General features: G+C 41.4%; 1 pseudogene; it reads right to left on the reverse strand.

The window, feature by feature from the left end:
* Positions 1 to 33,001: 33,001 nt before the first annotated feature.
* Positions 33,002 to 59,757, reverse strand: LOC126336073 (uncharacterized; annotated as a pseudogene).
* Positions 59,758 to 72,089: the final 12,332 nt, after the last annotated feature.

Consider the following 72,089-nt stretch of genomic DNA (forward strand, 5'->3'; position numbering starts at 1 on the left):
GTGCTATGCTCCAGTACACTTGGAGACTAGAATTTTGCTATACAAAGAGTGATTTGAGAGAAAAGATAGTTTAAAATTTTGGTTGTGCTTCCTATTCCATCATTTTCTTACTTCACACTTACCGACTTACTTTCTTGTTAGTACGAAAGTTCGCTTATGCTCTCTGAACGCTAACAGAAATTTAAACATGTGGCATTTAGATTTTGTTATTATTGAGTCTTACAAATCCCATACGTCAACTATCTTACTGCAGTGATGTTTACGCATTTCATCTTAATATCGTGAGAAATTCTGAGACTTATGGCGATTTCAGACGTAGCTAATTTAATAATAAAGAAAGCTATACACAGCAAATGTCACAGAAAATTCGTATCGATAGGAACACACATACGAATTAAGGATTTACCTGGGTTTGACATTTTTAGCTAATGTAATTAGTAAGTGCGCACTTTAGTAGACCACCTGTGGCAGATTAATATCAATGGATACATTACCTCACGATCGCTCTTGGTCAGCCGTCTTTTCGCAGCCGTTGTTTATATTTCCACAGTCGTTTACCAATGGATGAAAGGTTGATCAAGGTACTTATGTATTCTTCCAAGGTAAACAAAATTCATATCACATGAATTCTACTTTTTATGTGCATAAGGCATATTAACGACAAACAACACTAATTGCTCAGTAATTGCTGATTCCACTGACACCATACAACCCTTCTGTAATTATGTTTTACGATTCCCGTAACGTTGACTTTCGAAACCAGTTCAATACGCTATCCCATATCCTGCTATTGTGAACCGAGCATCGCTACTCATGCCAGACGATACTAAGATAATAGATTTCCAGGGAGAGCAGCTCATTTGGCTAATTCAAAAATTGTACTGCACATGAACAACAGAAGACGCTGCGTGGTATTCAGAGTTAACTAATTTGCTTTGGACAGTATCCTACTTGCATTAAATAACTAATAAAATGTCTGCCCCCGGTAGCTGAGCGGTCAGCGCGACAAATTGTCAATCCTGAGGGACCGGGTTCGATTGCCACCTGGGTCGGAAATTTTCTCCGCTCAGGGATGGAGTGTTGTGTTGTCCTAATCATTATCAGTTCATCCCCATCGAAGCGCAAGTCACCGAAGTGGCGGAAATTCGAAAGTCTTGCACCAGGTGAGCGGTCTCCCCTACGGAAGGCCCCAAGCGATAAAAAAAAAAAAAAAAAAAAAAAAAAAGTAGTACAGACTCGCAAAATCGAAAAACAGTTTCCTGTCGGCACGAAATTCCTTTAAAGAAAAGTCACTTTGCACATACATTCTAAATTATTTTAAATTTCATAAAAATTTCACTTCTTTCTGTTTGCTAAGGTGACAGACAGATTTTGGCACATTAAGAGAGGTCGTAAGTATGGTTTCTGCTTCTTTAGTAGCCCACGGCGTTCCAGCGTTGGTAGCACGCATTGCTGCCCGATCATCGAAGTTAAGCAACGGTGGACCGCCTAGTGCTTGGATGCTTGCTCGTCCGGGGAAACAGGATACCGATGGGTTTAAGGACAATCGAGTCCCTGAAGGGGCGTGCAATTGAAAACCATGCTCTCGGTCACTGTGACGCACATGTTTTTGCAAATCAAACAAATTTTATATAGAACAGGGTACTTATTGTAAGGTTATACAAGTATAAATGAAAACAGAGCTACCTTTCAAGCAACTTCATTGTACTATTAAAGATTCCTTGATGCTTTTATGACATCACATTCCTTTAAGGGGTGGATGGGATTGGGAAAGGGGGGGGGGGGGGGAATTATATTCAAACACATATTGGATGGACGCCTAGCTGTAGTTTAGATTTAGTTGGTCTAAGTCACATAGACCTGCAACACTTTTAACTTTTGTGTTTTCCAACGAAATGTAGGGTGGAAACCGGCTATGAACATGCCTGATGTTAGTCATGAGCGGCTTCTGAGAGTTTCTAAACAAACAAATACTCAGCTATGAAGACATGTTCGTATTTATCAAAATTTACGTTACTCGTTGTTACAAAGCCTGACAGCTCGAAGGAACCTTTGGAGCAGACATCTGGAGTCTACTGCAGCCACCAAGTTCATCACAACACATCGATGAAATCCACAAGCTCGATTTGTGGCATGTTGTGGTGAAAGATGCCTCAAACTATCTTTTTCATCAACTCCATGATGATGTGGATAATTTTAATCGATTCGACGTCCACAGCCCTGCTCCCACCTCATTGTCAGATTCGTCATCTTCGCTCTGTAAACGTCGATGTATATTGGAGTAATAGACATCACACATCTATGCGTTACATAGCTTTAACAGACTGGAATTTGTAGTAGATTAGAAGTCACAGTGAGAGTAAAACACTCCTCGAGTTACCATCGCAACTTAAATAAACAAGCTGACACTAGTGACAAATTTATTTAGACTGTGGTTTTAACAGACACTGATAAACTTAACGTTACGCTGATTGCGGTGTAGTAATCTGAATACGGGATACGTTTTCACCGGGCATACTCGAGGGCGAACAATGACAGTTAAGCGGCGAGCGGCCGCAACAGTTGCCAGAACTGAACAATGAGGCCCCCTGCGCCTTGGGTCCCGCTTTAGGCGACAGCGGAGAACAAGGGCGCCCACTGCAATTAGCGGGTGTCAACACGCACGGCTGCAGAACAATGCGCTACGCGCAGGCGACCGCAAAAGTGGAGTTAAGGCGGAGCGAGGGCGTCAGCCGATTAAGCTGCGCACTCCTCTGAGGCAGCTGGCCGCACCAGAGAGTACGTGTTAGGTAACACCTTTTCTCTGGGTAGCAATTAAACGTAACATAAATTTTTGTTTGAAGGACATCCCCAACTGTTCTGTAACATGTTCATTGTAAACAAATCGGCGACAGCTGCATTATACTTACTTCAGCGAAGTCTTGCATGAGAGAAGTCGCAATGCAGTACCACGGCTTCGGGACCTCAGCCCTATTATCAGATGTATCTGGAATCTAGCCTAAGCACCAGGTGTTTGAAAACCACATTTTTGTACATACCTCCGTTCTGTTGGTGCTAGGAGGTTGTGAACCACATGACGCTGACACTAAGGAGACCTGCTGCTTCTCTGCAACATTATGTTGGAAACGATCCAGGGGTTTGGGAAGAGGTGCCAGGTGTACAGACCAACATTCATAAACGCTGCATTATATATGTAACACACTACTTTAGCACCTATTGCTTCGCCTGCCTAGACTGTAGGGCCTGTAGAGATTTTTTTCTTGTTTTTATTATTCGAAGTTTTCTGTTGTTCTCAAATTGCAACAGCTTCTAAGCTTTTCACGCCAGTTAAGATCATACAAGCATACTCTTTTCTGCATGTACTGCTGGACTCGAAAGTTTTTATTAATCATGCCTTTTGTGTACTCATGGAAATATTTCCATGGCAACTTTCATTCCCTAACAAATATTTCTTTATATCTTACAGAAAAATCAAATGTCAGTTTTCACAAATTTAGCTTTAAAATTTTTTTTAATGTCAGGAAATATTTTGTTAAAATTTATAATCCCCTATTGCACTATCTTTGGGGTTGAATTCCCAGATAAACTGAAACACATAATTCTTCATTTCTAACTGGGAAGTCACAATGCTAATAGTCATAGATGTAACCTTTAAAATCCATTAGTAGTCCTTTATAATTCTTCAGTAGTTTTTCAGTAATTATTTACTTTCTAAAAAACAAATCTCTTGCAAAACACCAAATTATTAATAAAAAGCCTTTAGTTATTTTTTACATCATTATTATTTCCTAATCCCATCACTGTACAAACATTATTAATATTTTCATAACCAACCTATACCTCTCCCTATTATACAAACACCTCATATGAACACGCCTACACAACTGAACTAATTATAAAAGATTACAAGTGGGAGAGGTAGCCCAGGAGGATACAGAGGAGTTTTCCGCCATATTAATATACTCTCATTGATCCAGGTTTTTCCCACAAATTTTATATCGGATTACATACTGACCGAGTCCATAGGCCTAAGGTGTGTTGGTACTGTAAAGATTCACCTGGGTCGACATTGTTCCAACAGACAGTGTATAAAACTGTATAATTTCCTCTCTATGGGTTTAGTGAATTGCACATTATCAGTTCTGTAAGAGACAAACATGAGTGTGGGCAACACCAAAAACTGGTAGTGTGAAAAACAAAAAACTAAATATTCACTGTCTGACGGAAAAATGTTCTTCATAACATGCACAATTGCAAAATGTGTGTGGATAGGCCAAAGGCCACAGATTTCCGCCATGTGGCATTGTTCAGTCCCTACTTGAGTGGAGCGGTTTGGGTGGAGGGGGGGGGGGGGGGGAGGGAACCTTAAATTTATATAGTACAAAACTGTTACCTGACACTGGAAGTCCTTATCAGCGATCTGGGATAACGATGCACGCCATGGCGATAATAAAGGAGCAGCGTGATGAAAATTGATTCAATCAGCCGTAACTTATTCCCAGGTATGTGGCGGTGGTTCTTTTGAAGCTTCTTCAGATTGACAGTGAATCTAAGAATAACTCACTAGTTGTGAATCATCGATATCTAACATATTTATCAGACCACAGTTCCGTAGCTAAAACATCAGCTCTCCATAGTAAGCTTGAAACATGAGTAGACTCCATAGCAAAGACATGCTATTTCGTTTTCTTATGTGCAGGAATGCCTTTTTACTCAACAGAAAAATGTTTAGAAGTTAATATATGTCATGCAAAAGGGAAAGGGGTGAGTATTCCTTCTGCTGTGTATGCGATGTAGTATAGAATGCGTTGATTGGGAGTCTGATAGTGTATTGATTGGTTCTTTCATTTATTAGTAAGTGTATCGCTGACCTAGTATAGTGGCTGTGATCTCTGTTCTTAAACAAAGATATCCAATCGAAGCACATTTGCTTTTGACAATGAGATTCCAGTATGAACCACCGCTTCCTTTTCCACTCACAGGTGCCTGTGTCTGCTGCACTGACACTGCTTTAGCCAGAAACGAACCTTGCAAGGATATCGGTCACTGAAGTCTTTCTCTTGCCAACTACCACAAAGTTCAAGACTCCTAGTACACTACAAAAAACACTGGAGAAGGTGCATAAAAGATTCGGGTCATAAAATCCTGTGGGGCAGATGAATCAAGACGAAACAAAATATTGTTTTGGGCTTTAGTAATTAATGCGCCTGCAGTCAGCAGTTCTTTGGTTGTATAAGCAATAGGCATAAATTCCACAACATCGCCTTCATCTTCCGTCATCTAGCAGTGACGTTACTGACAGTATTTCAGTAACTTCGTTTCATTTCACAACCAGAAAACTCGGTGTTCTGTGAATCCTTTCGTTCACTTAATTCAAACAATTTGCATGCTTGTATTCGTCTGACAGTGGAATGTTCCCCCTGATGAGCTCTCATATGTGAGCATGATGAAAGCCGTTTAATTAATCAAAAGCAACAAATATGACATTTGCAGGTTAAATTGTATGAACGTATAATTGACTTCAAAGAGTAAAGCGCTGTTTCCATCCATTTGCCCCATTAGTGGGAAGTATCAGTTTTCAAGCAATTTTCTCCTAATGGAGGACAGACAGTCATTTTACACATTGATATGACGTCAGGGAATTAGTATAGCTGTCAGACAGTTGGCAGGAGTGTTTGTATTTGACGTATAAATGATGTTACTGTTCCACACGTGCATTAAGCCGCCACATAAAACTCTCACCTTGGTCGGTCTATCAGTAAATTCGCTTTAGATGTGTAACAGAAGTTTCATTTGTGACAACGGCGGAGACTCAAGTCAGAAATAGTGGCAATAGTTTACAATTTAAGAAGCAGTCTCCTCTGATTCTGAAAAAAGTGTGATTTTTAAAAGACCCCTTGTTCAATGAATAATAGAGCTTTTTATAACAACGAAAACAAGTGGTAAAATTTCCTGTGCTGTAGCTCAGTCATAAGAATTATATTTTACTCAGAAATTCATCATCATCGTCATCATCATCATCATCATATCCACTTCTGGTTCAGGCATCCTTGCCTCTTCGAGTTTCAAGTGTATTGCAGCTGGTCTTTCCATCTCTTCTTAGGACGTCCAACATACTTTTTACCTTTAGGTGTAGGTTTGTATATTTTAGGAATTAATTCTTCTGGCATCATTTTAATGTGTTCATGACATTTCTTTCTGTACTCCTCTACTTTCTGAAGCATGATTTTTACACCCAGTTTATTTTTTATTTTTTTGTCCGACCTATAACTTTGTACCCTGCTGGAGGTAGTAGGAATTTCAACTATACTGCCTCAGTCCTCCTACTTTGACTAGTTTAGAATTGGTACTACTGTCATCACATTATAAAATTTTAGCACCATCTCTTTTCTGCCTTTCTTTTGTTCTAGCGTCCTATCATCAGTTATTATATTGGCTATTAAATACTCCTTACCATGGAATGCCATTGTCTTAGATTTACATTTGTCATGTTATAATCATTTGCCACCTTATGCAAGCAACAAATTGCTCTTTGTTATTTATCTTCTGAGACCGCTAAGATTATTTTACTACCAGCAAACAAGAGTGTGCTTATAACTTTATTACCAAGCGTTACTTTATTCTACTGTACTTTAATGACATGGTCTGTATATTTCTATTAAATAGTGTGAGAAATTGAGGTCACCCTTTTCTCATTCCTTGACAGATGTTTCTAGTAAACAGACTTTCTTTTTGTAGTTTTATTTTGTTATGAATATACATACTTTGAATTACATTTATTAGATCCTCAGGTTTACTATTCTTTTCTAAAATTTCTTATAATTTATCTCAGTTAACTTTATCAAAATCTTTCTCATATTAAATAAAGCTTATGTGTGTGGGATAATTGTATGCTTCGTGTTATTCAATAATTTGGCACACCGGAAATACGTCGTCAAAGCTAGATCTTACCATCTGAAATCCATTCGGTTTTTCAGTACGGTAAGTTTCCGAAACCACCTTTAGTGTGGCAGTTAGATTCCAAGAGTAATTAGCTTGGTACATATCTTGTATCCAGAGGTCAGAAGACTAATAACTCCACAACTCTCACGTTTTATGCGATCTCCTATACTAAATAATGTGATAATAGCTGCTGTTTGCCAGTCCTACGAAAGTTTGATATATTTCCAACAACTGTTTAAAAAATTCCGTAGTTTTGTGAGTAATCATTCTGAAGCATTTCTAAATAATTCCACACGGAGATTGTGTTACACCAGGTATTTTCTGCTTTTAGATGTTTTAGCACAATCTTTAGTTCTTCCATTGAGATAAGATCAACATATTCCTCAATAATTGTAGTTTTAGCGTTCTTCTCACCACCTGCCTATAGATTTTGGTAATCGTCCACCCACAGATTTTTTTTAAATATGGTTAATTTGTACCATATGTCTTTCACCTTACAGTCTTTAGTTTGTTTCCGATGTACATTATGCTCCACTTCCCCCTGAGAATGTTCCAAGCTTCGTTGTTTTATTTCTATGTCTCTCTTTTGACCAGTGCTGGTGTAGCGCTTATACTCGATATAGTTTTATTATTTCTTTGAGTGTAAATGTCTCAGATAGGCCTGCTTCTTACATTTTGTGAAGTCTCCAAGTTCTTGGTTCTAGATTGGGAGTGTAATTGGGTCTTTATATTTCATCCTTTTACCTAAAGCTTCAACAGCTGTTATGTGTAGTATTCTCACTCTATAGATTTCTTCTAGTGTCTGTTTTTCGATTTTGCCTTTATTGTTATACAGTGAGTGTTGTGGTTGGCAGGAGAGCCAACCGTCTTAGTAAAGGAGGCCGAAATGCACGCGTTTTAGATCACTCAGGTTGGCGTGAGCTCTGGAACATGACAAGGGAATTAGAATTCAGAAAAACGGACGTAGCTGGTGAAATACATAACTTTAATCCATTAACGGAGAACGTCGCTCTTTATGGTACATGATTCACAATATCAATAGTACGGATACTGGCGCCTTGCTAGGTCGTAGCAAATAACGTAGCTGAAGGCTATGTTAACTATCGTCTCGGCAAATGAGAGCGTAGAAGTCAGTGAACCATCGCTAGCAATGTCGGCTGTACAACTGGAGCGAGTGCTAGGAAGTCTCTCTAGACCTGCCGTGTGGCGGCGCTCGGTCTGCAATCACTGATAGTGGCGACACACGGGTCCGACGTATACTACCGGACCGCGGCCGATTTAAAGGCTACCACCTAGCAAGTTTGGTGTCTGGCGGTGACACCACAGTGAGATTCTTATATTTGATGTTACGAGAAATTGATCAGCACAGCATCATATCCTCTGTAGACACTGGTGTCTTCTGCTGCGGGATGGCTTTCTCATTTATAATAACATAGTCTATTCCAGTTCTAGTGCACCGAGCATTCCATGAAAATTTATGAATATCATATGGGGGAAAAGTTTGGTTATCTTTATGTGGTTCAAGAGAATAAAACTTCTTAACCTATCTCCATTATAGTTGTCGGTGTAATTACCATGTAGCCCCACTATTCCTTTAACAGTGGATTTATCTTTCCTCGTACTGAAATTTCCAACAGCTATTAAATATTCTGCTTTAAGTATTCCGTCGTCTCACTTTCCCTCCTCCAGCGCATATATACGAAGTATGTTCCCTAGCTTCCCCAATACCTTTAACCTTAAATGTATCAATCTTTCATTAACGAACGTATATAATTGTAACCATTCTACATCGGTTCTCTTCAGCATAGCTGAAACTCCGAGTTTTGCCGTTCATTTCTCCTTACTCCACTGTGTATCATGATATAACCATGAATTTCTTTAGAGCCTTGTAGTTTCGTCTTTGTTTCAGATACTGCAGCTGTCATTTTTTTCTGTGTTTAATTCCCTTCCTAGTTGTTCCTTTTTAGTGCTCATTCTTGTAACACTTCATGTGGCTATTTCCCGTATTTTCCCACTCCTCTTATTATTAAAATTTTATCTCGCTGTGGTAGTAAACAAAAGGTCAGTCAATTTTTAAGCTTGATTTTTGTAATATTGGTTTTATTGCCGTTAGAAGATACGACACTAGAGCCATGGTAATTACCTGTAGCTAGAGCTGCCACCTTCAGGTGTCACGACACACCTGTTTTTGTTTGAGAGTTATGTCCAATAAATGCGTGCCTTCACTATGGCTGTGGATCCATCTCCAAGTTTTGCAGGCGTCCTTCCCTGTTTTTTTAATCAAGATTGTTTCCTATTGGAGGGCTGACTTCTCTAGGAGGAGGCACTCCTTCCAGCATAGCACTCTGGCTCACAGCAGACTTCACAAACCTTCTCGCCACGGTAAGGGGGTAGTCATCGAGCAGGAGGTTGTCGTGGATTTCCTCCAGTAAAATTTTTCACACGCCGATGCGCTCAAGACATCTTTTTCGAACTTAATTCTGAGTTGTTGTTATACGATTATATCATTAAATTCGAATTACACTGCATGTTAACAAAGTACTCATGGAGTTTGGTCTGATAAATATGTTAGATATCGATGATTCAGTCTGTTATACTTTTATCACGATGAGAATCGTCTGTCAGATATTGGTAAAGGGGAGACACATCCCGTATCCTTTCAGAAATATATCAGTCTTCAGCGAAAAATAGCAGATAACTGTTTGGTGCCGTAAGAAATGGCGTTGAAAAGTAGAAGTTATAACTTGGTATAAACATCAATAACATCATTTCAAAATGGAAATAGACATAGCCTAAAACTATATCAATTACGAATATACTGGAAAAGTAGATATATTACAGTAAATAATATCTGAAAGAGTGGTAAACTAAAGCCATCAGGACTTCGTTTTTCATTTTTACTTTTTTCGAACTGTTTCGGTCGACACCATCCCCTTTTGTCCATGTCCTACGAAGTGTTTGATTCTACCAAATGTCAGATTGAACAGAAAGTTAGAAATATACGGAAAACTTTAAACATTTGTAAAACTGTAATTTTGTTTGTCGAACGGGAACCTGAACTCAGATCCTTTTATTTGTCAGGCAGGGTATTTGAACTCGATTCTCATCCATCTGAGTGCAGTGTCTGTTCTAATGTTTGACGGAATCTTAACTCGTCATTTCTTTTCTTACGTACGGACATAAGATCACTATTGTGTAATTAGGAAGATTTGGCATCACGTACTTGCTGTATATCCCTATTTGTGCCATCTACACTAATAACATCTCTTCGTCTTGGAACCCACTCTAATTTGACGTATTTTGTTAGGACTTTACGCACATTTCTAACGCTGTAACTTAAAAAACTTTTCATTTGTTACTTGCTACCATTCACATACCCTAGTTTTCACTTGTGGGTTCAAGGTATGTTACAAGGGGCAACATTAGGTTTTACGAAAAGCTAGTGCCTAATATTCATTAAACGTTTTATTGCTATATGTGGTGAGACGTTATCAAGTTGTTTATTTTTCTATTTCTTATTTTTATTTACTTTTTTATTTTTTTGTCATCAGTCTACTGACTGGTTTCATGCGGCACGCCAAGAATTCCTTTCCTGTGCTAACCTCTTCATCTCAGAGTAGCACTTGCAACCTACGTCCTCAATTATTAGCTTGACGTATTATAATCTCTGTCTTCCTCTACAGTTTTTGCCCTCTACAGCTCCCTCTAGTACCATGGAAGTCATTCCCTCATGTCTCTGCAGATGTCCTATCATCCTGTCCCTTCTCCTCATCAGTGATTTCCACATATTCCTTTCCTCTCCGATTTTGCGTAGAACCTCCTCATAACTTACCTTATCAGTCCACCTAATTTTCAACATTCGTCTATAGCACCACATCTCAAATGCTTCGTTTCTCTTCTGTTCCGATTTTCCTACAGTCCATGTTTCACTACCATACAATGCTGTACTACAGATGTACATCCTCAGAAATTTCTTCCTCATATTAAGGCCGGTATTTGATGTTACTAGACTTCTCTTGGCCGGAAATGCCTTTTTTGCCATAGCGAGTCTGCTTTTGATGTCTTCCTTGCTCCGTCCGTCATTGGTTATTTTATTGCCTAGGTAGCAGAATTCCTTAACTTCATTGACTTCGTGACCATCAATTCTGATGATAAGTATCTCGCTGTTCTCATTTCTATTACTTCTCATTACCTTCGTCTTTCTCCGATTTTCTCTCAAACCATACTGTGTACTCATTAGACTGTTCATTTCGTTCAGCAGATCATTTAATTCTTCTTCACTTTTACACAGGATAGCAATGTCATCAGCGAATCGTATCATTGATATCCTTTCACCTTGTATTTTAATTCCACTCCTGAACCTTCCTTTTATGTCCATCATTGCTTCCTCGATGTACAGATTGAAGAGTAGAGGCGAAAGGCTACAGCCTTGTCTTACTCCCTTCTTAATACGAGCACTTCGTTATTGATCGTCCACTCTTATTATTCCCTCTTTGTTGTTGTACATATTGTATTTGAACTGTCTCTCCCTATAGCTTTCCCCTACTTTTTTCAGTATCTCGAACAGCTTGCACCATTTTATATTGCCGAACGGTTTTTCCAGGTCGACAAATCCTATGAACGTGTCTTGATTTTTCTTTAGCTTTGCTTCCATTATTAGTCGTAACGTGAGAATTGCCTCTCTCGTGGCTTTACTTTCCTAAAGCCAAACTGATCGTCACCTAGCGCATTCCCAATTTTCTTTTCCATTCTTCTGTATGTTATTCTTGTAAGCAGCTTCGATGTATGAGCTGTTAAGCTGATTGTGCGATAATTCTCGCACTTGTCAGCTCTTGCCGTCTTCGGAATTGTGTGGATGATGCTTTTCCGAAAGTCAGATGGTATGTCGCCAGACTCATATATTCTAACACCAACGTGAATAGTCGTTTTGTTGCCACTTCCCCCAATGATTTTAGAAATTCTGATGGAATGTTATCTATCCCTTCTGCCTTATTTGACCGTAAGTCCTCCAAAGCTCTTTTAAATTCCGCTTCTAATACTGGATCCCCTATCTCTTCTAAATCGACTCCTGTTCCTTCTTCAATCACATCAGACAAATCTTCACGTTCAAAGAGGCTTTCAATGTATTCTTTCCAACTATCTGCTCTCTCCTCTGCATTTAACAGTGAAATTCCCGTAGCACTCATAATGATACCACCGTTGCTTTTAATGTCACCAAAGGTTGTTTTGACTTTCCTGTCTGCTGAGTCTGTCCTTCCGACAATCATATCTTTTTCGATGTCTTCACATTTTTCCTGCAGCCATTTCGTCTTAGCTTCCCTGCACTTCCTATTTATTTCATTCCTCAGTGACTTGTATTTATGTATTCCTGATTTTCCCGGAACATGTTTGTACTTCCTCCTTTCATCAATCCACTGAAGTATTTCTTATGTTACCCATGGTTTCTTCGCAGCTACCTTCTTTGTACCTATGTTTCATTTCCCAACTTATGTGATGGCCCTTTTTAGAGATGTCCATTCCTCTTCAACTGTACTGCCTTCTGCGCTATTCCTTATTGCTGTATCTATAGAATTAGAGATCTTCAAACGTATCTCGTCATTCCTTAGAACTTCCGTATCTCACTTCTTTGCGTATTGATTCTTCCTGACTAATGTCTTGAACTTCAGCCTACTCTTCATCAGTACTATATTGTGATCTCAGTCTATATCTGCTTTTGGTTTCGCCTTACAATCTAATATCTGATTTCGGAGTCTCTATCTGACCATGATGTAATCTAATTGAAATCCTCCCGTATCTACTGGCCTTTTCCAAGTATACCTTCTCCTCTTGTGATTCTTGAACAGGGTATTCGCTATTACTAGCTGAAACTTGTTACAGAACTCAATTAGTCTTTCTCCTCTTTCATTCCTTGTCCCAAGCCCATATTCTCCTGTAACCTTTTCTTCTACTCCTTCCCCTACAACTGCATTCCAGTCGCCCATGACTATTATATTTTCGTCCCCCTTCACATACTGCATTACCCTTTCAATATCCTCATACACTTTCTCTATCTGTTCATCTTCAGCTGGCGACGTCGGCATGTATAATTGAACTATCGTTGTCGGTGTTGGTCTGCTGTCGATTCTGATTCGAACAACCCGGTCAGTGAACTTTTCACAGTAACACACCCTCTGCCCTACCTTCCTATTCATAACGAATCCTACACCTGTTAGACCATTTTCTGCTGCTGTTGATATTGCCCGATACTCATCTGACCAGAAATCCTTGTCTTCCTTCCACTTCACTTCACTGACCCCTACTATATCTTTCCCTTTTCAGATTTTCTAGTTTCCCTACCACGTTCAAGCATCTGACATGCCACGCCCCGACTCGTAGAACGTTATCCTTTCGTTGATTATTCAATCGTTTTCTCATGGTAACCTCCGCCTTGGCAGTCCCCTCTCGGAGATGCGAATGGGGAACTATTCCGGAATCTTTTGCCAATGGAGAGATCATCATGACACTTCTTCAACTACAGGCCACATGTCCTGTGGATACACGTTACGTGTCTTTAATGCAGTGGTTTCCATTGCCTTCTGCATCCTCATGTCGTTGATCATTGCTGATTCTTCCGCCTTTAGGGGCAATTTCCCACCCCTAAGACAAGAGAGTGCGCTGAATCTCTATCCGCTCCTCCGCCCTCTTTGACAAGGCCGTTGGCAGAATGAGGCTGAATTCTTATGCCGGAAGTCTTCGGTCGCCAATGCTGATTATTTATCTAAATTTAGGCAGTGGCGGGGATCGAACACGGGACCGCAGATGTTTTCGATTATGAATGAAAGACGCTACCCCCCTTTTTTTTAAAAAAAAATCTCATTTTGATCGTCTTCGTTCGTTGTATTTGCTCGGTGCGGACGTCGCGAGACATCCTTTAATGTTCGTTGTTGCTCGATTAACTCAGTTTTTTATTACAGAGAGCAGCTAACCCTCTGACCGAACACGCTGAGCTACCGTGCCGGCATCCTAGACCACAGGGTCTCAGTTTCGCGCGATCGTTCAGAAGTATCGTTCCAAGTATTTTGTAAGTCGAACAGCAGACGTGTCAACTTTCAGATTACATAGACACAACAGGCGACTTCCCTATAATGTTCAAACGAACTGCTGGCCTGTAGGTGTGTCACGTTAGTGGAAAAAACAGTGCATGAATCTGAAGAACGACAGTCGATCATCACTAGCATAACTGTCCAGTTTCAGCTACTTCTTCAAGGTCATTCTTAGGTGACGAAGGAACGACGTTGGAGACCCCTTCAAATTGTTTTCCACCATTAAAGCAGTGTGGACATCACATTCTGGTTACGGGAGAGCATAAATTTGAGTGACGAATGATTTCAATTGGTGATTAGTAATTTCTAGTACTTGTAATTAAGAAAAAAGGCTCTGAGCACTATGGGACTTAACATCAGTGGTCATCAGTCCCCTAGAACTTATAACTAATTAAACCTAACTAACCCAAGGACATCACACACATCAAGGCAGGATTAGAACCTGAGACCGTAGCAGTCACGCGGTTCCGGACAGAGTGCCCGAACTTGTTACTGGATTACTCCCCCCCCCCCCCCCCCCCTCCCACGTCCCACAGTTCCCCATGATCCATGGACCTTGCCGTTGGGGGAGAGGCTGGCGTGCCTGAGCGATACAGACTGCCGTATCGTGGGTGCAACCACAACGGAGGGGCATCTGTTAAGAGGCCAGACAATTGTGCGGTTCCTGAAGAGGGGCAGCAGCTTTCCCAGTAGTTGCAGGGGCAACAGTCTGGATGATTGACTGACCTGGCCTTGTAACGCTAACCAAAATGGCCTCGCTGTGCTGGTACCACGAACGGCTGAAACCAAGAGCAAAGCACAGCCATAACTTTTCCCGAGGGCATACAGCTTTATTCTATGGTTAAATGACGCTGGCGTCCTCTTGGATAAAATATTCCGGTGGTAAAATAGTCCCCCCAATCGGATCTACGGCGGGGACTATACATGAAGACATTGGTAGCAGAAGAAAGAAAACTGGCGTGCTACGGATCGGAGCGTAGGATGTCAGATACCTTAATCGGGCAGGTAGCCTAGAAAATTTAAAAAGGGAATTGGATAGATTGAAGTTCGATATAGTGGAAATTAGTGAAGTTCGGTGGCAGGAAGAAGAAGACTTCTGGTCCGTTGAATACAGGGTTATAAATACAAAATCAAATAGGCCTAATGCAGGGGTAGGTTTAATAATGAATTAAGAAATAGAAAAGTGGATTAGCTACGACAAACAGCATAGTGAAAGCATTATTGTGGCCAAGATAGACACGTGGCCAACGCCTACCACAAAAGCACAAGTTTATTTGGTAACTAGCTCCGCACATTACGAAGAGATTGATGAAATGAATGATGAGATAAAGGAAATTATTCAGATAGTGAACGGAGACGAAAATTTAATAGTCATGGGTGATTGTAATTCGAGAGTAGGAAAAGGGAGAGAAGGAAACACAGTAGGTGAATATGCATTGTGGGTAAGAAATGAAAGAGGAAGCCACCTGGCAGAATTTTGCACAGAGCATTATTTAATCACAGCTAACCCTTGGTTCAAGAATAATGAAAGAAGGTTGTACACATGGAAGAAGCCTGGAGATACTGAAAGGTGTCAGAAATGGTAAGACAGGGATTCAGGAACCAGGTTTTAAATTGTGAGACATTTCCAGGGCCAGATGTGGAATCTGACCACAAACTATTGGTTAAGAACTGTAGATTATAACTGAAGAAACAGCAAAAAAGTGGGATATGAGGAGATTTCATCTGGATAAACTGAAAGAACCAGAGGTTTTAGAGAGTTTAGGGGAGAGCATTACGGAGGTTTTGACTAGAATTGGGGAAATACATACAGTAGAAGAAGAATGGGTAGCTTTGAGAGTTGAAATATTGAAGATAGCAGAGGATCAAATAGTCAAAAAAGATGAGGGCTAATTGAAATCCTTGGTTAATAGAAGACATATCGAATTTAATTTATGAAAGGCGAAAATACAAAAATGCAGTAAATGAAGCAGGCAAAATGGAATAGAAACGTCTCAAAATGAGATCGACAAAAAGTCCAAAATGGCTAAGCAGGGATGGCTAAAGGACAGATGAAAGGATGTAGAGGCTTATCTCACTAGGGGTAGAATAGATACTGCCTACATTCCTACAGGAAAATTAAAAAGACCTTTCGAGGAAAGAGAACCACTTCCGTGAATATCAAGAGCTCAAATGGAAACCCAGTTCTAAGCAAAGAAGTGAAAGCAGAAAGGCCGAAGGTGTATATAGAGGGTCAATACAAGGGAGACGTTCTTGAGGACGATTTTATGGAAATGGAAGAAAATGTAGATAGCGATGTAGCAGAAGATACAATCCTGCGTGAAGAGTTTGACAGAGCACTGAAAGACCTAAGTCGAAAAGAAACTCTACCATCTAGTGAGCTAGATGTATGAGACAGGCGAAATATCCCCAGCCTACAAAAAGATTATAATAATTCCGATACCAAAGAAAGCAGTTGTTGACAGATGTGAAAATTAACGAACTATCAGAAAATAGATTAAGGAAAGGCAAACCAATGTTTCTAGCACTTGTAGAGTTAGAGAAAGATTTGACAATGTTGACTGGAATACTCTCTTTCAAATTCTGAAGGTTGTAGGGGTAAAATACAGGGAGAGACCGGCTATGTACAATTTGTACAGAAACCAGACGGCAGTTGTTAGAGTTGAAGGTCATGAAAGGGAAGCAGTGGTTCGGAAGGGAGTGAGAGAGGGTTGTAGCCTATCCCCGATGTTATTCAATCTGCATATTGAGCAAGCAGTAGAGGAAACAAAAGAAAAAGTCGGAGTAGGAATTAAAATACATGGAGAAAAAATAAAAACTTTGAGTCTCGCCGATGACATTGTAATTTTGTCAGAGACGGCAAAGGACCTGGAAGAGCAACTGAGCGGAATGGACAATGTCTTGAAAGGAGGACATTAGATGAACATCAACAAAAGATAAACGAGAATAATGGAATGTTGTCGTATTAAATCGTGTGATGCCGCAGGAATTAGATTAGGAAATCAGACGCTTAAAGTAGTAAATGTGTTTTGTTATTTGGGGAGCATACTAACTTCTGATGGACGAAGTAGAGAGGATACAATATGTAGCCTGCCAATGGTAAGGAAAGCGTTTCTAAAGAAGAGAAATTTGTATGGAGTTTAGCCATGTATGGAAATAAAAGTGGACGTTAAATAGTCTAGACAAGAAGAGAATAGATGCTTTCGAAATGTGGTGCTACAGCAGAATGCTGAAGATTAGATGGGTAGATCACATAACTAATGGGGAGGTATTGAATAGAATTTGGGAGAAGAGCAATTTGTGGCACAACCTAACCAGCAGAAGGGATCGGTAGTTAGGACATATTCTTAGGCATCAAAGGATCTCCAGTTTAATGTTGGAGAGCAGCATGGATGGTAATAATCGTAGAGGGAGACCAAGAGAAGAATACCCTAAGCAGATTCAGAAATATGTAGGTTGCAGTAAGAACTGGGAGATGAAGAAGCTTGCACAGCATGTGTAACACCATAACTCTAGTGCTTTACTGGTTCATTTTGCTTATGTTTCATTTAATATTACATCATCAAGCGTCTGTAAATGTATTTGAGTGAATAGATTACACAGAATTGTATACTCCTTTCTTTGTACCAACTTTGATGTCATGGTTTAGTTCTACTCAAAGTAGTGTATCTGTAATTTAAATTCTTTGTCCCATTTGGAGGGAACAAAACTTACTGTATATAATTGTAATTTTGTGTGAATATTGTTTGGTAGAAATGTCAGTATGTGCAAATGTTCTGTTTTATTTATTGTATTTGTTTGCTGTTATGTAAACTGTGGATCCTCACTTAGGGTTCTTAGTTATTCTTTATGTAAAAGTTGTTGTGGTTCCCTCGGGAACGGAACTGTGTAGCGCGCGCAAATTGTGGTTGGCCTAGGTAGAAAAGGTGGAACTGAGAGTCAGTCGGGGGCGAGCCACCAGTCGGGGACGAGCTGCCAAATTGTGCACTGCCATGTAAATGTTGCATACTGTGCTGGTTCCGAGAGAGGTTTTTTCTCCTACTTTCCAATGCCTCGGATGGATGGATAAATAGCTGGAACTATTCTGGAATTTGTATCTATCATCGCCACCAAGAAATGACTGAGTCCAGCAATTCTACCTGTAATTCCACCTACCGACATGCAATCGCCACCACATTGCGCAATCACTGTAATGGAGCACTATAGCAATGTACAGTGAAGGATCAGCTTAATGGATGTCTTGGTGTGCTCAAATACAAGGTAATTTACAACTGAGTTTCTGTACCTACCTTGATTTTTCTCCTTATCATAACACCTCTCAGGTTCCTCTCCGTTTGAACTAAACTGATTTCCGAGTGTCCCTACTGAAAGAACATTAAAGACCAGTGTTTTTGCTAATTAATGCCTCTTGAACATATTAAAAAAAGGAAGTTAAAGTTAATGAAAGTAATTTTCCTAATAAAACTGCTTATTAACGTATTGTTGCCAACTTCAAATTAAGAGTTCGTAAGACCGAGGCTTATAAGGTTTTGCTTCGTAAATGATCTCATTACTGCCTGTTGTAAATCACAGAAGGTGAGTCAGTGTCTTACATATATGTTAATTTTGTCTCTCAATGTAGTAAGAGTGGAAAACTGCAGTATGGAACGTTATATTCTCATGTGTGTTTGTCTCTCTTGTGTATTAGAAGTGCATATGAATAGTATACCAGGATCCACAGTTTGTCTATTTTGTTAATGCTCGGTAACAAGTAACGGAAAGACCATTAATTATTAAAACCATAATTTCTTTATTGAAATGATAGTGAGAAGCAACCTGTTATTGGATTCCAATTAACTTTCATTTTAAATAGTAAAGTATTTAACTGAGAAAGACAAGGGCATATTCAAACACTTTGCATTGCCACAGAAAAAATCTTCCTAAGGCTCCGAATGTGTTACGGTAGCAAATGTTCGGTTGGTTATCAATGTCAATTTTTTTACGAAGCATCTTCAATAGGCTTTCACAATGTTATGCCGCTAGGATAATGTCATATACATCACCAGCTTATCTCTGAAAGTCACATAACCTTGTGAGGTGGTGCAGTGAGCACACTGGACTCTCATTACTACGACAACGATTCAAACCCGAGCCTAGCCTTCCTGATTTAGATTTTCCGTGATTTCGCTAAACAGTCTCAGGCAAATGCCAGGAGGGTTGGAAGGGCATGGCCGACTTCCTTCCCCATCCTTCCTTAATTCCATATGACAGATGACCTCGCTGTTGTTCCCTCCCCCCGAAATAACCAACCAAAGTTACATAACACATTTTTCATAAAATCAGTTCGTGGTAACAGAATAGATTTTGTGGCTACAGGACCCTACAATAGAAAAGCATTTTATGCTCTTCTCTTGTTTGTCCACATTATAATGTCTTCGAAATTGTTACCAAGCATCAACGTGGGGAAAGAGCAGACGGCTGTCTGCCACGACGGTATCTAATACCCGTAGAGTAAATCAATTTACATGATAATTAAATTTTGGATATATCAACCTAATGTTAAAGCATTCGAGAAAACTCTTGCGTCGAATCATCGAACTACAGCGTTCAAATGTTCTGTGGAACCAGGTGTTTTTATTGGTTTTCTTAACTTGTAAATTGACTGGAATACTCTCTTTCAAATTCTAAAGCTGGGAGGGATAAAATACAGGGAGCGAAAGGCTATTTACAATTTTTACAGAAACCAGACGACAGTTATAAGAGTCGAGGGGCATGAGAGGGAAGCAGTGGTTGGGAAAGGAGTGAGACAGGGTTGTATCCTCTCCCCGATTTTATTCAATCTGTATATTTAGCAAGCAATAAAGGAAACAAAAGAAAAAATCGGAGTAGGAATTAAAATCCATGGAGAAGAAATAAAAACTTTGAGGTTCGCCGATGACATTGTAATTCTGTCACAGACAGCAAAGGACTTCGAAGATCAGTTGAACGGAATGGGCAGTGTCCTGAAAGGAGGGTATAAAATGAACATCAACAAAAGCAAAACGAGGATAATGGAATATAGTCGAATTAAGTCGGGTGATGCTAAGGGAATTAGATTAGGAAATGAGACTCTTAAAATAGTAAAGGAGTTTTGCTATTTGGGGACAAGAAGAGAATAAAGGCTTCCGAAATGTGGTGCTACAGAAGAATGCTGAAGATTAGATTGGTGGATCACGTAACTAATAATGAGGCATTGAATAGAATTGGGGAGATCTCAAATTTACCATTGGAGGGCAGCATGGAGGGTAAAATCGTAGAGGGAGACTAAGAGATGAATACACTAAGCAGATTCAGAAGGATGTAGGCAGCAGTAAGTACTGGGAGATGAAGAAGCTTGCACAGGATAGAGTAGCATGGAGAGCTGCATCAAACCAGTCTTAGGACTGAAGACCACAACAACAACAACAACTTGTAAATCACGTACGACTGAAGGGCTTTTGCACCGGTTGCAGAAGAGACAGTTCTTATGGATTGTTTGTATCTGCCAGTCAGAAGCGTAAGATTACATTCTACACTCTACTGAACATAAAAAAAATTGACAGTCAATATGCGCTACGTATCCCCAGACTAGGACAACTACTGACCTAAACGTTGACAAATGTACAATCGACACTTAGCGTACTGAATGCGATTCCTTTAAAAATGTACTGCCCTGCCTACGAGCCTGTACCACAACTCAACGTCTTCCGTTAGCCTTTGCAAATATTTGTTTTTCTTGTGATTCCCAGTTCATATCACTTGTAAGTATTACATGCTACACATCTTCATAAGGTTGTTGGTTGGTTGATTTGGGGGAACAGGACTAAATAGCGAGGTCACCAGTCACATCGGATCAGGAAAGGGTGGGGAAGGAAGTCGGCCTTGCACTATCAAAAGAACTACCTCGATAGTTGTTTGAAGCTATTTAAGGAAATCACGGACATCCGAATTCAGGATGGCTGGACATGAGTTTGAACGGTCGTCCTCCCGAATGAGAGTCCAGTGTGATAATTACTGCGCAACTCCGCTCGGTTTTGTTAAAGCATGCATGGGCAGGTGTACGGCCAATATCGACTTTTTCTGACGTCCAGAAATCCGCCATTCCTTCACTGGTCTCTACTCATTGTGAGGACTTACTACACATTTAATTCGATCAGTCTGCGCTCTGGCATCAGAGGCTTCATTCAACAGCGCTAGTACAGCTGTTGACCAAGGCATGCCGCAATTAATGTAGACTAGTGCAGCAGCCTGAGACCTGACGAACACGGCGAACGAAGATCCCAACTGTTTGCGAACAGCTGCTAATTCTTTCCTCATCCGCACACAACAAATTGTTCCCTATCTATCATTCAGGAACAGCTCTTCCACAAGTTCCTTCGGACCTACCATACAGACACTTTTTCTCAGAGAATGTGATCGGATCATTTTCCGGTCAAACGCGTTGTAGGCAACATAATGGTGATCCTTACGTTGCCTGAAAACCACTGGGAACTGGGAAACAAAATCAACTTCAAAGTATCAAAAAGGATCATGGGAAGAATTTGTACCATCCAGCAGGTTTCTCAAAGATATTTTTAACCGTTTCGCTGACGTAATCCAGAAGCTATACCTCCTAACGTGCTACTTAACAGACGCGAGTCAGAATCGTTGATGCAAGGCAGGGTAAGTTGCATTAGTGCTAGCACTGGCATGTATCAACAGGCCTTTTAACAGGATGTTTAAGTGCTGATCTTCAGTTTGTTTGCTTTCATTAATTTTACATTCTAACAAAGACGAATTTTTTATGCATGTTGTATCGGTAGAACATCGCCAGCCTTACCTACAAGCAGGACGGGTTTACCTAGATAGATACTAAAAATTGCCCACCGTGGTCGCATGTTCTTCGAGGATTGCAGTTGCGGAATATTCTTGCTGAAATTGCTTCGATCAGCATCACACTAGACGAAGACGAAACAACCGATTCTGAAGTGAGCAGAGCTTCTGCATGGACAATTCTACAGTTTAATTGTTACGGTCGTATCTCATACACGTTTATCAGGCATTATGCGAAAATGAATTACAGATAACTGTCACCGTCGGCATCTGGTTTGGAAATCAAAATTTGATTTTCAGGAGTGACGTACTGTGTACTGATGAAGCCAATTTTAAATCTACGTTAGAGGTTAACATCAATAATGTTACCTTTTTGACAGAGGAAGCTCCACACTGGTTATCAGTCCCTGTCGGATTCAGACGCTTTGGGGTTCATCAGTGTGTACAGCTTATTTAAAGAAGTGTGAGAAGTAATTTGTAGCTCATAGCGAAATTGAAAAGTACTTCTGCAATTTGATAAACTGTCTTTTTCTCTCTTTAAGCAACGTTCAAATGGTCAACATTACTGTTGGAAGCTTTCTAGAACCATATCACAGAAATAGTGCAAAATATCAACAAAATCTTCCAGAATGAAATGTTCAGCTGTGACAGCTCCTTCCTTCATATTATTTTTCTTCCATCTTTCTGTTTAACATTCTAAATCTCTTGAGTCCCTTCGGGAAAAATGTTATCACTATTCTCGAGAAGAAATATCTGTACAGTACGTCTGAAATACGGTGTCTAACCATAAAAAGGAAATTTCTAAATACAGCGAGGACACTTAATGAGCTGCCATAGGAAATTGAAAACCCTCTAATTTTTCAGGGCATCTAAGTGAGACGTTAAAAATAACGCTACTAGGGAGCTTTCCGCGGATCATAAATACAAAGCTAAAAAAACTACCTACTCAGCGTGATGCATGAGCGGAAAGATCTAACACTTCCATTGTCTTCCTGTGTTATTGGATTCGAGAATACTGAGATGATAATTGACAGGATCCTCGATCCTGTTATGTTCTAATTAAGTTGCTTTAGCATTAATAAGGGTGCAGCATCTGGCAGACATTCTGAACATATTTACGTACTACATGTCAGAATAAATGTAATACAAGACTATCACTAATCGGGTAGCAAATTAGCCGCTGACGGTACTAGTAGTGCAGAGACAAGACACAGTCTGCAGCAGTCGGAAAAACTGTTCTGAAACATATATCTGTTAAGGGAAACTTTGTAAAGGTATTTATTTGCATTGTAGCCTCATATAGGAGAAATATGTTAGTGGTGAACAGTGCACACACGTAGAGAATGACAGCTTTAAAAACAGGGTTTCACAGAAGAATTCCATGCATTAGATGGGTTGTTCGGATACTAATGAACAGGTACTGGATGGAGTCGGCGAGAAAATAAAACATCTGACAGACTGTTGGAATAATAATGCTTCAGCCGCCTCCTTTTGTGGAATGACACAAGATAAAAGACTGTGCTGAAAAATAAAGCTTCCGAAATTGTTACGCAATAACCCCTAATACTGTTTTAACATTCTACATCTTTATTCATTATGTCTCCACATTTATTTCTCACATAGTCACTCTAGCAACGAACGCGATTCCCACCATTTCCTGAAAGATGATGAAACGATGAGGACAACACAAACACCCAGACCGCGGACGGAGAAAATCCTCGACAGGACAGGGAATCTAACCAGGGACCACGTCATCCAGGGGCAGCAATTCTAACCACTAAACCGTGAGCTGAAATTGCAAGACTGAACAGAGAAAAGATTTGGAATTTGTACAGTCGCTGACAACCACACCATTGAGCTCCCTACAAACCAGCATCGTCATCATCATCATCATCATCATCATCATACACATTTCTTCCAACGAGAGACTAGTTTTTTGATACTGTCGATGAAGAATGACTGACTGTGTAAACGTAGCCCCAATCCCTACTCTGCTTGTGCAGCTTCATCACTATCAAAGAGAAGTTTGAGATAGTGCTCATTAAGTCTTGTACCCAGATGAAAACCGAATGGAGCCAAGGTGGGGCTGTTTGGAGGATACTCGATGACAGTGAATCCATGTTTTCGCGTTGTTGCAGATGTTGGGTCGCTCGAGTGATGTCTGGCATTGTCATGCTGAATGAGACGCTACTACAAGAGTGGACGAACTGTTCGAATTCGAAACCCGATTACAGAGCGCTATTTCTCACATTCCACCATAGTTACGTTGTTGTTGTTGTTGTTGTGGTATTTAGTCCAGAGACTGGTTTGACGCAGTTCTTCATGCTACTCTATTCTGTGCAAGCTTCTTCATCTACCTACTGCAATCTACATCCTTCTGAATCTGTTTAGTGTATTCATCTCTTGGTCTCCCTCTACGATTTTTACTCTCCAAGCTGCCTTCCAATACAAAATTAGTGATCCCTTGATGCCTTAGAACATGTCCTACCAACCGAACCCTTCTTCAAGTCAAGTGGTGCCACAAATTTCTCTTCTCCCTAATTGTGTTCAGTACCTCCTTATTAGTTATGTGATGTACCCATGCAATCTTCAGCATTCTTCTGTAGCACCACGTTTCGAAAGCTTCTATTCTCTTCCTGTCTAAACCATTTATCGTCCACATTCCACTTCCATACACTCCATACAAATACTTTCAGAAACGACTTTCTGACACTTAAATCTATACTCGATGTTAACAAATCTGTCTTCTTCAGAAACGCTTTCCTTGCCATTGCTAGTCCACATTTAATATCCTCTCTACTTCGACCATCATCAGTTATTTTGCTCTCCAAATAGCCAAACACATTTACTACTTTAAGCCTTTCACTTTCTAATCTATTTCTCTCATTATAACCATATTTCATTCGACTATATTCCATTATTCTCGTTTTGTTTCTGTCGATGTTCATCTTATATCCTCTTTCGAGACACTATCCATTCCGTTCAGCTGTTCTTCCAGGTCCATTGCTCTTTCTGACAGAATTACAGGGTCATCGGCGAAACTCTGAGTTTTTATTTCTTCTCCATGGATTTACATTCATACTCTGAATTTTTCTTTTGTTCCCTTCTGTGCATTCTCAATACACAGATTGAATACAATTGGAGATAAGCTAAAACCCTGGCGCACTCCCTTCCCAATCACTGCTTCCGTTTCATGCCCCTCGACTCTTATAACTGCTATCTGGTTTCTGTACAAATTGTAAACAGCCCTTCGCTCCCTGTGTTTAACACTGCCACCTTCAGAATTTGAAAGAGAGTATTCAAGACAAAATTTTCAAAATCTTTCTCTAAGTCGACAAAAGCTAGAAACCTAAGTGTTGTGTACATAGTTCAGCATAATTAGTGCGTACACAACTTTCCCACTAGAGCGCGCCTCACTAAGCACAACAGCTCAGGCGCAGCGCTCGGCTGTCTCCGCACTACGAGATGGCACTGCCATAGAGACGGACCAAATTCTGCTTCGGCCGATATGTGTATTAATATGTAACGCAGCCAATGGCATTGCTGCTAACTTAGAACCTTTCCCCCTCACTAGCGCAGTGATATGTGAACGCACGAGGTATTATAACGAGTGTACAGACCTCCAATTAGTCAGTCTGCATTTGTCTGCACCAGTATGCACCAGTCTGCATTAGTCTATACCAGTCTGCATTAGTCTGTACCAGTCTAAAGTCAAGTTTCAATTACGCCTAATAAGATTACCCAATTCCTGTACATAGCCATGAAGATAAATGTATAGACACTTTTGTTAAGTATCAGAGATATATGTGAGAATAAGATTAACGTACTAATACCAAAGGAACGTCAGATTGTCAATTGTAAATAGCATCCAGAACCAAGTTAAGTAATTTTTATGCTTGTTGTTATTTTAATCAATGTCTGTGAAAGTTAATCAAGTTCTGTTTAATGTTGACCACAGTCAATCTGCTACTCTAAGCGTGCAAGTGGCATTTCTATCGTCCGAGCTAATGGAAGATAATAAACACGCCACGATAAGACCACGAGACATGTTGCTGACACTCGCCTACTTCGTTGGAGCGGCAAGTCAAATAATCTGATGGTGTGTGTACTGAAGTTCTTACCGTATGCAAACCACGCTAGGATTGCCTTTTCTTAATCGATTTTCTAAGATAAGTTTCAGGGTCAGTATTGTCTCACATGTTTCAACATTTCTACGGAAACCAAACTGATCTTCCCCGAGGTCGTATTACACCAGTTTTTCCAATCGTCTGTAAAGAATTCGTGTTAGTATTTTGCAGCAGTGGCTTGTTAAACTGATAGTTCGGTAATTTTCGCATCTGTCAACACCTGATTTCTTTGGAACTGGAATTATTATATTCTTCTTGAAGTCTGAGGGTATTTGGCCCGTCTCATACATCTTGCTCACCAGATGGTAGAGTTTTGTCAGGGCTGGCTCTCCCAAGGCTATCAGTAGTTGTAATGGAATGTTGTCTGCTCCCTGGGCCTTGTTTCGACTTAGGTCTTTCAGTGCTCTGTCAGACTCTTCTCGCAGTATCATATCTCAGATTTAATCTTCATCTACCTCCTCTTCTATTTCCATAATATTGTCCTCAAAATCATCGCCTTGTATAGACCCCCTTTATACTCCATCCACCTTTCTGCTTTCCCTTCTTTGCTTAGAACTGGGTTTCCATCTCAGCTCTTGATACTCATGCAAGTGGTTATCTTTTCTCCAGAGGTCACTTTAATTTTCCCGTAGGCAGTATCTGTCTTACCCCTGGTGATATACGCCTCTACATCCTTATATATGTCTTCTAGCCATCCCTGCTTAGCCGTTTTGCACTTCCTGTTGATCTCGTGTTTGAGACGTTTGCATTCCTTTTTGCCTGCTCCTTTTACTGCAATTTTCTATTTTATCTATTCACCAATTAAATTCAATATGTCTTCTGTTATCCAATGATTTCTATTAGCCCTCCTCTTTTACCTATTTGATCCTCTGCTGCTTTCACTATTTCATCTCTCAAAGCCACACATTCTTCTTCTACTGTATTTTATCCCTATTCTTGTCAATCGTTCTCCAATGCTCTCCTTCAAACTCTCTACAACCTCTGGTTCTTTCAATTTATCCAGGTCCCATCTCCATAAATTCCCACCTTTGGCAGTTTCTTCAGTTTTAATCTACAGTTCATAACCAAAGTTTGTTTTCAGAGTCCACATCTGCCCCTGGAAACGTCTTACAATTTAAAACCTTGTTCCTAAATCTCTGTCTTACCATTATATAATCTATCTGACACCTTCCAGGATCTCAAGGCTCCTTCCATGTATAAAACCTCCTTTCATGATTCTTGAACCAAGTGGTAGCTATGATTAAGTTATGCTCTGTGCAAAACTCTAACAAGTGGCTTCCTCTTTCATTCCTTACCCCCATTCCATATTCACTTACTACGTTTTTTTGTCTTCCTTTTCCTAGTATCGAATTACAGTCAAGTATGACTATTAAATTTTGGTCTCCCTTCACTATCTGAATAATTTCTTTTATCTCATAATACATTTCATCAATCTCTTCGTCACCCACGGAGCTAGTTGGTATATAAACTTTTACTAGTGTGGTGGGCGTGGGTTTAGTATCTATCTTGGCCACAATAATGCGTTCACTTTGCTGTTTGTCATAGCTTACCCACATTCCTATTTGTTATTCATTATTAAAACTACTCCTGCATTAGCCCTATTTGATTTTGTATTTATAACCCTGTATTCACCTGACCAGAAGTCTTCTTCCTCCTGCCACCGAACTTGATTAATTGCCACTGTATCTAACTTTAACCTATCTATTTCCCTTTCTAAATTTTCTAAACTACCAGCCCGATTAAGGGATCTAACATTCCTTGCTCCAACCCATAGAACCGCAGTTTTCTTTCTCCTGATAATGGCATCCTCTTGAGTAGTCCCCGCCCAGAGATCCAAATGGGGGACTATTGTACCCCAGGAATATTTTACCCGAGAGGACACCATCATTATTTAACCATATAGTAAAGCTGCATACCCTCGGGAAAAATTATGGCTGTAGTTTCCCCTTGCTTTCAGCTGTTCGCGGGACCAGCACAGCAAGGCCGTTTTGGTTAGTGTTACAAAGCCAGATTAGTCAATCTTCGAGACTGTTGCCCCTGCAACTACTGAAAAGGCTGCTGCCCCCCTTCAGGAACCACACATTTGTCTGGCCTCTCAACAGATACCCTACCTGTATTGTTGAGGCATGCAATCCTGCCCACCAACGGCAAGAACCATGGTTCATGGGGGGGGGGGGGGTTAGTTACGTTACACGTGCTAAATGGGGAGCCCTGTAGTGGCAGAGGGTTGTAATTTGCGTCACTGCAGGTGGAAGGTCGACTGGGGAATGTGCATGACATGAAACAGCTTAATAGATACTGAGAACGGAGTAAAATGTATTCAGAGGTGTTACTTTTCAGCACCCACTCATAGTTACACCAGCTTTAGAACACTGATGCATCACTCAGTGCCATTGGTGTAGCGTGTAACTATCATCAACATAGCAATACTACACATCTCTTACCATACGTGGAAACAGTGGAATATAGTGTAATAACACACAGACTGTGTTCTAATGTTTCTCATTTTTGTTTGGGAACATATTGTTTTGGAAAGAAATTAAAAATACGTGCTGTATGACTACGCCTCACCCAATTCTACGTAAAAGTTTTCGGGAGGATTGCACATTAGTTGTAAGGAAAACGGAGGAACTGGAAATCAGCTAGTTATTGATCCTCAATGAGAATCCCACGGTCCAACTACTAACTGACCTGGTATCTGATTGCTGAAGAAATCCCCCTCTCTGATGAATCCCAACTCCAACAGCCTTCTCTTTCTTTCCGGCTAGAGAATGAGAAGTGTGAAAAACGAAAACGGTACTGCCTAGAGCATACATGTTACGGATACAACTTTAAAGCCAGACAAAGCATTTCGCAGCCCTACATAACGAAATGCGGAACTGCAGGGCACCATTTCGCAGAGTTGCATCAAAAGAAATACACTCCTGGAAACTGAAATAAGAACACCATGAATTCATTGTCCCAGGAAGGGGAAACTTTATTGACACATTCCTGGGGTCAGATACATCACATGATCACACTGACAGAACCACAGGCACATAGACACAGGCAACAGAGCATGCACAATGTCGGCACTAGTACAGTGTATATCCAACTTTCGCAGCAATGCAGGCTGCTATTCTCCCATGGAGACGATCGTACAGATGCTGGATGTAGTCCTGTGGAACGGCTTGCCATGCCATTTCCACCTGGCGCCTCAGTTGGACCAGCGTTAGTGCTGGACGTGCAAACCGCGTGAGACGACGCTTCATCCAGTCCCAAACATGCTCAATGGGGGACAGATCCGGAAATCTTGCTGGCCAGGGTAGTTTACTTACACCTTCTAGAGCACGTTGGGTGGCACAGGATACATGCGGACGTGCATTGTCCTGTTGGAACAGCAAGTTCCCTTGCCGGTCTAGGAATGGTAGAACGATGGGTTCGATGACGGTTTGGATGTACCGTGCACTATTCAGTGTCCCCTCGACGATCACCAGAGGTGTATCGCCAGTGTAGGAGATCGCTCCCCACACCATGATGCCGGGAGTTGGCCCTGTGTGCCTCGGTCGTATGCAGTCCTGATTGTGATGCTCACCTGCACGGCGCCAAACACGCATACGACCATCATTGGCACCAAGGCAGAAGCAACTCTCATCGCTGAAGACGACGCGTATCCATTCGTCCCTCCATTCACGCCTGTCGCGACACCACTGGAGGCGGGCTGCACGATGTTGGAGCGTGAGTGGAAGACGGCCTATCGGTGTGCGGGACCGTAGCCCAGCTTCATGGAGACGGTTGCGAATGGTCCTCGCCGATACCCCAGGAGCAACAGTATCCCTAATTGACTGGGAAGTGGCGGTGCGGTCCCCTACGGCACTGCATAGGATCCTACGGTCTTGGCGTGCATCCGTGCGTCGCTGCGGTCCGGTCCCAGGTCGACGGGCACGTGCACCTTCCGCCGACCACTGGCGACAACATCGATGTACTGTGGAGACCTCACGCCCCACGTGTTGAGCAATTCGGCGGTACGTCGACCCGGCCTCCCGCATGCCCACTATACGCCCTCGCTCAAAGTCCGTCAACTGCACATACGGTTCACGTCCACGCTGTCGCGGCATGCTACCAGTGTTAAAGACTGCGATGGAGCTCCGTATGCCACGGCAAACTAGCTGAGACTGACGGCGGCGGTGCACAAATACTGCGCAGCTAGCGCCATTAGACGGCCAACACCGCGGTTCCTGGTGTGTCCGCTGTGCCGTGCGGGTGATCATTGCTTGTACAGCCCTCTCACAGTGTCCGGAGCAAGTATGGTGGGTCTGACACACCGGTGTCTATGTGTTCTTTTTTCCATTTCCAGGAGTGTAGGTTCAAGTGGATGTAGTTTGCAGTAGCTATGCAGATATGAAAATGCTGCCCAATGTGAATCTAGAGTGGAGAACTGCATTAAAGAAGTCTTCAGACTAAAGACAACAACAGTAAATAAACGTTGTGTGGTAATGGCCTGGCTCTGAGCACTACGGGACTTAACTTCTGAGGTCATCAGTCCCCTAGAACTGAGAACTACTTAAACCTAACTAACCTAAGGGCATCACAGACATCCATGACTGAGACATGATTCGAAGCTTCGACTGTAGCGGTCGCGAGGTTCCAGACTGTAGCGCTAGAACCGCTCGGTCACCTTGGCCGTCAAAGTTGTGTGATACCCTAGTGACTTTCTACATCTTTATACTCTCGACATTCGAGATGATTTTCAACGAGGGTCCTGCAGTAACTGCCAGTAACCTGTAAGGCGCTTTCGTTCCCAAGTAGAACACTGTGTTAAACAAGTGTACGGGAGCGGAGACCTGGTGGGAGGCCGCAAAGCAGAGGTGGGTGTGGCCGGTGTTAGTGTGACCAATAGTGTTGCGAAAGGGAAAAAAATGTAATAGGATGTTCAACAACGAAAAGTCGGAAGATTGTGGGTAAGAATCCGTATTTTTATTTCAGAATATCTATGCGCTTAACTTACATTATGAACGAGGCGGCGGCGAACTAAGCCCGTCGGAGGGCTGGAGCGGGAAAACAAAAGAAGCCCCCAGTCTTGCACCTTACTGCCCCCTCGCACCACTCCAGATGCCCAGGTCGGCAAAAATAAATGTCCCCCATCCTCCCTCCCCCCCCCCCCCCCCCCTCCACACACACACCAGCCTCTCTTCCACGCATCAATGCCACTAAATCCAGACTGCCACCTATTTAATGAACGTATTTTGGCTCTCGAGTTTTGGAGGACCGTCTCTGGACGAGACGCTCGCGATGGGCCGCTCCTCCGTCCCCGCTCTCATCCTTAGTTTGCCACTGTTAAGAGCAGTGAAATAAAATTTGTGAAACTACTCTACAAACTTACCCAACACCTCTGAAGCGCTCATTCATGAGAAGCCAGCAAGTAGCCACTAACAAAAAGCATATTGGCGTTTATGTGGTAATAAATGTGCTACCAGCCGCTTTTTTACTGTTTATTCAACCATAAACATGTTTTTGGGCCACTGCAGGCTCATCTTCAGGTGGAGGTGTTACATAAACATTGTCTTGTGGGCCAAGTGTAGCCAGATGCCGCGTTGGTGTTGCTGGCGGAAATAAAGGAAATTTAGTAATCGGTGACGAATCATTTATGAATCCGAAAGTTTTTTATGTTTTAGGTGCTTACTGTGCACTAACTTGTGTTATTCACATCACATTGCTTTTTATAATGTGCACTATTACGCTATGTACACAAATAGACACAGTATGTAGCTACGCTTGGTTTTACAATGGCTCACAGGATGTAAACATGCGACGCTTTTACATATCCGTATTCTTTGTAAATACATCGAATGTTTACATCCTGTGAGCCACTGTAAAACCAAGTGTAGCTGCATACTGTGCTTATTTGTGTACAAGCGTAATAACGCACATTGAAAGAAGCAATCTGATGTGAATGGCACAAGGTAGCGCACAGTAAGTACCTAAAACACAAAGAACTTTCCTATTCGTAAATGTTTTGTCACCGATTACTAAATTTCCTTTATTTCCACCAGCAACACCAGCGTGGCATCTAGCTACACTTGGTCCTCAAGATAATGTTTCTGTAACACCTCCATCTGAAGATGGGTCTGCAATGGCTCGAAAACATACTCATAGTTCAATAAATAGTAAAATAGCGACTGTCTGCATATTTATTACCAGCTAAACGTCAGTTTAAATAAGAGTCGCAGTTCGTCATCCACAATAGATGTACTGAAAAAAACCACAGCATATTGTTTACGACGATTTCACGCTATTACACAACTATTTTCTCTATACCAGAAGCCAGTAAGTAACTACTACTGAAAAGCACGTAATTATAACGATTTTACACTGTTACATTACTATTTCTTCTCTACGGGTATTTCTTATTTAAAACGCTTTGAAATTATTTCTTCCACTTTGATTTTCCTCCAGAACGCTGAAAGTATTTATCGTAGTTTTCTTGTAGATTTTTTGTACATTTCACTGTTCATTGATTTGATAACTGCAGCACTTTCTTTAAAGTTGTAACAGGCATAAGTTTTTGTTAACCTCTTGCATGTAGAAGTCCTGAAATTGTTCCTCTGGTCAATCGATTTCTTGTCTTGCGTTTCAGTCTATTCGCCGTAGAAACTCTCCTTCAACGCTAACCGGTGAATGAGGTAAGCAAAAAAGTGCGTTCATTAATTTAGATAATTTTGGAAACAATGTTCCTGCGTCCTCTTTTTATATCTCAGGCCGCTATCCAGAATACTGTTGAATCAGAGGTGATGCTGTTAATATCAGTATTTCGAAGCTTTCCCCGCTCTGTGTCTAGTTTTTGTAACTCATTGTCTCCAATTAAATTCGGAAACTGCTATTCAAGTCCTAAAATGATGAAACAGATTTGTTTTTTACGTTTTCAAGCTGAAGAGCTTCTTGTCCTGTCACCAGGTTGTCATTAAAATGAAATCTCTTGTATATATGTTTAGAACCTTCGATGAAGAAGTCTAAGCATCGAAACTTGAAGTACTTGCGCTTCTTGGGCCTTAGTTTTCGGCTTTAGGCTGTAGGAGGAATTGTAGCACCAAAGTAAGTATCATGTAAAGGTTGAAAATGACTGGAATTTATACTTTTGACTGTGGGAGAAATTGTAGCACTAAAATAAATATTTTCTAATAGATTAAAATAACTGCGATTTTTATGCTGCAGGTTCTCCAACGTAGTCTTCGAAAGGTATTCATCATTATTATTATTATGTGCATGTGGACCCTGTCGGATCACACATTACGTTTATGATTCGCCTTTCTAATAGCCGATATAGCTTTCATTCTTTCGCTATGTGCTGTCTTCTGACCACTTGTTCATTCTCTGTCTTTACTACCCATGTATTTATCTTCTGATGATAAAGTTTGCCATCTGGTATATCCGATGTTCCTATCTGTGACTTATCCAAGTCATATTTGACTCCTTCTACCCATGGAATGTTCTTCAGTTTTGCAGTGTATGTCAAAATCTTGTGAGTTTACCTTGAACATGGGAGTCTGTAAATGTGCCCATAAAATTTCAGCGTTCGTTTCCTGATATCCGCTGCAAGCTGGACAGTTCTTCCATTGCTTTGCGTGATTTGAGTACATACCCTCCCCCCCCCCCCCTCCACCCTTCTGTTTTATCTGGTCCCAGCATTTTCATCATGATCTTTCTTCCCTCCTTCAAGTAGTTCTCCAGATCACCTTTTCTCTTAAGTGCCAAGCTTTCGCTCGCGTACAGCACTTCAGGTTTAATCACTGTATTAAAATGTTTGATCTTTGTATGAATGGACCTACAATTCACCTTGTAGATTTTACGCGTTCTCCCATATGCTCGTCTGAACTTTTGTAACCGAACTTTCTCTGCTTCCTTTTCCAAACCTGTTGGTTCTATGATCTCACCAAGATATTTGAAGTGTGGAATCCGTTTGGTCTGCCCGTATTTTGTGTTGAATGTCGAACTTAGTGCAAATGAACTTTGGCTCCTCGAATGAAATTTGTAGTCCAGTTTTCTCAGCGCATTCCTTGAGGACTTCAGTCTCTTTGATCGGTGTATTTTCGCAGGTTGCTAGCATAGCTAGATCGTTTGTGAAAGCTAAACAACTGACCTTCATGTTATCATTCTTTCGTCCTAGTTGAATGGGTTTCCTGTGGTCCTGGGTTTTCAGTTCTTTCTCCTATACTCGGATTACTTTATCCAGAACAAGGGTGAAAACCAGTGGTAACAATCCATCACCTTGTCGCACACCGACCTTTATCTTAAAGGGCTCTGACAATTCCCACATGAATTCCACTTTTGACTTCGTGCCCGTGAGTGTTTCGTTGATGAGTCTTAATGTCTTTCGATCAAGCCCTTGTTCTTCTAAGACGTTAAAAAGGAAATGTCGATCGACCGAATCATATGCCTTCTTGAAGGCGACGAACATAAAGATGATAGGAGAGCTTCTGGTGGCTCTATATTTCAATAGAATCTTCAAATTGAAAATTTGTTCAACACAAGAACGCCCCGGTCGGAAACCAGCTTCATAGTCACAAATTTTGTTTTCAAGCTGTTCTTGTGTTCTTTGAAGAAGGCACGTCGATAGAATTTTGTAGGTGACTTCAAGGAGAAAAATCTCTCTGTAGTTACAGACATCTGTTGTGTCACCTTTCTTGTGAAATGGATGGATGAGTGCACATTTCCATTCTTCCGGTATCCTTTCCGTTTTCCAGATGTCTATGATGAGTTGTGTGAGCTCCTCAAGTGTATTTTGGCCTTTGTTCTTCATTAGTTCTGCAATTCATCTACAGATGCAATGTTATTGTTGAGTCTGAAGATGCGTCTATGGATTTCCTCTTTACTAGGTGTTGGAGATTCTGGGTTTACTTGTGCGGGAGTCTCTTTGGGCCATCTTGATGTGGGCTCCTGGTAATTGAGTAGCTCTGAGAAATATCGAGCCAATTCTCTACAATTATCTCGGTTGTTCAGCGCGGGTTTGTCCCCAGGTTATCGGAAACGTAAGTTCACAGTGGTGTATCCTCGAATCCTCTCTGCAAACGTCCAGTAAAAGTCTCAAGCATTGTGATCTCCGAAATCTTTTTCTATCGAGTCCAACTGGTCCTTCATGTGCCTCTCCTTTGTTTGTCTGATAATTTTCAAGACTTCCTTTCTGGTCTGAAGATAATTTTGTTGCATCTCCAATGACATCTTAGAGTTATATTTCTGAAAAGCACTCATTCCTTCTTCCAGTGCTTCTTCAAATGCGGAATCCCACCACGGATGTTTCTTATTCTTCTGCAGTGGTATTGCTTCTTTGGCTATCTTGATTATCTTAGGGAATTGATGCCAGGAGCCTGCCTTTTCATTTCCCCAGTCTTCTTTTATGTTGCTTTGTTTGATCTTTTTGGTGTCAAGATTTTGAAGATGAATTTTGTTGTGACGGATTCTTTTCGAAGTAAATTTCACTTTGATCCGCACTAGATGGCTCCTCTTCGAACTTCAACGGCATGAATTTCCTTCTGTGAAGGGTGTGTGATGGCCATGTAGTCGGTCTGATATTCTCCGAGAGACTGTATAGGATATCTCCGAGCCTTCTGTTTTCGAGGATGTTTCCTCAGAGAGGTGAACATTATTTTCAGATTTCTCTGTTGGCACAGTTCAGTGAGTCTCATGCCATTCTTGTTGGTGCATTTCAGGGCCGGGAATTTGCCTACTGTCTTTTAGTATTCATTTTCTCTGCCAATCTGGGCAGTGAAGTCACCTAGTGATCTCTTATTGCATTCTTTGGCGACTAATGCCATAATAGTCTCGAGTTTAGACCAGAACTGCTCTATCTTCAACAGATCTCTTTTATTTTAATGTTTGTGGGTGCATATACATTAATTAGTGTGTATTTTTTGTCTGTGCATTGTATGCGCATTGTCAATAGCATATTACTTACGGTGGTGACTTCTTTAATCGAATCAACTATGCTCTTGTGAACGACAAATTCCATACCCAGGAGTGGGGCACCACATCTTTTGTCTGTTTTACTTTTGAAGGTACGATAATTACCATAGTCTAGTGAGTTTTCATATGTAAAGCGTGTTTCCTTAAGAGCCAGTATCTGTACCTTCTGTGGATCTAATTCTGAGGTCAAGATGTGTAGTTTACCAGGTTGTCGTAAGGTGCTAACGTTGAAGTACAAGATGAGAGTGGGTCTCTTTGATGGTAGTTTGCCAGCTAACTTTCTCTGTGATGTTGGTAGCTCAGGTCTACCAGAATCCGAAGCCCCAGCTGCTGTCTGTTAACGGAAGGATTGGTTACCACCTGGAGTAATTCTGTTATTAATCTCACGGATCATAATTACTTGCTATCGAAGATTTGTCCAGTTTTCCCACTGGCAGTTTAGGACCAGGGATTGCTAGTTCCTGGAACGTAAGGTGTGCACTCTACTAGGTAGACAGACGCTAACCACTTTGCCGCCCAGTCCAAGTCAGACGGAAAGTGGATTCGGTATTCGGTTCTTCTGCCTTTTCCACCATTGAGACATATGTCCTCTTCTACCATTGGAGCCGTTGACCACTTTCTGTTCATCTGAGTTGATCCGCGGTTGCTTATTTTGCTAGGCCTTATTCTCATCTGTCCTGCATATCTAGAGGAGATTCCCCTACCAGCCATTGGGACGCGCCATGTTGGATTTGAGGGCCCCCATCCCAGTGTCTCACGTGGGATTATGTCTAGCTCTATCTAATTTCTGGGCTAAACCCCACACAAACTAACCGGTCACGGCGAAAGTTATTCATCTTTCATGAAGTAGTCCAAAATTGTTCTCAACTACATAACGCCACATAACATGAATTTGTGGTGATTCAGTCTTCATTTTCTAATTCAAATAGTTGAATAACGGTAGTACGAAATCCATAAATTGAAGAAACCGTTTTGAAGTTCGACTGTTCAATATCTGGAGTATAGTTTCACAGGCAAGAAGTCGTTCGTTCGAGAAGGCATCGGTAAGATGCAGCTTCAAGGCCTCATATTCGTCGAGATTCCAAGCAACAACTATCTTTAAGGAAAGCAAGCGTGTTTGACATTGATGTACTGTCTTGTGAGGTTTTACGTTTAAGAAATCTTGAAATCCGTCATCTCAGCTACACGCTTGGGACTTGACTGAAAATAGCTGTGAACATTTCTTGCAAGATCTTCTATTCCTCTTAGCAGTTAGTGATGTTCCCAGGAAGAACTAAGTGCAAATGAGTGACATATGCATTTCATTATGAAAAGATGTAGTATGTCCTTGTGCAGAAATGTACGAAATGAATGGTAGCTCCTAGTGACTACATCTGCACTGTCTGCAGCAAAACCTATCATGTTTCTTTTGCTATGTATGTCAAGGTCATTAAAAATCTAACAATACGTTCAAACAAAATACTGCTATCAGCTTCATTCAAAACAATAATTCCAAGGAACTGGTCATCGGTTTTACTAATTATAATTACACGAACTAGTAGACATACATTTTTTTATACAACCCTTGTCAGTGGATTAGTCTACAGTAAGGAAAATTGTGTTTCTTTTGAGAAGTTCAGCGAACTGAGTCAAAGTTTCCTTCCCACTCACAGTATCTATTATGGCCATTAACTTTGTTCTACGCTACTCGGCGTGCTTTAAAATTTCAGAATCTGGACATATTGCTTTTATCAGACTGGGCAAGTGCTGAATTACTCTTATTGGTAGTCGTGCTGCTAAACAAAACTAGCCGAACCTATTTCACATTCCTTGGCACTTTGACTTAATTTGATTCGAACGTTCGCAGAGGGCATTTCAGTTAATTTAAACTGTTTCCAACAGTACTATTATTTTACACATGTTTTTTCACTGTTACATGTTTCTTCAGATCATTCCTCCTGTATCTTAGACTAAAGTGTTCATCATCTGAGGAACACTAATAAAAAAAGAACCTGTGTTACTTTTACTTAACCACCCACGAAAAAGAGGATCATGTACCCATTCTTTATTATGTTTCGTGCTCTATTGTGTCGTTTATTCCTACCTCTCTCGATGAGATGTTGGGTTCACTACTTGATCCCTTATTTACCTGTTTAATGCTGAACCTGCGTAACCATGTAAACTGGGTAACTTTCAGTGTAAACTAAGTGTTGCGCTACTGTAACTGGGTTTGTTTTATTCCGATCATCAGCGGTTACCAGCTACAAGCAAAACATTCACACGTATTGGTATCACATTATCGGAGTAATACCAAGTCTTACATCACAAAACATTAATTTATAAAAGAAATTGAAAATATAAATCGGAGGATTTCGGAGGAGAATCCATTTTCCTGACAGAACACAAAAACTGGGAACGTTAAGTTTTCCAACAAATCGGAATCTCTGACAACGTTGGTGACTGGCTGTATAACTCACTGTGTGTGTGTGTGTGTGTGTGTGTGTGTGTGTTTCACGATGTGTTGCAGGCCCGTATCTACGGTCGCGGGCGGGGGGCGAGAGGGGCAAACCGAGGCATCTGCACCGATCGGCAATTTCAGGGGGCATCAAATTCGTATTCTTGAAGAAAACAATCTGGTTTCACAGACGCTTAGCATCCAATGCATGTTGGTCTATCGAATGTTCATGTTATTTTCAAACGCATTCCTGTTGGGTTTGGAAGATTTTTGAACACTCTCTAAGTTGATTTCCGAACGAATCATAAGCTGATTTTTCGAATCTGTGGATAGTGTACGTGACGGCACTGTCAGTAGAATCCCCGTCGCATTTAGAAATAAAAAGCTTTCCCACAGACAAAAGGGGACGGGGCTATATGCGCTGAGCCGAATAAACCTGAACGGGGTAATGCCTACCGCTGTTTCTTTATGTGGTTGAGCAGGTGTGCAAATGAACAGCATTCTAATAATTATTAACAAAATCTATAGATTTTGTCTACCAGAGTGAAAATAAACGACAAACAGTAAAAACTGGTAAGAAAGATTACATGTTAATCATCTTGGCATATTCAAGAAATGAGCTTTTAACAGAAATGTTTTTCCAGATCGCTACGATACGTACTAAGGGCCACTCGTACAGTTCCCAGTTAGCAGCAGTGTAAGTTCTATTCTCGGAATACAGCGGGAAACACGTTGTACAAACTCATAATAACCCCTAACCGGAGAATAAACGCAGGATAACTAAACTGGTGATTCTGGTAGGGTTAGATAAATTAACTCGAGAATAAGTTTTGAAAATGGCGGAAACAATTCCAGAATTAGTGATGAGAAGATTGTTAGAGTGAGAAAAAGAAGAGAATTTTGTAAATTTGGGGATAAGTTCCTATGGGACCAAACTGCTGAGGTAATCGGTCCCTAGGCTTACACATTACTCAATCTAACTTACGCTAAGGACAACACTCTCACGCATGCTCGAGAGAGGACTCGAACGTCCGACGTGGGAAGCCGCGAGGACCGTGGCAAGGCGACTCAAACCGTGCGGCTACCCCACGCGGTGAAGGAGAAGAAATGGGGACATAACCAAAATTGTATGGAAGAAAATGACGATCCCAAATTTATATTAAAATTTCTTATCGATCTCATGCTTAAGAAAGTGGAGCGTATAAGCGTATGAATAAAATGTCAAACTATTTCCTAACGTAAGAATGTTTGATTGTTGTAAGCGTAATACACTCCTGGAAATGGAAAAAAGAACACATTGACACCGGTGTGTCAGACCCACCATACTTGCTCCGGACACTGCGAGAGGGCTGTACAAGCAATGATCACCCGCACGGCACAGCGGACACACCAGGAACCGCGGTGTTGGCCGTCAAATGGCGCTAGCTGCGCAGCATTTGGGCACCGCCGCCGTCAGTGTCAGCCAGTTTGCAGTGGCATACGGAGCTCCATCGCAGTCTTTAACACTGGTAGCATGGACAGCGTGGACGTGAACCGTATGTGCAGTTGACGGACTTTGAGCGAGGGCGTATAGTGGGCATGCGGGAGGCCGGGTGGACGTACCACCGAATTGCTCAACACGTGGGGCGTGAGGTCTCCACAGTACATCGATGTTGTCGCCAGTGGTCGGCGGAAGGTGCACGTGCCCGTAGACCTGGGACCGGACCGCAGCGACGCACGGATGCACGCCAAGACCGTAGGATCCTACGCAGTGCCGTAGGGGACCGCACCGCCACTTCCCAGCAAATTAGGGACACTGTTGCTCCTGGGGTATCGGCGAGGACCATTCGCAACCGTCTCCATGAAGCTGGGCTACGGTCCCGCACACCGTTAGGCCGTCTTCCGCTCACGCCCCAACATCGTGCAGCCCGCCTCCAGTGGTGTCGCGACAGGCGTGAATGGAGGGACGAATGGAGACGTGTCGGCTTCAGCGATGAGAGTCGCTTCTGCCTTGGTGCCAATGATGGTCGTATGCGTGTTTGGCGCCGTGCAGGTGAGCGCCACAATCAAGACTGCATACGACCGAGGCACACAGGGCCAACTCCCGGCATCATGGTGTGGGGAGCGATCTCCTACACTGGCGATACACCTCTGGTGATCGTCGAGGGGACATTGAATAGTGCACGGTACATCCAAACCGTCATCGAACCCATCGTTCTACCATTCCTAGACCGGCAAGGGAACTTGCTGTTCCAACAGGACAATGCACGACCGCATGTATCCCGTGGCACCCAACGTGCTCTAGAAGGTGTAAGTCAACTACCCTGGCCAGCAAGATTTCCGGATCTGTCCCCCATTGAGCATGTTTGGGACTGGATGAAGCGTCGTCTCACGCGGTTTGCACGTCCAGCACTAACGCTGGTCCAACTGAGGCGCCAGGTGGAAATGGCATGGCAAGCCGTTCCACAGGACTACATCCAGCATCTGTACGATCGTCTCCATGGGAGAATAGCAGCCTGCATTGCTGCGAAAGTTGGATATACACTGTACTAGTGCCGACATTGTGCATGCTCTGTTGCCTGTGTCTATATGCCTGTGGTTCTGTCAGTGTGATCATGTGATCTATCTGACCCCAGGAATGTGTCAATAAAGTTTTCCCTTCCTGGGACAATGAATTCAAGGTGTTCTTATTGCAATTTCCAGGAGTGTACATTTTAGATATTGGCATATCATGAATTATATTCTCTGGTGTTATTTTTGTAAATGGGCTAGAAGAAATGAACATTTATGCCAAAACAGTCACCCTTATGTGGAGTGTTTTACAATTTCTGCAATATTAGAAAGGCCCATTTCGTGTTATCAAGCCGACTATGACGAAATAGACGTAATCAAATCGGGAAACCACACCAGTCTTGGGTACTTTCGCGTAAACAGCTCTTTTAGTGTTAAACAAAACGTTAGACGAACTTTGGTGAGGTAATGCGCACATCAAAAAATGGTTTTCATCACCTCGGCTCCGAGAGTTCCGGAGCACGTACAGAAAACTGGAATAAAGATCAACATAAACATAATTTCAGCCCTTTTTATTGAGCTTGAAAACCGTAAACTACATGTTGTACCAACATACAGCAAAACCTTCAGAGGTGGTGGTTCAGATTGCTGTAAACAGCGGTACCTCTAATACTTAGCAGCACGTTCTCTTACACTGATGCATGTCTATATTCGTAGTGGCATACTATAAACAAGTTCATCAAGGCACTCTTTGTCCAGACTGTCCTACTCCTCAATGGCGATTTGTCGTAGTGCGTGTGGGTCACGTCGTCCATAAAAGCCCTTTTCTACCTATCCCAGGCAGATTCGATATAGTTCATGTCTGGAAAACATGCTGACCACTCTAGTCGAGTGAAGTCGTTATCCTGAAGCAAGTCATTCACGAGATGTGCACGATAGTGGCGCGGCTTGGCGTCCGTGAAGAGGAATGCCTCGCCAAAATTCTGCCGATATGGTTCCACCACGGGTCGGAGGATGGCATTCAGGTATCGTACGACTGTTACGGCGCGTTCCATGACCACCAGCGGCGTACGTCGGCCCCATACAATGCCACCCCAAAACAGCAGGGAACCTCCACATTGCTTCACTCGCTGGACAGTGTGTCTAAAGCGTTCAGCCGCCTCGGGTTGACTCCAAAAACGTCTCCGACGATTGTCTGGTTGAAAGCATATGCGACACTCACCGGTGAAGAGAATGTGATGCCAATCCTGAGCTATGGATCCGGCATGTTGTTGGGCCCATCTGTACCGCGCTGCATGGTGTCGTGGTTGCAAAGATGGAGCTAGCCATGGACGTCGGGAGTGAAGTTCCGTATCATGCAACCTACTGCGCACAGTTTGAGCCGTAACACTAAGACGTTTGGATGCGCGAAAATCATTATTCAACACGGTGGGATTGCTGTCAGTGTTCTTCCGAGCCATAATCCGTAGGTAGCGGTCATTCACTGATGTAGTAGCCCTTGAGCGGCCTGAGCGAGGCATGTCATCGACATTTCCTGTCTCTCTGTATCTGCTCCATGTCCTAACAACATCGCTTTAGTTTACTCCGAGACGCCTGGACACTTCCCTTGTTGGGAGCCCTTCCTGGCACAAAGTACCAACGCGGACGTGATCGAACCGCCATATTGAACGTCTAGGCACGGCTGAACTACAGACAACATCAGTCGTTTACCTCCTTCCCCGTGGAATTACTGGGATGATCGGCTGTCGGTCCCCCTCCGTCAAATAGGCGCTGCTGATGCTCAGTCTATGGAGTGGTTTAGTGACATCTCGGAACAGTCGAAGGGACTGTGTCTGTGATACAATATCCAAAGTCTTCACTAGTTCTTTCAAGCTGGGTGATGCTAAACTTCTTTTGGTGTGTGTAGGTTCTTTCACTGAAGGGAAAGCACTTCGCATAAAACTGTAAGAAGTTTAAAGAGGAAAAAATGCTGGGACCTGAGGATTGAAGAAATGTCTACTGTCTTGCTTGTCTCTGGTCTTCATTGGTTCTATGTTTCGCATATTTAATTTTATGTCACACCAAAGAGAAAGTTATTAGCTGATAGGCAACAAAGAGTGCAAATTTTCTGAACATATCTTGCTCAGCCAGTTACAAATAATCTCACCCAGTACAAACTGTAAGCTTTTTAAAGGGGAGGGTGGTGTAGGGGTAGGATGTCGAACTGCCTGACCGAGAGAAGGAGAGGCACCACTAATTTCCTCTGTCGTGCATATAGGCTTCATGGGCTCCATTACAAAGTACACACGCTTGAATTACACAGAGTCAAGTACAGTAACGTTCGATAGAAGAATGCTGATCGGAGAGGCGTGGCACCGCAATTTATCTCACTTAAGACCAAATAATAAGCCTTACATTTCTTTGAACGTCTATGTTTTATATGTCAGAATCTTTAGAAAGATATGTCCTACAACATGTACATATTGTTGAAAATCAAATTTTTTTAAAATTTTTGATGTTCTATTTCAGTTGCTATAGTGGAAAGGGATAGGGGGGGGGGGGGGGGGGGGGGAGCGTCACTATCACGTTTTGCCCCAGTTCGGAATTATCGTAGATCCGGGGCTGCATTCGAGTGTGTGTGTATGTGTGTTTGGGTCTGCGTGTGTGTGTGTGTGTGTGTGTGTGTATGTATGAAACATGGGAGGGGAATAGGTAAGCATTGCAGGTCTGTAAGTATTGGCAGAGGCCGGTAGCGGCACTGTCAGCATCACAGAGCAGCACTGTAAAAGAGTCCACACGCACCCCAGCCCTTTCGTAATAGCTTGACATTGATTCCATTCCTTTGTCGTTGTATGTGCTGACATAATTTGTTTTTTGTACTGTATCCATTCCGTATTTAAAGCACACAGTGGCAAATGGTAAATTTACATTTCTAAAGCTGGTATGCTGAAACTCGTATTCCGCCACTGCTAACATTTTTCACTTTCTCCACATTCTTAAACAACTTGCACTCCATGTTGACCCCTCAAGATAATTTCAATAGCCATTAACACATTCCTAAAATCTACCCTTTATTTCAACAATAAACTGCGATACAAACTGCGAATGACAGCTGCAGCACATTCTTGCCCGTCCAGCAGGCCTCCCGTATCACTCGCAGCATAATATCTGAGTTTCTCCCAGCGTGTACATTGATAAAATAACTTACATAATTGAAACTGGATGAAGTCGTCGACAACCGCCGATATTTAGGTAGCTGTACACCCAGTCACTTTCAAGGGAAAAGTGCAGCAAGGAAGGACTGTGCAAGCGAATTTAAAACCTCTTTTACAGAGCGATTCCGGAAAATAGACACACACACACACACACACACACACACACACGCACATACACATACACACACACACACTCACGCTAGCGCCTCCACACTATCAAAGACCACCGACACTAGAGGTAACAGAGAGTCAAAATTACTAAACAACGGGTGAGGTAGCGTTAGTTCTGTCCTATTTTTTGCCAAGTGTGAGAGCAGGATTCCATACTGAACTAAAGCGAAACATTTAGCCTAGATTTAATGCTTATTTGATCTCAGCTGCTTCAATAATAACACTATCCAAGTAGCTGGATGCGCAAGTCAGAATCGCCTTGTTGTTATATTCCAATGGATGACCGCTGCGAAGATAATGTTCTGCAGTAGCGGACTAGCTCGGCCGTTACAAACGTGTGTGCCGCTTATGCTCAGTAACCGGTTCTCCGTGGTCGTGACAGTCTGGTTCAAATGGTTCAAATGGCTCTGAGCACTATGGGACTTAACATCTGTGGTTATCAGTCCCCTAGAACTTAGAACTACTTCACCCTAACTAACCTAAGGACATCACACACATCCATGCCTGAGGCAGGATTCGAACCTGCGACCGCAGCAGTCACGCGGTTCCGGACTGAGCACCTAGAACCGCGAGACCACCGCGGCCGGCCGTGACAGTCTGACCAACATATGATAGGCCATAACTGCTAGGAATACAACAGACTCCCGCTTTACTCAAAACAAGGTCATCCTTAACGAAAACTAAAAAGACGCTAGTATTAGATGGAAGTCGAAAACCAGGTGTCACAAGTTTCTGAAAAGTACGGCCTATCTTGTTGGAGAAGCTTCCTGCGCAAGGTAGACAGGCCTTATACCGTGCTACCAACTCAGTGTTACAACTCATTTGATGTACGATTGCCGGCTGCGGTGGTCTCGCGGTTCTAGGCGCTCAGTCCGGAACCGCGAGACTGCTACGGTCGCAGGTTCGAATCCTGCCTCAGGCATGGATGTGTGTGATGTTCTTAGGTTCGTTAAGTTTGAGTAGTTCTAAGTTCTAGAGGACTGATGACCACAGCAGTTAAGTCCCATAGTGCTCACAGCCATTTGAACCATTTTTTTGATGAACGATTGGTAGACAGCACAACATACGTTTGATTTGTCTTTCACTACATCAGTTCTGACAGAAGGTGACCTCAACTCAGTTGACCAGCTGTCAGTGGTTGAAATAACGTTGGCCTTATGAACAGAGGTACGAGGTACCCTTTCACACTGAACTGGTTAGTGAAAACCATCAGCCTGCAGATACTAGTCAAAGTAAGTATGCTTTGTGTAAACAGCATGTCACAGCCAATCATTAACCTTCCTCCTCACCAACACATCAAGGAAGGGGACGCACCCACCATTTTCGATCTACATTATGATAAAAATATGTGCTGAGGTTGAATTCAGGTGTTCTAAAATGTTGTGCAGTTTCTCAATTCCGTGAGGCAAAACTACAAAAGTGTAATCTACATATCTGAAAAATCACGTGGGTTCGAAAATCATCTACTCCAAGGCACGTTTCTCGAAGCCTTCGATAAACAAATTTTGCAATAACAGGTGACAACGTTCTTTCCATCGCAACTGCATCTGTCTACTCATAGTACCGGTCATATAAAAAAGTAAGTGAAGGTCAAAACATGTTGAAATAGGCAGTTAACTGTAACGAATGAGACAGAGTAACAGGATTGAAGAGAGAGAACACACCAAATCTAGCTATAGCAGGCCAGGGTAGCCGTGCGCTGTGCGGTCTGGGGCGTCTCGTCACAATTCGTACGGCTACCCCCGTCGGGGGTTCGATTCCTCCCTAGGCCATGGGTGGGTGTTGTCCTTAGCGTAAGTTATTTTAAATTAGATTAAGTAGTGTGTAAGCCTAGGGACCGATGACCTCAGCAGTTTGGTCCCATAGTCCTTATAACAAACTTCAATTTTTTTTTCTAACTATATTATCAGTCTCATTCAGTCGCGTTTCATGTCACTGTCGTAAGAATTCCGCCGAGTTCTTAATGTGATGCACACACCTATCAAGTAGAGGCCTAAACAGAATAGGAAGGTGTTCTGCTACCCGATACGTGTGAGCGCCAATCTTACTAACACTCTAACGAAGAAGAAACCCTACTTGGTGGATCTCCGGAGACCATATAACATATGGGAAACACCAAAATAAGTATTCAGGCTCTATATAGTCTCCTGCGAAAGGATCTTGCCTTCAGGAGGCTGTTAGCCTTTTTCTCACCACTTTTTGTGGGATCAGCACGGACACAGTGCTATTTGATTTAGCGTATCACTGTTTGTAGGAAGCCTACTCACACTGACGTTTATCTGCAAGCTGATATCTGTTACCATACGAATCAGCGTGAAGGATACTTCTTACCTTGGTTGACTGGGTCCACGTCATTGCAGATCCTGAGAATTTGTCGGCTGAGTTAACCCACCCTGAAGCCACATTCCATCAGAACGGATACAGTGGAGGACATGCCAGACGTGTATTGTTGCACTATGGACCAACCGTGCTCAGTGTGACTGGTGACAATGGCCGAGTGGCACCAAAGTCTATGGCCTTTCTGCTTGTCCAGTGAGCATCTCAAACAATATTGTCATTTCTTACGGAAATACGACATCTGTCTAGGTTTAGGTTCTTTTTGGACACCGTTAAGGACGATCTTGGTTTCCGTAAAGTGGTTGTCTATAGCGTTCCTGGCAGTGTGGCATTCATAAACTGGTCAGACTATAGACACCGTGAAGAACCAGTGTACTATTCAGCATAACTGTCACACTCGTTTACAACACAACCAGTGGGATGTTGCAGAACAATGTCATCCTATGTAACATAACACTATGGATGTTCTGGCGTGCTCGTCCAAGTACAGGGATAGTGTTAGTGATTATGACAGTAGAGATTACATTAGCAAGTAACTCTCTAGATAGAGAAGGAATTTTTTCATTAATTTCTGGATGGAATACTGTTCTTTCTTTTTCTAAAATCAGAAGGGAGGAATTAGAAGAATTAATGTTACCTGACATTTTTATTGCAATTTTCACGATCAGTAACTTTTGGCATCGGTCATCTTTCGTTGTGTGGGGGCGATAGTGTTTACAGTGTGTGTGTGTGGGTGTGGATGTGGGTGGGTGTTTTATCTTCCGGAATTTCTCTGCACACCAAGGTTTTAAATTCATCACTTTTGCATTTTTTCCTTGAAAGAGACAGGGAGTGAACCTGTCGAAATATCGGTGGTTGTTGACGCCGTCACCCGGTTGCCTTCCCATACGTTATTACGACATCCCACCTGCTAGTTCCTTCCCATATAGACAACCCAAATCCTTTTCCATATAGCATCCCTTCCAATACCTCTCACATAATAATCCCTGAGTGCAGTTATCAAGAGACTCATCGCATCATCCCCACAAATGAAAGCTACGTCACCACCTTCTTGTCATAAACATGATCATATTTTCAAAGCTCTTAAACCATTTAATGTTGTTTTGTAAATTATTTAATCAAATGAATGAAGAGAAGCAATGTGGCTGCTGACAGCACGCCCCTAAAAGCGTGATCAGAAATCAGGTTAAATAAATGAAAATACCTTATTTGTGTGGGGAACCGTAGTACTTAAGTAAGTCACTCAAAGCACCGCAAGAAGGAGGACAGGGAAACCTTCGACTGAGATTGAAAACATACAGCGTATAATAACTACGAGTGCCATTTGTGACTGAAGAGGGCTCATCGTACTGAAGTGGCAAGAAAAGAAGATATTCGGTGACACCGTATGGAGGCGTTGAATTCATATTTTCAAATTTTCACGAGATCTTACTGTAGGCCTGTACGTGGATGATGATGTCCAACAAAGTAATTCCAAATCATGTTCAGAAGAAGTGGTAAGGAAAGAAGCTGGGTCCGGACACCATCAATGACGTCTTTAGATATGGGACCCTAAGCGGGATGGGGAAGGAAATGATCACGTCTTTTTCAAAGGAACCTTCTGCATCCGCATCTGCAGAAATACTCCACAAACCACATTATGGAGTGTGGTAGAGCGTACATTCTGTACCTCCGGCATTTCACCCCATTCCTGTTCCAGTCAAGAGACGGATCTTGGTGAACTCATGCGTGAGTGAGGTTATCCATAATTTTACCTTCTTCGTTTTCTCGCGAAATGCACGTCGAAGGCAGCAATACGCTGGTTGACTCTTCCAGTGACATACGTTCACGGAACTTAAACAGTAAACTATACGTAGATGTACAACCGTTTTCTTGTAGTGTTTGCGGCTGAAACAAGATGATCACTTTTTCGACGATATCTTTCTTACAAACTTAATCCAAGACGAAACACATTGCTTTCCTTTGGGCTTCCTCCAATTCATCGACCAGTACTACATCACGCAAAGGTTCCAGAGTGACGAGTAATAGTCTACAGCCAGACGAGCTATGGATTTGTACCCTACCTCCTTTGTGGGTGGGCTACACTTTCTTAGAATTCCACCAATGGGCTTGGTTGCGAGTCTGTCTTAGTTACGGTAGTGCCCTTCATTATACTGTTCACAGAGCTTACTTGCATTCAGATTTTCTTATTCTCTACTTCTTAAACACCACTATTTGATTTGGTGTTGGTAATTCATTACTGACCTGTACTCGAAGTCCTTTTCTTTCTGCCATAACACTACACTAATTTTCACTACATCTAGCGTAAACCTAACCATTTCCTTTTTTAAATTCTCTAAACTGCCTGCTCTATAAACGGATGTAACATTCCACGCTCCGTCCCGTGAAGTTCCTACTTCATACATTCTGTTGTCTTATAATACGCATATCTTTCCTGTAGTAAGCAAAAGTTGTTTATTCCGTTAGTTTGTAATTTACCTTACGTATTTCTGTTACACTTCTCAGTTTAACTATTATTCTGTTGCAGTATAACCTTCCATTTGTGGTAATTCTTCAAGCTAATCTTCACTATTAACGTATTACTTTTATTTCATTTTGAGTGTCAATGTAATTTAAATTGTTATCTTGGCATAGTTTTCAGGGTTTAGTTCCATGTTTTTCTGTTTTTTCCCTTTATATTTATTTCCTGTTTAACTTACACAGTCATTACCAGTGCACGACATTAATGATACTGAAACTACAACGAAATTAATACCCCTAGCTGCATACAGGCATCGATATAAGTCAACGAGGACAGTTGGAAATGTATGCCACGGACGGGACTCGAACCTCGGATCTCCTGTTTACGTGGCAGACGCTCAATCCGTCTGAGCCTCCGAGGACACATAGGACAGCGCGACTGCAGGGACTTACCTCTGGCAAGCCCCCGTGAGACCCACATTCTCAACGTATTGTCCCGCACTACATTCGTACTGCCCCCGCCCATTATACTCATTACTCGACTCGTGTCGCCGATTCCCGTAAGAGTTCGGGCACTGTTTGTGCATCCGCACAGAAGAAGATGGTCAAATAGACGGTGAGCCTTAACTATGTCCGAAAGAACAGTACCATCTTCATATATATTAATTATTAATTTCATTGTAATTTCGTTCTAACAAGCTGCATCGTCACCGATGTCCGGTGTCCGAAAGAAGAGATACCATCTTCATATTTTTTAATTATACTGCCGCTGCATGACATTTACTCTGCGTTCGTACTTCACTCCTGAAAGGTAACAATTTTTTCAGTGCTTTTACGATTGTTGTATCCCGTTGGACGAAAACTTGAACGTCTGATGATGGTTTGTAAGCTGAAAAACGGATGACAAAATAAATTAACACAGTAGAACATACACAATATTATGGTTTTCATTTAAAATTTGTAAACTAATTTTTATTTTAAACGGGCCAGCTGAAGTATTCACAATACATACGATAAAAACTTGGTATTAACGAGTATATGAAAATAAAAACGGGTCAAAGCCCGAAACGCGTCATGGCGCAAATAAAGCCCATAAATAGGCTGCCAGTTGTATTTATTCAAGCAGTGTAATCTAAGTGCTCTGAGATCAACCAACATTAACGCCGATAAAATAATTTTCAACTAGACCACGTTCTTGTCTAATAATATACCAGTAAGAAAGAGAATGGAAACAAAATATACAGTAAATGCGCCATGGCGAAACTGTTATATTTCATCGGTGTGGACTTTTACGAAATTTTCACTCGCCGCCATTGGATTTGAAGGGTACTGTTTGAATATGATTAACATTAGCAATGAGTTTCATTTGCATTCTGCGTAGCGATTCGGGAAATTTTTCTAGGTCATTCTAAAGACACTTTCATGATATAAATGTATTGACGAACATTACAACGAAAACTTAATTCTCAGTCTATTCTTTACAGAGTTACCTTGAATCGTGACAAGTGTGCAAGGTCGACACCGATACAACTAGGCCTGGGCGATAGATTCAGATTAAGCAATTCAATGAGGCCATACTGAACATCGCATCGTCAAAAAAAGTTCAACACAAATTTCATTCACTAAAGCCATACTCATTGTTAATCTGCTTTTAAAAGAACATTCGCTCTTCTCAATCTTTGCATGTGCTGTGGTCATCCTTAGAGAAAGAATGGGTGTTGATATGCAAGGTACAAATGGAGAAATAGAACGCACCACAAGAAGGCAGCCATTGATTGGAACAAAACGACAGATAATGAGGAAGGAAGTTCTGTGAGCAACACATCAACGGACGGAGCTTCTTACTCAGTACGCATGTATCGTGAATCTATCGCCCACTGTGGCGTCTCAGGCGAATGGAAAGAAGCGCCGATGACAGCTTTATACAAGAAGGCTGAAATAACGTACCCGGAAAATAACAGAGTAATATCTCTAACAAATGTTAGCAGCAGATTTATTGAGCAGTTCGAATATAATAAATTTTCTTGAGACTGAAAAGCTTTTGTCTATTTATGAGCTTATATTTAGGAAGCAACGCTCACGCAAAACTCAACTTGGAATTTCCTCGAAGATATCATGCACACTATGGGAGAAGGTCAAGAGGCAATTCCACATTCCTAGATATCCGTAGACCTTTTGTCACAGCGCCCCTCTGCAGGCTGTTGGTAACGAATATTGAGCACAGGGAATATGCTCCAAGATGTGAGAAGACTTCTTACGTAATAGAACACCGTACGTTCTCCTCGACGACACGTGTTCATCGAAGACTTGGGTATAGCCAGCGTTCATCAGATACAAGAATTTCGTCCGGAGTGCCCCAACGAGGTGTGATAGAACCGATACTCTTCGCTATATACATACTTGATCTGACGGACAGGGTAAGCACCAATCGGCGGTTTTCTGCTGATGACGCTGTGTGTACGGGAAGATGTCGTCGTTGATTGACTGTAGGAGGATACGATATGATCTGGTAAGCTTTCTAGTTACCGTAGTGTAATGCATGGCAGTTTGCTCTATATGAAGAAAAGTGTAAGTATGACACTGAGACGTCGAATAAATATACAAGGTGTTACAAAGAGGTACGGCCAAACTTTCAGGAAACATTCCTCACACACAAAGAAAGAAAATATGTTACGTGGACATGTGTCCGGAAACGCTTACTTTCCATGTTAGAGCTCATTTTATTACTTCTCTTCAAATCACATTAATCATGGAATGGAAACACGCAGCAACAGAACGTACCAGCGTGACTTCAAACACTTTGTTACAAGAAATGTTCAAAATGTTGCGAGGATACACGCATCCGCCCACCGTCGAATGCAATCCCTGATGCGCTGGCGCAGCCCTGGAGAATGGCGTATTATATCACAGCCGTCCACAATGCGAGCACGAAGAGTCTCTACATTTGGTACCGGGGTTGCATAGACAAGACCTTTCAAATGTCCCCATAAATGAAAGTCAAGAGGGTTGAGGTCTGGAGAGCGTGGAGGCCATGGAATTGGTCCGCCTCTATCAATCCATCGGTCACCGAAACTGAGAAGCGTACTAACACTTCGACTAAAATGAGGAGGAGCTCCATCGTGCATGAACCACATGTTGTGTCGTACTTGTAAAGGCACATGTTCTTGCAGCACAGGCAGAGTATCCTGTATGAAATCATGATAACGTGCACCAATGAGCGTAGGTGGAAGAACATGGGGCCCAATCAAGACATCACCAACAATGCCTGCCCAAAAGTTCACAGAAAATCGGTGTTGATGACGTGATTGCACAATTGCGTGCGGATTCTCGTCAGCCCACACATGTTGATTGTGAAAATTTACAGTTTGATCACGTTGGAATGAAGCCTCATCCGTAAAGAGAACATTTGTATTGAAATGAGGATTGACACATTGTTGGATGAACCAGTCGCAGAAGTGTACCCGTGGAGGCCAATCAGCTGCTGATAGTGCCTGCACACGCTGTACATGGTACGGAAACAACTGGTTCTTTCGTAGCACTCTCCATACAGTGACGTGGTCAACGTTACCTTGTACAGCAGCAACTTGTCTGACGCTGACATTAGGGTTATCGTCAACTGCACAAAGAATTGCCTTGTTCATTGCAGGTGTCCACGTCGTTGTACGCCTTCCCCAGTCGCGAGTCATAGGCTGGAATGTTCCGTGCTCCCTAAGACGCCGATCAATTGGTTAGAACATCTTCCTGTCGGGACACCTTTGTTCTGGAAATCTGTCTCGATACAAACGTACCGCGCCACGTTTATTGCCCCGTACTAATCCATACATCAAATGAGCATCTGCCAACTCCGCATTTGTAAACATTGCACTGACTGCAAAACAAATGGTTCTGAGCACTATGGGACTTAACATCTATGGTCATCAGTCCCCGACTGCAAAACCACGTTCGTGATGAACACTAACCTGTTGATGCTACGTACTGATTTGCTAGATGGTAGTACAGTAGAGCAATGAGTCGCATGCCAACACAAGCACCGAAGTCAACATTACCTTCCTTCAATTAGACCAACTGGTGATGAATCGAGGAAGTACAGTACATGGTGAAGAAAATAAAATGAGCACTAACATGGAAATTAAGCGTTTCCGGACACATGTCCACATAACATCTTTTCTTTATTTGTGTGTGAGGAATGTTTCCTGAAAGTTTTGCCGTACCATTTTGTAACACCCTGTATAGGCGTAACGTTGCAAAGCGATGTGGAATGGAAAGAGTACGTTAAGACGGTTCCAGGGAACGCAAATAATCACCCTTGTTTTATTGGGAGTCTTTTAGGAAACTTTAGTTCATCACTAAAGGGGACCGCATACAGATCACTAGTGCGACCCACTCTTAAGTAGCCCTATTGCTCAGTTGTTTCGGATAGTCATCAGGTCGGATTAAAGAAAGGCATGTGAGTAATTCAGAGGCAGGCTGCTAGGTCTTTTACCGGCAGGTTTGATCAGCACGGCGTACTACGCAGACGTTTCGAGAAGTCAAAAGAGAATCCCAGGAGGAAAGACGACGTTCTTCTCGAGGAACAATACTGACAAAATTTAAAGACCGACCTTTTGAAGTTGACTGCCGAGCGATTTTACTGCCGCCAACGGACGTTTCGCGTTAAAGAGTGAAGATAAAGAAATCAATGCTCGTACGGGGGCATATAGACCATTTTTTTACCCTTCCTCTGTTTTTAGTGGATCGGGCAAGGAAATGACTAGTAGTTGTACAAGGTACCCTCCGCTGCACACCATACGAAGCCTTGCGGTGTAGCTGTTGATGTATAGGTGAACAATCCCTCGCACAAAGTAATTCTGGCTTTTCTCGCCAGTATGGTCACAACATGTACCATGACTGTAATAAACACCTCTAATATGCATTTGTACTTCCACAGTTCCGAGGCAGATTGCTAGATTTGTTACCGCTAGGCTAGATCAGCAGGAAGTACTATGGAGATGCTTCGTAAAGTCAAGTGGGAATTCCTGGAGAGAATACGACGTTCTTTCCGAGAAACACTTACTTAATTCCGGAATGAAATTTCACTCTGCAGCGGAGTGTACGCTGATATGAAACTTCCTAGCAGCTAAAAACTGTGTGCCAGGCCGAGACTAGAGCTCTGAACCCTTGCAATTCGCGGGCAAGTACTCTACCATCTGAGCAACCCAAGCACGACCCCTGCAGTTACAATCTGCCAGAAAGTTTCATATCAGCGCAGACTCCGGTGCATATTGAAAATTTCATACTGGAAATATCCCTAAGGCTTTGGCAATGCAATGTCTCGGCATTATCCATTCTTTCAGGAGTGCTAGTTCTGCAGCGTTCTCAGGAGAGCTTCCGTGAAGTTTGGAAAGTAGGAGACGAGGTACTGGCGGAAATATGATGTGAGGACGGGCCGTGAGTCGTGCTTGGGTAGCTCAAGTGGGAGAGCACTTGCCGCGAAAGGCGAAGGTTCCGAGTTCGAGTCTCTGTCTGGCACACAGTTATATAATCTGCCAGGAAGTTTAACTTAATTACTTACCAGACTTGCTACACAAGTTATAGTCCGTATTTGGCCTAGCAGTTCAGCCTCCTCCAACTCCCTCGGCCCATTTACTCTTCTTCAGCAAGACCCACCTTAGACATATCTTCCCTGATCCAGTCAATCCATTTCAGCCATGGTTTTCTCATAGGCCTGTTCCCTCTGATGTCTCCTTCCACCACTTGCCAGGTGATACGGCCTTCTCGCCGCATTACGTTCCCGTATCATCTCAGTCCCCTCTAATCACAAGCACTACGCAAGCGATTTAGACAACTCCAGTAATTCGCGGTTTCTTATTTTTCACCATTTGTTATTATCCTACACTGGCCCAAAAATCTGACTCAGAATAGCATTCTCAAATGTCAGGAGTTTTATTTTTACCTTCTGCGTCATAATCCATGTCTCTGCTCCATATAAGAAGACAGGTTGTATTACTTTGCAGTAAATCGTAATCTTTGTGGATGTCGATAGAAGCCGCGACTTCAGCAGCTTTCCGAGTGCAGACCTAGACCTTTTTCCTACCTGGGTTCCTTCCATTATTTCCTGGTTTACTTCAATCCTTTCACTGAGTACTGCCACAAAGTGTATGAACTCCTTTACTGATTCAATGATTTTACCATCTGCGTCTAAACGTCTCCCATCGTTCTCTCTCGTCACAACAAGGTATTTGGTCCTACCCATATTCATCTTCAGGTCTGCTCTCATTCCCTTTTCCATTAACACTATTGCCATCTGAACCACACCTTGTTCATTCTGCGCTATTAAAATTACGTAATCTGCATAAGCCAGTGTGTTGGTCCTTCAACCCGACTCTGTTTCCAGGAAGAGCAGCACATGTCACGACTGGGCACTAGAAAATCCCAGAAGTAGTGGGTATCTACAACAGACTTGCATCTGCCTTAAATAACTAGAAACACAATAACTCATTACAACACATCAGTAAAATTAATAGACGAAATTAATTACAATATCGATCTACTGTCATTGAAGGCCATTAATCACACAATAAGAACCAGCCTATTAAAATATTTTATATATCAAATTATATGTGGTTCAGGGTGTGGGTTCCTGTAGTCATGTCCTAGTTCATGAACCAAGGGCAACATATGAGTGGCCAAGTAAGTGGTCCCAACAGTCGGGAAACCAGTTACTTTGGAATATGGCAGGGCATCTCGGACATATTCTGAATCATGGTCACCTTTGTGCTCATACGGCAAAGACTACCAAAACCACCGGTTAGTCCCTCAACCGTTAGGGATAATACCCAATGGGACTCTGGGCAAGTAAGGCTACCAACCTGCTTCCCTGGTACTTTAAATATGATGCCTCGGACCTTTGGAGGTGACGGAGTCCCACCTCTAACTGACAAACAAGGGACTCCTAAGATACGACTTGGCAAACAAATGGTAATGAGATGCGGAGCTATTAATATCAGTGGGAGCTACTCTAGGAAGAATGTAGAACTGGCAGAGGCTGCAAATAAGATGGGGCTAGACCTTTTAGCTGTTAGCGACATTCGGGTAAGGGTGAGAAAGAAGAGGAAGTGGGAGAATACAAGGTCCACCTGTCAGGAGTCAAAGCAGGAATAGCACAATGGGGTGTAGAGCTTTACTTCTGGAAAGAAAAGGAACCCAGCGTAGTTGCAATAAGGTATGTAAACGAACGACTGATGTGGATAGATTTGACAGTGTCTAGCAAGAAAATTCTGATTGTGTCAGTATATTGGCATTGTGAAGGGACAGATCAAGATGAGATGAATAGTTTTTATGAGACACTCAGTGATGTAGTTGTTAAGATAAAGGTCAAGGACAGTGTTCTGCTCATGGGTGATTTTAACGCCAGGATTGGACATCGAACAGAAGGGTATGAAAAGGTTATGGGTAAATTTGGAGAGGATATGGAGGCCAACAGAAACGGGAAACAACTCTTGGATTTCTGTGCCAGTATGGGCTTAGTAATCACAAACTCCTTTTTTAAACATAAGAACATTCACCGGTTTACTTGGGAAGGTAGGGGAACCAGATCTGTCATTGATTATATAACAACAGATCAGGAATTCAGGAAGGCTGTGAGGGACACACGTGTATTCAGGGGATTCTCTGATGACACTGATCATTATTTAATCTGCAGTGAAATTGGGATTGTGAGGCCGAAAGTGCAGGAGGTTAGGTCCATATGTAGGAGGATAAGAGTGAAGAAACTTCAAGATAAGGAAATCAGGCACAAGTACATAACAGCGATCTCAGAAAGTTACCAGTTAGTTGGATGTAGTCAATTATAGTCATTGAAAAAGGAATGGACAAGGTACAGGGACACAGTACTAGAAGTGGCTAAAGAATGTCTTGGAACAGTAGTGTGTAAAAGTAGGATGAAGCAAACAGCTTGGTGTAATGACACAGTCAAGGCAGTCTGTATAAGGAAAAAGAAGGCGTATCAGAAATGGCTCCATACTATAACTCAGGTAGACAGAGAAAGTTATGTTGAAGAAAGAAACAAAGCCAAACAGATAATTGCAGCATCCAAGAAGAAATCTTGGGAAGACTTTGAAAACAGGTTGGAGACTATGGGTCAAGCTCCTGGAAAACCATTCTGGAGTGTAATTAGCAGTCTTCGACACAGAGGTAAGAAAGAAATGACAAGTATTTTGGACAGGTCAGGAAAACTGCTGGTGAATCCTGTGGATGCCTTGGGCAGATGGAGGGAATATTTTGAAGAGTTGCTCAACGTAGGTGAAAATACGATCAGTAAGGTTTCTGATTTAGAGGTACAATGGGATGGGAATGATGATGGAAATAGGATCACATTTGAGGATGTGGAGAAAATGGCCAATAGATTGCAGTGCAATAAAGCACCAGGGGTGGATGAAATTAAGTCAGAACTCATCAAATACAGTAGAATGTCAGGTCTTGAATGGCTACACAGGATGATTGAAATGGCCTGGGAGTCGGGACAGGTTCCATCAGACTGGACAAAAGCAGTAATCACACCAATCTTTAAATATGGAAACAGAAAAGATTGTAACAACTACAGAGGTATCTCTTTAATCAGCGTAGTGGGTAAAATCTTCTCAGGTATAGTTGAAAGGAAAGTGCGAGTATTAGTTGAGGACCAATTGGATGAAAATCAGTGTGGGTTTAGGCCTCTTAGAGGTTTTCAGGACCAGATCTTTAGCTTACAGGAAACAATGGAAAAGTGTTATGAGTGGCACAGGGAATTGTATCTATGTCTTATTGATCTAGAAAAGGCATATGACCGGGTTCCTAGGAGGAAGCTATTGTCTGTTCTACGAGATTAGGGAATAGGAGGTGAACTTTTGCAAGCAATTAAAGGTCTTAAATGGATAATCAGGCAGCAGTTAGAGTAGAAGGTAAATTGAGTTCATGTTTCAGAGTAGTTTCAGGGGTAATACAAGGCTGCAACTTGTCTCCACTGTTGTTCATATTATTTATGGATGGTATGTTGAAAACAATAGATTGGCTGGGTGAGATTAAGATATTTGAACACAAAATAAGCAGTCTTGCATATGCGGATGACTTAGTTGTGATGGCAGACTCGATTGAAAGTTCGCAAAGTAATATTTCAGAGGTAGATCAGAAATGTAAGGACTATGGTATGAAGATTAGCATCTCCAAAACGAAAGTAATGTCAGTGGGTAAGAAACATAAACGGATTGAGTGCTAAATAGGAGGAACAAAGTTAGAACAGGTGGACGGTTTCAAGTACTTAGGATACATATTCTCACAGGATGGCATATGGAAGCGAGGTGTGGCAAAGCTAATGCAGTGAGCGCTCAGCTAAGATCTACTCTCTTCTGCAAGAAGGAAGTCAGTACCAAGGCTAAGTTATCTGTGCACCGTTCAATCTTTCGACCAACTTTGTTGTATGGGAGCGAAAGCTGGATGGATTCAGGTTACCTCTTCAACAAGGTTGAGGTTACGGATATGAAAGTAGCTAGGATGATTGCAGGTACTAGTAGATGGGAGCAATAGCAGGAGGGTGTCCCCAATGAGAAAATCAAAGAAAAACCGGGAATGAACGCTATAGATGTAGCAGTCAGGGCGAACAGGCTTAGATGGTGAGGTCATGTTACACGCATGAGAGAAGCAAGGTTACTCGTGGGTTCAGCAGTAGAGGGTAGGAGGAGTCGGGGCAGACCAAAGAGAAGGTACCTGGATTCGGTTAAGAATGATTTTGAAGTAATAGGTTTAACATCAGAAGAGGCACCAATGTTAGCACTGAATAGGTGATCGTGGAGGAATTTTATAAGGGGGCTATGCTCCAGACTGAACGCTGAAAGGCATAAACAGTCTTAAATGATGATGATGAAGATTAAATTATATATAATAAACCAATTAAAATCTTCACGCTGTAGGCGAGACTCAGTAGGAGCATCGACGGCCGCCCAAGAAAATACAATCAACCGCACAGAGCCCTGTGGTAGAATCCGACCAAAATTTACAGGACACGCAAGGCCCTTACCCACTTGCTTGTTCGACGACGCCAGCCGTCACCAATCTCGATGCTAGGAGACATGAAGCAGGCGGAAAAACAACACCAACGGGTTTCCAGTAACGTCGCTTTCCACGCTGCTGATATTTGCCACGGAACCGTCACCCTGGTAAACAGCCCCTTCTGGATGTGCCTTGCTTGCTGGCTGACACACGATCTCAGCTGTCCACCGCAGTTCCTAAAACGCAGTTACTGCTCGGCGTTCCAAAGCAAAATCACTCTCTCTTCCTCAGCTTTTCCTCTCGCTCCTGAACGGCCTTGTAGGTGGCGCCACCACGCGCTCTGCGCACACTGCCGGAAGGATGACCCATAACGGCGGTGGGAATATAGCTGATAGAGCCAGACAGCTCAGCCTTATTACATATAGTTGATCTGATGTTGATTTTCTCTTTCTAATCCAGTTACCTCCTCGACGTATAATATTAGCCGCTTCAGCAAGAACATATTCAGAAACTTGTAAGTTGTGCAAAGTTAGGTAATTCCACTATAGCTGCTGCATCTCATTCGATTACCTTTCTTTAGTATTGGGCAGATAGATGACAGACTGCTTCCATTCTTCTGGGATCCTTTCTTTCCTCCGAATTAAACTGCTTATATGGTATAGTCTCTCTTGTAGGATATCTGTACCTCCTGTCAGCATCTCTGCAGGTATGCCATCTACTCCTGGTGCCTTTCCTCTCTTCAGCATTATTATGGCTTCTACTAAGTGTTCCATGTTGGGCAGCTCATTCTCCGCTGTTGGTATTGTTACTCTATCTCCGCTGTGTAATTGTTTTTTTTTCCTTCTTCTTCTGACGTTGCTATCGCAACACTGATGATGGTGTAGTCCATATTAAGGAGATTTTCGAAATATTTTTCCCATTTGTCCCTAGGTTTTGTATCATTTGTTATCAGGTGCCCTGCTTGACCTTTGGTCATGTCAATCCTCGCGTTATATCCTTTCTCCAATAACCTAACTGTCCTGTAGAAGTCTGTTGTATTGTGTACTGTTTGATCCTTTTCTGCCAGTGGTATGTTGCTGTTTCTGGTCTCTTACTTTTATGATCCGAGGAAATGTCTCCCTTACTTATCTGCCTCCGTGTATCTGAAAGTTAATTTTTCATCTTATTTATTTGTCGACCATAACATTTTAGCCCCTTTCCTCTTGGTGATTGCATGTCTACACTTATCGTTAAACCATACTCAGCTCCTCCTCCCTTTCTCCAATGGTTTCAACACAAGATAGTGGTTTCATCCTATTTGTGTACGTCTTTGAGATTTTGCATTTTCTCTAACACTTCTGTGTCTAGCGTTCACTAATATGTGGTCTACTTGATTCTGTTTTGGTCGGGTGATGTCCAAGCTATTTTATAAATGTTTCGCGAGAAAAGTTGGTACTGATAATCTTTAGGTGCCTTAAAGTTGCCAGATTAACTAGTTTCGTTCCAGTGTTGTTGGACGAATCGTGTAGACTATGGGGGTCAATGCATGGTCTCAGAAAGGCCAGTTTTCCTGCTATGGCGTTGGCATCAACGAGGAACATTTTCACATCGTCTTCATATATTGCACCTAGGTTTTCGCAGAAACTTTTCTTTATCGTTTTTAACCACTGTAGACGCATGATATGAGACCACTGTTAGGTTGTAAGACTTTCCCTTCATTCTTATCCAGCCTTGAAGGTGCTGAGGTACCGTCTTATTCTGTTGGCTACCGTGAAACCAACCCCAAGTTGACATCACAGTCTCTATTTCCACTATAGAAGAAGCTGTAGAACATATCTTTATGCATTCATGCCCCATCCCTTGACACCTCCTGTAGTGCCAGTAGGTCTAGCTTGTACCACTTCAGTTCTTCATCCAGCACCTTCATCGCTCCAGCATTGTACAGAAATGTTACTGAGAGACTTTAGAACACAACACGCAACACAAAAAACAGGTATCTATCACTGCCAGAGTTATGTGGAGAAGATACTGAGGTATAACAAAGAGTAGGAAATGTGTAGCACATTACAACCACGGCCCAGAAGCCTAGGAATGTACAAAGTGTTAGAAAGAATAAAGTGCTGCTGACAGGTAGCAGCCATGGGCGAGATGTAGGCCCTCAGTTACAGGAACGTTTAGGGGTAGCGTACCAGACAACCAGTATCTTCAAGCCAAATGCAGGACTAAGTCATGTGATAGAGGACCTAGAGTCTTTATGTAAGGACTTTATAATGAGAACGATATAGTGGGCCAGGAAACAGTTTGGAGAGGGATGGGGCATACGATATTGGTGGTGACTGGGACAAAGTAGCTTCCCTGACTCATGGCACCAACATACACTTTGTTGAGATGTTCTGGCGTCATGAGCGACCACACCTTGATTGAGCTGTGAGACCAATCTGTGTGGGATTAGGGAAGAATCTCAGGACCGCCAACTTCCCTCATGTTTCCCTGGTGCCCATCGGGAGTAACAACACACGTGGTTTCACTAGGCATGGCCTACACCTAAGCAGGACTGGGAAGGGAAGATTGGTACAAGTGATTCATGAAACTATAGAGGGTGGATCTCGGGCCACACATGGTCAAATACATGTTGTCACAGTTAGGAAAAGCAGGTCTCTTTTAGGATGAATCCAGACAACCGGTTCCCCTGCCTAAAGAGTATCTCCAGCACTTTAAAAAATACTGAAAGGATCACTCAGAAGACAGATTTTAATACCTAAAACATCACATATACCAGATCTCACAAAGAAAAAGAAACCACTGGAAAGAGGTACATGGGGCATTTCACAGACTTAACAATCCTCCATCAAAACATGCAATCAATAAAAAATAAAATACAACTCTTAGAAGTTGAGTTCCAATCTTTGAACTGCACAGTAGTTTATATTACTGAGCACTGGTATAGAGACATAGAAATCCAACGTGTAATGTTATCACTGTATGACAAAGCAAACTTTTACTGCAGAACTTTTTCAAGGGTGGAGGATCATGCTTTTACACCAGAAAAGGAACACAGTTCAAATCAAGACCTAACCTCAGTATTGTAAGTGAAGAGAAACAATGTGAAATATCAGGTATTGAATTACCAAGATATCACCAAGAAATTAATCATTTTGTGTGGGTATAGATCTCCCAGTGGTAGTGTGCACACATTTTTCACTAAGTTAACAAAGGTTCTAGATAAAGTCGCAAGTACAAACGCCAACATAATTCTGTGTGCGGACATTAACAACACTAAGATCATAAATGAATCCAGCAGCACCTTCATAAACATCCTTCAAAGTTTGGCATGTCCATGTTGGTGAATAGTGAAACAAGGGTTACAACTACGACTTCATCAGTGATTGACCGTGTGGCCATAAATGTGCACAGGGGAAAATGTGATACAGTGGTATAAGATCTCGGACTCCAGAATGAGATTTCCACTCTACAGCGGAGTGTGCACTGATATGAAACTTCCTGGCAGATTAAAACAGTGTGCCCGACCGAGACTCTAACTCGAGACCTTTGCCCGCGAAAGGCAAAGGTCCCGACTTCGAGTCTCGGTCGAGCACACAGTTTGAATCTGCCAGGAAGTTTCAGATCTCGGACTATCAGACAATTTCTTTCAAATAACAACAGTAAAGTCAAGCATCGAATCATTCCCTAAACTATGAGCCTACAAACGATATCTATCAGAAATGAAAATAAAAGATTTTTCAAAAAAACTAGAAAAATATAGCTGGGTGAAGTGTATAATGAAACCAATGTAAATATGACATTCTGTAAATTCTCCACATTGTTTAGATTGAATTTTAAAAGGTACCTCCAAAATTATTCTTGTCTTTATAAACATCTCACAAAAACTGATGGATAACAGCAGGTATTAAGAAGTCCTCCAAAACACTTAAACACCTCAGTTACATGAAAAAGATCCACAATGATCCAGAATTCTTAAATTGCTATAATAGATGCGAAATATTCTATAGGAAAGTGCTGATTGCTTATAAAAGTCATTTAGTGACAAAATAATATATAATGCAGAGAATAAAATAAATGTCATAAAAAAGGAAACGGGTAAAGGCAAACAAACACAGAATAACATACTGCTAAGGGAGAAGGATAAGGTAATAAATGATCCACAACACTTAGCAAACTATGTAAACGAGCATTCTTCAAGTATTGCAAAGAAGATGCAGAAAAAATTCCCCCAAACAAATATAACACCTGAAAATGATATTTCACTAAATACAATGATTTTGCTTCCAACCACAGAGAATGAAGTTAGTGAAAGAATTCTAAAACTAAAAAAAAAATTAATAATCTTAGATGCAGTACTAATGCATGTACTGAAACAATGCATAGGCATTATACAAGGCCCCTTAACAAATATAGTAAATGAATCCTTCACATCTGGGACATTTCGAGGGCAGTTAAAACAGGCAAGAGATGTACCTTTGCTTAAGAAAGGTAATGCAGATTACATAGAAAATTACTGGCCCATTTCACTGCTGCCAGCATCCTCAAAAATAGTAGAAGCAATTATGAAAGACAGATTAATGAATTACCTGAATAAATACAATCTTTTAAGCTTTTCACAGTTTGGTTTCCGAAGTGGCATAAATACCGAGTTGGTCATTGTAGAATTCACAAAAGTTGTACTTGATGCTCTTCATACAGATGAGTGTGACAAGGCATAGTTTTGGATCTTTATAAGGAGTTTCATACAGCTGGTCTCAGGACTCAATTAAATAAATTAGAAGCATTAGGAATAAGTAGGGTAGGTAATGACTGGTTTCGATCATGCCTAACAAATAGGGTACAAATAGCAGAGATCACACTGTGGAAGAATCAGCAATGATCAACGACATGAGGATGCAGAAGGCAATGGAAACCACTGCATTAAAGACACGTAACGTGTATCCACAAGACATGTGGCCTGTAAATGAAAAAGTGTCATGATGATCTCTCGATTGGCAAGAGATTCCGGAATAGCCCCCCATTCGGATCTCCAGGAGGGGACTGCCAAGGGGGAGGTTACCATGAGAAAAAGATTGAATAATCAACGAAAGGATAACGTTCTACGAGTCGGGGTGTGGAATGTCAGAGGCTTGAACGTGGTAGGGAAACTAGAAAATCTGAAAAGGGAAATGCAAAGGCTCAATCTAGATATAGTAGGGGTCAGTGAAGTGAAGTGGAAGGAAGACAAGGATTTCTGGTCAGATGAGTATCGGGCAATGTCAACAGCAGCAGAAAATGGTCTAGCAGGTGTAGGATTCGTTATGAATAGGAAGGTAAGGCAGAGGGTGTGTTACTGTGACACTTCACTGACCGAGTTTTTCTAATCAGAATCGACAGCAGACCAACAACGACAACGATAGTTCAGGTATACATGCCGACGTCGCCAGCTGAGGATGAATAGGTAGAGAAAGTGTATGAGGATATTGAAAGGGTAATGCAGTATGTAAAGGGGGACGAAAATCTAATAGTCATGGGCGACTGGAAAGCCGTTGTAGGGGAAGGAGTAGAGGAAAACGTTACAGGAAAATATGGGCTTGGGACAAGGAATGAAAGAGGAGAAAGACTAATTGAGTTCTGTAACAAATATCAGCTAGTAATAGCGAATACCCTGTTCAAGAATCACAAGAGGAGGAGGTATACTTGGAAAAGGCCGGGAGATAAGGGAAGATTTCAATTAGATTGCATCATGGTCAGACAGAGATTCCGAAATCAGATACTGTATTGTAAGGCGTATCCAGGAGCAGATATAGACTCAGATCACAATTTAGTAGTGATGAAGAGTAGTCAGGAAGAATCAGTACGCAAAGAAGTGGGATATGGAAGTTCTAAGGAATGACGAGATACGTTTGAAGTTCTCTAACACTATAGATACAGCAATAAGAAATAGCGCAGTAAGCAACACAATTGAAGAGGAATGGACGTCTCTAAAAAGGTCCATCACAGAAGTTGGGAAGGAAAACATAGGTACAAAGAAGGTAGCAGCGAAGAAACCATGGGTAACAGAAGAAATACTTCAGTGGATTGATGAAAGGAGGAAGTACAAACATGTTCCGGGGAAATCAGGAATACAGAAATACAAGTCGCTGAGGAATGAAATAAATAGGAAGTGCAGGGAAGCTAGGACGAAATAGCTGCAGGAAAAATGTGAAGAGATCGAAAAAGATATGATTGCCGGAAGGACAGACTCAGCATACAGGAAAGTCAAAACAACCTTTGGTGACATTAAAAGCAACGGTGGTAACATTAAGAGTGCAATGGGAATTCCACTGTTAAATGCAGAGGAGAGAGCAGATAGGTGGAAAGAATACATTGACAGCATCTATGAGGGTGAAGATTTGTCTGATGTGATAGAAGAAGAAACAGGAGTCGATTTAGAAGAGATTGTGGATCCAGTATTAGAATCGGAATTTAAAATAGCTTTGGAGGACTTACGGTCAAATAAGGCAGAAGGGATAGATAACATTCCATCAGAATTTCTAAAATCATTGGGGGATGTGGCAACAAAACAACTATTCACGTTGGTGTTAGAATATATGAGTCTGGCGACATACCATCTGACTTTCGGAAAAGCATCATCCACACAATTCCGAAGACGGCAAGAGCTGACAAGTGCGAGAATTATCGCACAATCAGCTTAACAGCTCATGGATCGAAGCTGCTTACAAGAACAATATACAGAAGAATGGAAAAGAAAGTTGAGAATGTGCTAGGTGACGATCAGTTTGGCTTTAGGAAAAGTAAAGGCACGAGAGAGGCAATTCTGACGTAACGGCTAATAATGGAAGCAAGGCTAAAGAAAAATCAAGCCGTTCAAGATTCTGAAAAAAAGTTGGGGTGAACTATAGGGAGAGACGGTTCAGATACAATATGTACAACAACCAAGAGGGAATAATAAGAGTGGACGATCAAGAACGAAGTTCTCGTATTAAGAAGGGAGTAAGACAAGGCTGTAGCCTTTCGCCCCTACTCTTCAATCTGTACATCGAGGAAGCAATGATGGAAATAAAAGAAAGGTTCAGGAGTGGAATTAAAATACAAGGTGAAAGGATATCAATGAGACGATTCGCTGATGACATTGCTATCCTGAGTGAAAGTGAAGAAGAATTAAATGATCTGCTGAACGGAATTAACAGTCTAAAGAGTACACAGTATGGTTTGAGAGTAAAACGGAGAAAGACGAAGGTAATGAGAAGTAGTAGAAATGAGAACAGCGAGAAACTTAACATCAGGATTGATGGTCACGAAGTCGATGAAGTTAAGGAATTCTGCTACCTAGGCAGTAAAGTAACCAATGACGGACAGAGCAAGGAGGACATCAAAAGCAGACTCGCTATGGCAAAAAGGCATTTCTGGCCAAGAGAAGTCTACTAATATCAAATACCGGCCTTAATTTGAGGAAGAAATTTCTGAGGATGTACGTCTGGAGTACATCATTTTATGGTAGTGAAACATGGACTGTAGGAAAAGCGGAACAGAAGAGAATCGAAGCATTTGATATGTGGTGCTATAGACGAATGTTGAAAATTAGGTGGACTGATAAAGTAAGGAATGAGAAGGTTCTATGCAGAATCGGAGGGGAAAGGAATATGTGGAAAACGCTGATAAGGAGAAGGGACAGGATGATAGGACATCTGCTAAGACATGACGGAATGACTTCAATGGTACTACAGGGAGCTTTAGAGGGCAAAACCTGTAGAGGAAGACAGAGATTGGAAACCGTCAAGCAAATATTTGAGGATGTAGGTTGCAAGTGCTACTCTGAGATGAAGAGGTTGGCACAGGAAAGGAATTTGTGGCGGGCCGCATCATACCAGTGAGTAGACTGATGACAAAATAAAAAAAAACTTCAAATAGATCGAAGCATTTAGTAAAACACTCATCAGAACCCAAATACATTAATATAGGGGTTCCACAAGGTACCATATTAAGACCAATACTGTTCCTGCTATACCCGGTGATTAAAAAGTCATTATAAATTTGAAAACTGAATAAATCACTGAATAATGTAGATAGAGAAATACAAATTGACACACATTCTTGGAATGACATGGTGTTTTATTAGAACCTAAGCAATACAAACGCTCAAAAATGTCCAACAAATGTTGCCTTATCTGATCAGAATAGCATTAATTAGCATTACAATGTCAGACAAAGCAAAGATGAAGTTCTTTACAGGAAATGCTGAATGTGTTCACCATCATTCGTCAACAATAACTGTAGTCAACGAATAATGTGAACAGCACTGTAAAGCATTTCCGAAGTTATGTTGAGGCACTGGCGTCCGATGTTGTCTTTCCTACAGATATCAGTCGATCACGATACAATTGCGACTTCAGGTAACCCTAAAGCCAATAATCGCACGGACTGAGGTCTTGGGACCTGGGAGGCCAAGCATGACGAAAGTGGCGGCTGAGCACACGATCATCACCAAACGACGCATGCAAGAGATCTTTCACGCGTCTATCAATATGGGGTGGAGCGCCATCCTGCATAAACATCGTTAAGTTCCAGCAGGTGTTTACCAGTCAGGCTGGGGATTATGCGATTCTGTAACATATCGGCACACCTCACACCCATCACAGTAGCAATTTTGCTGCCCCATCTGTCGGATATTTTGTGAACATTTTTTTTTGTAATAGAAGTCCATGTCATTCCAAGTATGTGTGTCAATTTTTACCTCTCTACCTGCATTATTCCGTGGTTTATTAAGTTTTCTAATTTATACTGACATTTTGATCACCCTGTACATCAATGACTTTCCCAGTAGTGTTACTCATGGTGAAAAAATCTTCTTCCCTGATGACAGCAATATTATAGTCACTGAGAAAACAAGAGAACTCTTTACTGAAAAAGCAAATGAAACTCTCGAGGACGTTTATGATTGGTCAATAAGTAATAAAGCGATATTGAACATAAAGAAAACTAATGCAATGAATCTCAGTTTGAAGAGGAAAAATGACAATGTTAAATTAAATATTGAAGACACCTCTATAGATTTTGTAACAAATACAAACTTTCCAGGAATTAATATTGATTCTCAGATGAAGTGGTTTGAACACACAAAGGTACTTGCAAACAGAATGTCATCAGCAAGTTATGCCCTTAGAATCATATCATCAGTGTGTAACACGCAGTGCCTTTTAGTTACATATTATTAATATGTATAATCAGTTCAAAGCTATAGAATTCCTTTTTGGGGAACGAATGCAGAAAAAAAGAACACACATTTTAAACTCGAGAAAAGAACCATAAGAATAATAACCAAAAATACTCGTCGAGCTCATTGTAAAAATCTGTTCAGAACACAGGTGATTTTAACTGTTCTACTTGAATACATTTACCAGTCAGTTGTACACATCAGAAATATCATTGACAATTACTGCACAAACAGTTCTGCCCATGACCATGCAGCAGGAGATAGACTCTACTTACATTTACCAAGGAAAAGTAAACATAAAACTAAAAACAGTATTTTCTACCAAGGAATAAAAATGTACAATAAATTACCATAAGAGATTAAAGAAATGGCAGAAATACACTGAAACGTCTCCTTAGAAAATTCAATGAATGATTGTGCTGGTAAACCCCTTACGTTGTTCGATTTTCAAACAGCTGAGCAAAACTGAACGTACTCAGTCATTTCTCTCTTTACTTATTCTGATCATCACTAAACTGACACATAATATTTTTAGCTCAACGCATCTGACTTTTAATAATTCCTACAAAAGAATGGCCATGACTAACAATAAGCTATACCTTTTCATGAATCACTTACCTCACAAAAATCTTCATTACTCGATATACTGGAATACAGCGAGCGCTAATACTGCCAGCTGAATAAAAGATTCTATCTACTGAAGTCACTAACTATATATATATATATATATATATATATATATATATATATATATATATATATATATATATATATAAGTTCATAATATCCAGTCTTACAAATTTACTGTCTCTGATGGACACAAGTCCATATCATCCACTCTCAAAACTCCGCCACATCCACCACTGCTGGTGGCTCACCTCCAACAGTGCAATGCACACTACAATAGCATATACTCCAACAATGCAAACCAACCACAGAATTCACAGAACACATACAGTGATTAACATATAGAGCGCTTCGTGGCGTTACCAACATAAAAACCTAAATAGCCTACATACATAGCCCCTTTGCTCCCCACAAAAAAATTTACTAATTGTTTTGGGCAGTGGCCAATACAGATTTGTAAAAATTTTTCAAAATTACAATAACAAAGATATCAAATGCATACATTTATTGATACAAGGTTGGTCAAAAGCTAAAACTTTCTCACAGTAAAATTGCAGTGTTTTTCTCATAGTCTGAGCAGTAAAAGAAAATGCACATGGAAGTAGTGGATTTCCATGCAGTCTTGAAGAAGTAGTGTTGTCCTTCAAACGGAAAGACAGTGCTGACTCTTCACTTGCAGACAGGTAATGGGCCACAACAGAACAAACCCACAGCAGAGTCAGTCGGAGTTTTGAAGAATATTTGTAGGTAGGTCATCACAGAGCAGACCACAGTAGCCTTTTTAGAGATTATTTATCGGTGGGCTACCAGAGGTGCATCAACACATGTACAAACACTAACAGTCCCAACATCTCACATATTGTGCATATACTACGACCAACAGAAACGTGTGCACTGAAATGAATGCTTACAAGTTACATAATTTGCTGAACTGGTGTCCATTATTGTTTTATAACATGGCACTACAATTACAAAGATACAGAAAACATCATAAAAACATAATAATACAGATAACATCTGTAATGCAGGCTTTACAAAAGAATAGAAGTAAACATATACATCAGTGTTACAGGAATTATGACACAAGTAAATATATAAAATAATGAGAATAGTTTTGAAACATTATTTTCACAAATGAGCATTAAAACAGAACAGAATAAATACTGTCTACAAAGAAAATAGCATGTTATAAACGTAAATTACACATGAGAGTAACAGTATTCCTCATCATAGTGAATGTAGCTTAGTACTAGAAAAATTCTGCAACATAAATCTTATTAACTAAACACATAAGGACAGGAAAAACACAAATACACCAGAGTACACAAAAACATATTTTCTTTCCAAGAAAATCATACCTAAACCTGTTGTCCCTAAACCCTATTTTTTTGTTCATATCCTCTTTCAAAATACTTTTTTGGCCAAACCATTTTCATATAGCTTCTCAATGTATTTCTTCCAATTCATCACAGTTCGTTCTCCCATATATCCTACTCCATCTTGAGCTAACTTAAATCTACTGAGCTCGGATGCTAAGCTAAGGGACGAGGCAATGCAGCAGCACAAAACAATTAACACAAACAGCAATGACAAAAAATGCAAATTGGCAAAGCAAGCAGCAATAAATATAATTAGCAAAGAAAATGCAACATTACAACTAACATGAGCCACTGTGCAGCAACAAGAAAAATAATTCAGTATTAAAATTGGCTTAACACAGTAACAATAAAGTGAAATTTAGTAGCACTATGCCTGGCAAACAGCAGCAGTAAATGCAATAACTTCTACCTAAACATGACAAAGCTCAAGCAGAAAAAAAATTACAATAAAGACAACAATGCAGATAAGGGAAATGTCTATTTACATCTTAATGTCTATGTAATTAAAGTGGTGCACCGCAACTTATTCGATCATAAAAATTACCAAGTACTTGAAAAGAAAATTATTTATGCAATTCCTGTGAAGGGGAATATCTTTTTATGCTCCTTCGTTTTTTTTAAGTAGTTAATAAAGTTATTATTTACTGGATCTGTAGGCATTAAATATTTATATTAGTACATCTACGAAATTTTATTTTAACCAATGCTGTGGTGGAGCTAGATACTAGATATTAAACAAAACGTGCAATCTCTCAACTACAAAGACAATAGATGTAAAATGTTCCTCATCATTTCATTAGGCATTTTAGTAAATATCATAAATTAGAGCTCCACAGTGTACTCATATGTTTTCAAGTTTGAGCATGTCGTATTTGCGATGCTTTCGACAAAGAAATGTAAATAGCGAGGATAATGGCCTATGTTTTTTCCACCTATGCCTCTAAAAGGCACACACTAATGGCTTTTTTCCAGGTGACTATCGCTCAGATGGGCATCCACAGCACATTAGCTTCTTTACTGAAATATTTACCGCAGCAGTTTCCACTACAGTGACAGTCTCATATGAAATAAAAAATTCTAACCTTAGAAATTTACATTACAAGTGTGTAGAAACAAAATCCTATATATGACAGTGTCCAGAAAGTTTTCGCCTGCACTGTGATACATTCACGCATTTACGCACATTTCATAACTCTTAAAGTACGATTCTTGGTTTCCAAAATCCGTTTTCACAAATCAGAGTCCCTAACCACTACTCATTACTCCTTACCTTATTACACATATACATATTCGTTGACACTTCTTCAATATTTCATCGTAATAAATACATAGCATAATCAGATTCCTCATATAGCATCATCTCATTGATCATGAACATACCTCAAAAGCATAATACACATCGTCGTCGTAGTAATAACATCATATAAACTCAGCCAAATCTCAAACACGTCATATCTTTCTGCAATAATTTCAAAACCGAAAAAAAAAAATTTATCTGCTCATTTCAATAATGTCATCTACCTCAAACGTACTTTAAAAATCATGATCCCATACCAAATACATCATTCAAAGCTCTCATAGTATCACAACGGTTCCGAAAAAAATATGAACAGTTCACAAAGTACAGACAAATAACCATTTCATAAGTGTGAATTTATCCAACTGTGTAATTAAGTAAACATCTGTCACTGTTGTAGTAAAATAAATGTTTGTCTCTCTCAGTTAAATGGTCAGATAACTGTGTAATTTATGTGTTAGATAAATATGGTACCGTTGTGTAAAGTTGTATAAGCAAATACCATATTAGCTAGGGCTCCTTGTGCTTGCCAGACACATGGTACACCAAGTACGCGTGTACCCCCCTGAGGATTAATGTAATTATACCCTCAGGTGTTGCAGATTACAGCAATGGAATGAAATA

This window comes from Schistocerca gregaria, chromosome 2 (assembly GCF_023897955.1).
Source record: "Schistocerca gregaria isolate iqSchGreg1 chromosome 2, iqSchGreg1.2, whole genome shotgun sequence".
Taxonomy (NCBI): Eukaryota; Metazoa; Arthropoda; class Insecta; order Orthoptera; family Acrididae; genus Schistocerca; species Schistocerca gregaria.